The 72,089-nt window shown below is 39.6% G+C and overlaps 1 long non-coding RNA gene and 2 other non-coding genes across 3 annotated transcripts; 2 read left to right on the top strand and 1 right to left on the bottom strand.

Annotated features, from left to right (window-relative positions):
• Nucleotides 1–39,455: 39,455 nt before the first annotated feature.
• LOC112760731 (small nucleolar RNA R71) lies at nucleotides 39,456–39,563 on the bottom strand. Its single transcript, XR_003181158.1, has one exon. It is a non-coding gene; the product is annotated as a small nucleolar RNA R71 (small nucleolar RNA).
• Nucleotides 39,564–59,432: 19,869 nt separating this feature from the next.
• On the top strand, nucleotides 59,433–60,715 carry LOC140179825 (uncharacterized). Its single transcript, XR_011873652.1, has 2 exons — nucleotides 59,433–59,704; nucleotides 60,407–60,715. It is a non-coding gene; the product is annotated as an uncharacterized lncRNA (long non-coding RNA).
• Nucleotides 60,716–65,811: 5,096 nt separating this feature from the next.
• Nucleotides 65,812–65,918, top strand: LOC112760477 (small nucleolar RNA R71). The gene has a single exon (XR_003180915.1). It is a non-coding gene; the product is annotated as a small nucleolar RNA R71 (small nucleolar RNA).
• Nucleotides 65,919–72,089: the final 6,171 nt, after the last annotated feature.

Here is a 72,089-nt window from a genome sequence, read left to right as displayed (position 1 = left end):
ACTTCCCTTCACTACAACATTTTGGGTCTATGGCCACGGTTTTTTTGGTCACGGTAAAAAACCGTGACCATAGACCCTCTATGGTCACGGTTTTTTAGGGTGACCAAAAAAAAGCTATGGTCACGGTTTTTTTGGAAAAGGTTTCCAAAGTGGTTTTGAAATATTCTCTTTCTTGCCTCTTGAGGTTACGGGTGAGCACGGGTAGCGGGTACCCGATTACCCGTCCGAACCCGAACCGAACCAATTAAATTGGTTCTGAAACCAACGGGTAATCGGGTCCAACCCGAACCAAACTGATGGTTTTTGTTAGTGATTGGTTCGGGTATCGGTTTTGGGGGTGCGGAACCTAAACCAACCCGTGAACCCGATCATATATTAATTAAATAAAAAGATAAAAAATATATATATATGGCTTTTCTATTAGACAATGATTATTCATTATTAATATGTTTGGATTTTAATGAGTTTAGTTTTTAATGTATTTGGTGTTTAACATGTTTGGATTATTTCTATTGATGTTACATGTTTATTGTACTTGTTGAATTTTTAAAATAAAAATTTGATTTTTTTTATGAATTTCAAAGTCATCGGGTACCCAATTACCCGAACCGAACCAATCCGTTCTTAATCGGTTTGGTTTGGTTCAGGTACATATATAAAAAAAATGCAAATCCGAACCAAACCGAACCAATTACATTTTAATCGGTTCGGTTCTAATTTTACCATAAATCCGAACCAAACCGACCCATGCTCACCCCTACTTTAGGTGGTTTGTTTTCTCTTAGGAGCCATGATCTTGGTGAGTATTGGCTTAGTGATCACGGATAAACACACCAAACTTAGAGGTTTGCTTGTCCTCAAGCAAAAGAAAGGAAAGGAGAGGGATATAGGGAGAGCCAAGTTCGAATTGTGGAGGAGAGGAGGGTGGCCGAATGAGGATTTAAAGGTAAGGGGGTGGGTTTTCGAAAATTTTTGAAAAAGATATGATAGAAAATGTGATTTGTAAAAGATAAGTGTGATAGGAAAAAGATGTAATTTAAAATTGAAAAGATATGAAAGATATTTGAAAAAGATAGATTTGTTTTAAAAAAAGATATTGTGAAGATTTGAAAAAGATATTGATGAGTTGAAAAGATTTGAAAAAGATAGATTTGTTTTGAAAAAGATTTGAAAAGAAGTTGAAGAAGAATTGAGAAAGATTTAATTTTAGGATTAAGATATTTTTAATATTTTTGGAAACGAGTTTGAAAAATGAAAGTATGGGAACATGTTTATGCAAGAAAGTATGCATGGAAATATGAAAATTTGAAAAAAAATCAAGTTGGGAATAAAAACTTTCTCCCCTCCACAATCCTGGCGTTAAAAGCCCAACTGCTGCTTGTTTTGGGCGTTTAACGCCTATCTGTAGCCTCTTTTAGGCGTTTAACGCCCAGCTGTTGCTTCTGACTGGCGTTAAACCCCAGAAATCTTTTGTCACTGGGCATTTTTCTGAACGCCCAGGATGCTACAAGTTTGGCGTTAAACACCCAGTAGAAGCTTCTTTTGGGCGTTTAACGCCCAATTGTACCTCTTACTGGCATTTTATTGCTAGTGAGCTCCTTTTCCCTGTTTTGTACTCTGAATCCTTCTGTAACTCTGTGAACTTATGAAATTGATACTTTACCTTGAAGATTATTTATATTAAACTCGTATAATTATTATTTGAATAACAAATAAGCTTTACAAATGGCTGGGTTGCCTCCCAGCAAGCGCTTCTTTATTGTCTTTAGCTGGACCTTGCTGAGCTTTTAATCTAGCCTTAGCTTTGAACATTCTTGCTCAACATTGCCTTCAAGATAATGCTTGATTCTTTGTCCATTAACAATGAATTTCTTGTTAGAATCAATGTCTTGAAGCTCCACATATCCATATGGTGACACACTTGTAATCACATATGGTCCCTTCCACCGAGATTTCAGTTTCCCGGGGAATAATCTGAGTCTAGAGTTGAATAGCAGAACCTTTTGTCCTGGTTCAAAGACTCTGGGTGACAGTTTCTTATCATGCCACCTTTTTGCTTTCTCTTTGTAAATCTTAGCATTTTCGAAAGCATCGAGTCTGAATTCCTCTAGCTCATTCAGCTAGAGCAATCTTTTTTCTCCAGCTAACTTGGCATCAAGGTTTAGGAATTTGGTTGCCCAGTAGGCCTTATGTTCCAGTTCCACGGGCAAATGACAGGCCTTACCATACACAAGCTGGTATGGAGAGGTCCCTATAGGAGTGTTGAATGCTGTTCTGTATGCCCACAGAGCCTCATCCAAGCTTCTTGCCCAATCCCTTCTACGGGTAATTATAGTCCATTCCAGGATTCTTTTTAGTTCTCTATTAGAGACTTCAGCCTGCCCATTTGTCTATGGATGATATAGAGTTGCTACTTTGTGGCTAATTCCATATTGGACCATAGCAGAGTAAAGTTGTTTATTGCAGAAGTGAGTGCCCCCTTCACTGATTAGTGCTCTAGGGACACCAAACCTGCTGAAGATATGTTTCTGGAGGAACTTCAGCACTGTCTTAGTGTCATTAGTGGGTGTTGCAGTTGCCTCTACCCATTTAGCTACATAGTCTACTGCCACCAGAATATATGTGTTTGAGTATGATGGTGGGAAAGGCCCCATGAAGTCAATACCCCATACATCAAACAACTCAATCTCCAAGATTTCTTGTTGAGGCATGGCGTAACTGACGTAGCGGAAATTGGCGAGTTAAGAATTTATTATAAGAGATACATTGCAAGTACAGTTCTTAACCAACCAAAAATCCACTTATCAATTTAGAAGGGTTGTCACAAACTTAAAATTAAAATACTGGGAGTATAAATCCCAGGTCGTCTCCCAACGAGTTACAGAAAGATGTGCTATTTTATTAATTAGATGTTTTCCAAAATGGGTTGAGTTGATAAGCAGAAAATTAAATTAGAGAAATTATGTAATTTTAAATAAAAACCTTGACTGGGAGTAGATTAGTTGAAAGCCCTATTCTTGTTGGAGTACTCTCAAGATTAATTGATAATTGGAGGTTGATCTGCTTAGTTATCCTTTACTAGGTAGAGGGAAGTTAAGCAAGTTGGAAAACTAATTCTAGTCACAAGTCCTAATCCTCTCCCTTGGGAAGGACTAGTGTCAATAACTAGAGGGCGGTCCAACAATAAACCCAATTACAATTTTTTCTTTTAAGTAATCCAACTCAAGGTTTCCTTTCAATCATCTCCCAATCAAGTTATGGAACTACTCGCTCATTGTGAATGTAAATTTCATAACATAAGAAAGAGAAGTAAAGGAAGACATGATAAATAATAATTAAAAGATCAATTAAAAATAAAAATAGTTCTTATATAAATAAACTCTAGAAATAATCCAAGAATAACTCTGAGTAAATACAGAACATGAAAGAGTAAGTGACAAGTAAGGAAACAAACTAGAATGACGAAGTCTTGACGGAGGTAATAACTCTTCCCAATGTTCCGATCCAAAAAGCAATAAAATCAAATCCTAAGAACTATGGATGTATAGAGAGAAAAACTAGAGGAGAGGTAAAATCAGATCTAAAAAACTAAAACTATGTGGAATGAATGTTCTGTTCTGTCTCTGCATGTTCCCTGGCTCTAATCTGCTTTTCTGGGCCAAAAACTGGGTCAAAATAGGGCCCAAAATCGCCCCCAGCGAATTCTGCAGATTCTGCAGATCACGCATGTCACGCGATCGCGTCATCCAGCGTTTTGCCTTTCCACGCGTGCGCGTCATCCATGCCTTCGCGTTACTAGTGCAGTTTCCAATCCGCGCGGTCGCGCGAGCCATGCATTCGCGTCACTGCAATTTCGTCTATATCGCGCGGTCGCGTGAGCTATGCGTCCGCGTCATTTCTCGCTGGTCATCTCCTTAATTTCTTGTGTTCCTTCTATTTTTGCAAACTTCCTTTCCAATCTCCAAGTCATTCATGCCCTATAAAGCCTGAAACACTTAAGACACAGATCACGGCATCGAATGGAATAAAGGGGAGTTAAAATACAAAATTAAAAGTCTCTAAGAAGCAAGTTTTCAACCATAAAGCATTTTTAGGAAGGAATTATAAATGCATGCTTATTTAATGAATAAGTGGGTAAAGATTTGATAAAACCACATAATTAAACACAATATAAATCATAAAATAATGGTTTATCAACCTCCCCACACATAGATATTAGCATGTCCTCATGCTTAGTTGAAGGAGATAAAATAAATGAGTAGGAACATGTAAAACTCATGCAATGCAATGCAACCTATATATGAATGCAACTATATGATTCTTGTCTACCTGATTAAAAGTGAATAAGCTCTTCAAGACAATCACAAATCAAATTCCACTAATTCAATTCTTATACAGTAAGAATAGATAAAAATGCAAGAAGGTAGCTCATGAAAGCAGGGAACATAGAATTTAAGCATTGAACCCTCACTGATGATGTATGTACGCTCTAATCTCTCTAGTGTATATGGTAATTACTCTATCCTTCTCTAATCATGCTTTTTAACTTTTGTTCTTCACCTAACCAATCTACAACATTTAATATACCAATGCAAACATCATGAGGTCTTTTCAAGGTTGTAATGGGGCTAAGGTAAGGGTAAGGATACACATATGGTTAAGTAAGCTTTATAAATTGAATCTTTAATTAACCTAAGCTTTAACCCACACATATGTACATTCTATATAACTTAAATCTCATACCTAGCTACCCAAAATTTTTCTTTCACATTCCTTATTCATGTATCAACTTTTATTTTAATTTTATCACACATGCATTGATCCTTGAATTCTTAACTTAACATTGGGGTAATTTTGTCCCCTTATTTAATTATTGAATATTTTTGGATTTTTTTTATATATAAACATAGCTTATCAATGCACATAGATGTTAAATTCTTATAGTTTCACATGAGTAGGTACCCAAATTTTCATTATATCATTATGACACATTCCCTTATTATCTTTTGTTCCCACAATTTCCCATACTTAATTAACACATAATTCTATCTTAAGCTAACCAAAGATTCAATTGGGATATAAAATTATTTTTCCACTTAAGGCTAGTAATGTGGTAAAATAAAGAACAATTGGGATTTAAAGGCTCAAAGTGGCTAACAAAGGTAATTGCAAGGGTATGCTTAATTTGGAAAAGTGAGCTACATAAATAATGGCCTCAATCATATGCAAGCATATAAATATACTAAACATTGGACATATAGGATGAAACAAAATATAAATTACAATCATAGAGAAGTAAACACACAAGAATAAAATAATTATGGTTAAATAATGTAACCATGTATAAAGGCTCAAATCTCACAGGTTGTGTGTTCTTTTAGCTCAAAAACCATGTTCCAAATATAACTTCAAGCAAATTTAACACAAAAGTTTTAATTAAAATCAGTGAAATTTTGTTCTAAAAAAATAGGGTCTTAGAAGAAATTTATTGTCTTTTCAATCAAGTGGAACATGCATGCAACTAATCTACTCTATGCAATTTATCTTATTCTACAAAATAAAAAAACTAACTAAATATCCTATTTTATTGGTGTTAGGGAAGAAAAAATTACCTCCGGAAGTCAGGTACTGACCGACCTCCCCACACTTAAGGCTTTGCACCGTCCTCGGTGCCATCTGTTAGGAACAAAGGTGGGTTGGTAGCAGTATCTCCACAGTCGAGACCGTCATGGCTCCCTGTGCTGGTAAAGGAAGTGGAATCCGGGGTGTCTGAGTCTCTGTATTTTCCCTTAAGTAGCTCCTTGAGGCATGTGAATTGGTGCTTGTTACGGCGCTCTCTTAGATTTGCTTTGTGTTCCTGCCGATCCAACCTTTCAAGTATCTGATGGAGCAGTTGAGTTGTTGTAGGTGCTTGTGGTGTTGAAGGAGGAATCTCTTCAGCCGGTTCAGTAGGCTGGCTTGTAGTGGCTGCTGGAGGTCCGATGTATTTCCCGTTAGGGACATACTAATCTTCCCGTGGAAGCATGGCTTTGGTGTCCCCAGCTCTGTAGGAGACTCCAGCTGCTGAGACAAGATCTGAGACCAAGGCAGAAAAAGGTAAGTTGCCCAGAATTTGTACGTGTTCCATAGCACTCCGGATGTGTCTTGGTAGGTTCAGATGCTGGTCTGTAAGGATGCACCATAGTAGAACTGCCATGTCTGCAGTGAAGGAAGACTCGTGGGTGCTCGAAAAGACGTAATGGGACATAATCTGTACCCATACTCGATCTTCCAAGGTAAGTGCGGAAGCCGATATTCCCTTAGGACGGGAACGATGGTATCCGTAGATCCATCTGCTGTCAGGTAGTGCGATAACTCTGAGAACAGCGTCCCAGTCAAATTGGTACATTTGGCGCTTGAGCGCGGCTTCTTGAAATGCGTCCAGTCCTTCTGGAGTAGGGGGAAGATCTAGAGCTCGTTGAATGGCCTCTTCCGTAATGGGGACTTACTTCTGTCAGACATAGACAGACTGCAGGGTTGGCAGGTGGAAATTTGAGTAGAACTCTACTACCCAAGAAAGATTAACCTGGCGTGGCTGTCTCTGGAAGAAACCTCATTGTCTTCGTGCAATTTGCGGCTCAACAAATTCAGTAATATGGTTTGGGAGGATAAGAAGGTGTTCGTTGTTGTAACTCCTTTCTGCCAGAATGGGGAACATCTGCTCACAGTAGCGATTGATAAATCGCACAGGGTCCTTTGCTGGGAAGGCTTTCTCTTTATCATCAACCTTTATAATCATCTTAATTCTTTTTGTTGAGGGTTTAACTGCAGTTGAAGAAGGTTCTGCCACTAGTGCTCATTTTGTTCCTCTCCTTGCTGTTGATTTGGGAGCAGCTTTCTCCTTGCCTTTCTTGGTGGCCATCCTGAAAGGGAGAAAAAAGAAAGTATGTCAAAATGTCAAGGGGTAGAGCAAGGAAGAGGGTGGGTAAGGTGGTAATCAATGCACATTAAAGGATAAATGATATTGACACATGGTCATGACTACATGTGAAAAAATCATAAACGGAAATATAGATGGTGCATAGGATGACAATTAAATGCAAGGTGTTTATTGGTATGCAGGCAAAGGCATGAGAAGCATAGATCAAGCATTCAATGTCCAAGTTAAATTACCACAGGATTTAAACTAACAACCTGTTTGTAATAACAATTATATTAAATTAATAAAATATAAAAAAGGGGTTTGTGAAAAGCAGGCATTTAGAGTAGTAGAATAAAAGAAATCCAAAAATAGTTCACAATGCCATATGGGCTTTTTCACAAACACATAGCATGCATGGTAGGTAAGCTATTGAAAGTATTAAATTGAACATGCAAGCAACCCTTTAAGAATTAACATATAATTGCCAAACAAGTTATGAACAATCCACAAGCAAACAAAAGGAATAATAACGACCCTTACTAAATATCTAACACCAATTAAAAGAGAAAAAAGAAAGAAAAAGAAAACATGAATAATGAAAATAAAAAGAAAAAGAAAAGAAGAAGATAACATAAATTAAGAAGAATGGAAAAGTAAGGAGGGAAGAAGAAAAGAAAAACCTTGTTAATGGTGATGAGAGAGAGAAAGTAGAAAGTGAGGAAGAAGGAAGAAGGAAGGAGGAAGAAAGGGAAAGAAAATGATGAGGGGGGAAAAGAAAAAGTAGGATTTGGGGAAGAGAAAGATAAGATATTTGGCAAATTAGGATAAGCTGTACGGCGCAAGCGACGCGACCGCGTGGGGGACGCGTTCGCGCGACTTGCGCTTAAATGAATTGACGCGGTCGCGTCGGTCACGCGGACGCGTGACTTGTTTTGTGCTACTGGCGCGAGGGCAGCCTCGCGCTCGCATAACTCTCTGTTCAGAACTTATTTTTGCCAAAATCCAGGGTGACGCGGTCGCGTAGTCGACGCGATCGCGTGAGTGGCCACTATAGGGATATGACGCAGACGTGTGAGCCATGCATCCGCGTGGTAAGGATTGTGCGTTCAGCACCAGTCCAGCACCACTCTAGCACAACTTTCGGTTGTGCACCCTTTCTTACGTCGATTTTCAGGTCACGTGTCCGCGTGGGAGGCATGTTTCCCTTGTGACACGGTTGCGTTAGTGACGCGGTCGCGTGGGGTGATTTGTGCCAAAGGCACGCCTCCAGCCACGCTCCCGCGTGACTCTCTGTTCGATTTGTTATTCTCTCTGAGCCACCTGCGACGCAGACGCGTCGCGGCTCGCCCCTCTTTTTTTTTAAATAATATGCAAATGCAAATGCAAACTAAATGTACTAATAAAGAGAAGAGTTATTGAATAAGAAAACTAAGAGTAAAGAGAAGAACGATCATACCATGGTAGGTTGTCTCCCACCTAGCACTTTGCTTTAACGTCCGTAAGTTGGACGCTCCACTAGATCAGTCTTCTGCTGTGAGTGGATCTTCCAAGAGGAAGATTTCTAGCTCCTTGTTTTTCGTCACCTTCTCGCCGTGATATAGCTTCAAACGATGTCCATTAACCTTGATGAGTTCAGAGCTGGAAGGGTGACTTAGGTGAAAAACTCCGTACGGCTCAGCCTTCTCTATTCTATAGGGACCTTCCCATCTTGATCTCAACTTGCCAGGCATGAGCCTCAGTCTGGATTTGTAAAGGAGGACTAAGTCCCCAGGTTAGAACTCTTTCCTCTTGATGTGCTGATCATGTACAGCCTTCATCGTTTCCTAGTACAGTCTGGAGTTCTCATAAGCTTCCAGGTGAAGGCTTTCCAATTCTTGCAGTTGCAACTTCCTTTCAGCTTCGGCTTCCTCAAATCTCATGTTGCACTCTTTCACTGCCCAAAAGGCTTTGTGCTCTACCTCAACTGGTAGATGACAGGCTTTTCCATAAACTAAGCGAAATGGACTCATCCCAATGGGTGTCTTGTATGCTATTTTGTATGCCCAAAGTGCATCTTGTAGCCTGGTGCTCCAGTCTCTTCTATGAGGTTTGACTATCTTCTGTAATATGCACTTTATCTCTCTGTTAGACACCTCGGCTTGCCCATTAGTCTGAGGGTGATAGGCTGTTGCTACTTTATGAATTATCCCATGCTTCTTCAGTAATCCTGTTAGTCTCCTGTTACAAAAATGGGTTTTTTGATCACTCACAATTACTCGTGGTGATCCAAAGCGACAAATAATGTGGTTTCTCACAAAGGAAACAACAGTGTTAGCATCATCAGTGCGGGTAGGAATTGCTTCCACCCATTTGGAAACATAATCTACAGCTAACAATATATAAAAATAATCATTAGAATTTGGAAATGGACCCATGAAGTCAATGCCCCAAACATAAAAAATTTCACAGAAAAGCATAATTTGTTGAGGCATCTCATCCTTCTTGGATATATTACCAAATTTTTGGCATGGGAAACAAGATTTACAAAATTCAGCAGCGTCTCTAAAAAGAGTAGGCCACCAAAATCCACAGTCTAAGATTTTTCTAGCTGTTCTTTGAGGGCCAAAATGTCCTCCACTCTCAAATGAGTGACAGGCCTCTAAGATGGACTGGAATTCTGATTGAGGTACACACCTTCTAATTACCTGGTCAGTGCCACATCTCCATAAATATGGGTCATCCCATATATAATATTTAGACTCACTTTTCAGCTTGTCTCTTTGATGCTTAGTAAAGTTTGGAGGAAAAGTGTGGCTAACTAGATAATTAGCTACAGGTGCATACCAAGGGACTATCTCAGATACTGCTTGCAGGTTATCAAATGGGAAATTATCAGCTATAGGAGTGGAGTCATCCTTAATGTGCTCAAGGCGACTCAAGTGGTCTGCCACTAAATTCTGGTTTCTACTCCTATCCTTTATTTCTAAATCAAATTCTTGTAGTAGCAGTATCCAATGTATAAGCCTTGGTTTGGATTCCTTTTAAGCTAATAAATACTTTAGAGCTGCATGGTCTGAATACACTACTACTTTAGTACCAAGTAAATAGGCTCGGAATTTATCCAGAGCAAAAACAATAGCAAGAAGCTCTTTCTCAGTAGTAGTGTAATTAGACTGAGCAGTGTCTAAAGTTTTAGACGCATAAGCAATTACAAAGGGATCCTTACCTTCACGCTGAGCCAGCGCTGCTCCAACTGCATGGTTGGAAGCATCGCACATGATTTCGAATGGCTGGCTCCAGTCTGGTCCTCTCACAATTGGAGCTTGAGTCAGGGCAGTTTTCAGCTTATCAAATGCTTGTTTGCAATCCTCACTGAACTCGAACTCAATATCTTTCTGCAGTAATTTGGATAAGGGAAGTGCTACCTTACTGAAGTCCTTAATGAATCTCCGGTAAAAACCTGCATGGCCAAGGAACAAACGGACTTGCCTCACAGAGGAGGGGTAAGGCAAACTAGAAATAACATCCACCTTTGCTGGGTCTACAGAAATGCCAGTATTAGATACAACATGTCCTAGTACGATCCTTTGTTTAACCATAAAGTGACATTTTTCAAAATTTAATACAAGGTTTGTACTGACACATCTATCTAATACTCTAGATAAACCATCTAAGCAAAGGCTAAAAGAATCACCATAAACGCTAAAATCATCCATAAAAACCTCCATACAGTCCTCAATAAGATCAGAGAAAACACTCATCATGCACCTTTGGAAAGTAGCTGGTGCATTACACAAGCCAAAGGGCATTCTCTTATAAGCATAAGTCCCAAAAGGACAGGTGAAAGTAGTCTTTTCCTGATCTTCAGGAGCTATATGAATCTGGAAATAACCTGTGTAACCATTTAAAAAGCAATAATGTGATTTACCTGACAGGCGATCCAGCATTTGATCAATGAATGGAAGAGGATAGTGATCCTTGCGAGTGGCCTGGTTTAGGCGCCTGCAATCAATGCAGACTCTCCAGGCGTTCTGTACTCTAGTTGCTATGAGTTCTCCATGCTCATTCTTCACTGTAGTGACTCCAGACTTCTTGGGCACCACTTGTACTGGGCTTACCCATTCACTGTTTGAGATGGGGTAGATAATATCCGCCTCTAGTAGTCTGGTCACTTCCTTTTTGACAACCTCCAAGATAGTGGGATTTAGTCTTCTCTGGGGGTTGACGAACAGGTCTTGCTCCCTCTTCTAAAAATATTCTGTGCTCACAAACTTGAGGGTTGATGCCCACTATGTCTGCCAAACTCCACCCAATTGCCTTCTTATGCTTCCTCAGTGATAAACCCATATTTTATGATATATTTTGTGCTTAATTTGAGTAATTTATTCAATCCTTCACCCACTTATTCATATTAATTGCATGGTTTTACTTTCCCTTCCTTATTATGTGATGTATGTGAAAAACATGTTTCCTATGCTTTAAAATCAATTATTTTAATTACCTTTATTTCCATTCGATGCCGTGATTAGTGTGTTGAGTAGTTTCAGATCTTCTAAGGCAGGAATGACTTAAAGAATGAAAAAGGAAACATACAAAGATGGAAGGAAAGCACAAAATGGAGTTTCTAAAGAAACTGGCATCCACGCGATCGCATGGGCGACGCGGACGCATGCCAAGCGCGAATCAACAGCGACGCGGCCACATGACTGACGCGACCGCACGCCTTAAGCAAAACACATATGACGCGGTCGCATGACTGACGCGACCGCGTGACAAGAAAAGCTCCAAATGAAGCGACCGCGTGACCCACGCGGACGCGTGACAGAGGCCACGCACCAGAAATTGCAGAAAACGCTCCCAGCGATTTCTGAAGCCCTTTTTGGCCCAAATCCAAGTCCAGAAGGCATAGACCAGAGGTTATGAAGTGAGGGAATGCATCCATTCAAGGAGAGCTCGCCAATTTAGTCATTTCTCATGAATTAGATTTATTTTGGAGAGAGGTTCTCTCCTCTCTCTTTAGGATTAGGATTTAGATTTAGGATTTTATTCACTTTCAGGATTATCTCTGTTTATCAGGTTCAACATTCCTTTTTATTTACTCTTGCAATTTGATTTGTGAATTCTTCCATGTTACAGATTACTCTTTTGAATTAATGCTATTTGAGGTATTTCAGTTTAATATTGCTTTCTTTTATTTATGCTATTGTTGCTTTTACTCTGAAGACATTTTTATTCCAGTAGATTTACTTTTCCCTTTTTGGTTTTGGTTAAGAAATTAGTAACTCAGGAGTTATCAAACTCAACATGATTGATAATTGTTATCTTTGTTAATTGAATTGAACTTCAATAATCCCAATCTTTTCTCAGGAAATAAATAGGATCCGAAGATCAAACCAATTAATCCCTTGACCTTCCTTTATCTTAGTAAAGGCTAACAAAGTGGAATTAAGATTCAATTCTCATCATCGTTGATAAGGATAACTAGGATAGGACCTCCAATTTCTCATACCTTGCCAAAAGTTTGCTTTACAGTATTTATTTATTTTAATTGCTATTTAAATTATTTGTTATATTTGCTCCTTATTCTTGAAACCCCGAATTTACAATCTCCATAACCAATAATAAGAACATGCGTCCCTGTAGTTCCTTGAGAAGACGACCTGAGGTTTGAATACTTCGGTTAACAATTTATTTAGGGGTTTGTTACTTGTGACAACTAACACGTTTGTATGAAAGGACTTTTGAAGGTTTAGAAACTATACTTGCAATGAGGATTTATCCGCAATTTCTAGACCACGCAAAAGTTCCTCTCATCAAAATGGTGCCGTTGCCGGGGAACTGCTAACGTGTGCCTTATTATTGGTTATTGTAAATATTTTTCTTTTACTTGTTTATTTATTTCTGCTTTTCCTTTTTAATTTTATCTGCTACTATGAACTCTCACCCCCCTCGCTTTGAGTTTGGTTCTAACTTTGTTGAAGGAAATAGAAGTTACAGCAGGAATATGCATCAAGGTCAGACCAATCAAGGATGGATGGAGCCAAGAGGATCTAATCAACCCTTTAGCCAACAACACCCTCCAAGATATCATGGACAACGACTATTCTACAATGCATACCCAGCTGATAGATATGGTGGACAACCTTGTAACTACCAACAAGCCCCACCCCGTGCCTATAGACCATCCTCTCAACATAACCTCGAACCACCACACTCACAAGCTTCTCTTCACCATTCGCCACCATATGATCCCTATTTACCCCAGTTCCAATCCAATCACTCCCAAGCACCACCACTTTCCTATGTATCATGTCCAAATCCATTACCCCGAGAATCAGAGGTTCGCCTCAAGGAAACAGTAAATAAACTTCAAACAACCATTCGACAACTGGAGCAAGCAGTAATTCAATTAGCTTCTAGATGTTCGAACATTCAAGGACCAACCACAGCCCCATGTGGACAATCTAACGAAGAGTGTAGCATGAAGGAAATACTAGAAACTCCAGTGGACAAGACAGAGAATGAATTCGTACTAGAACAAGTAGAAGAAGTTGTCATTATGCAAGAAGAAGAGTTGGTTGAAGATCTAGGAGACGCTGAACCTCCATGGGAATTCAGAGCTGAAGAGAACTCCGTCAAGGACGTTACAGTTAATGCTAAGGAGGACAGTGCACAATCCCCAAGGCAAGTCATTTATGAAGAACTAGACGGAATAACCCAGGACACAAATTCCCTTGATGATGATAGTCACAAATCAAGTTCTCTTAGTGATGAACTTGCATCCGCAAATGAATTCTCTGAGATCGAAGAATCTTCCCCAAATGAATACGAAGATGATGCAGAGGTAGATTTCTCTCAACCTCCAATCTATGACTCGAGTGATGAGGAAGACACAGAAGACTTTGACCAGGACACAGATGCATTTGAAGAACCTTGCAAAGAAGTGGAGGAATTCACAGAAGAGCACAAGGGAGTAGAACTTACAGAACCACCGGAAACACCTTCCCCAAGGCCATTACCACCCAATACAAGCTTCAAGTGGGTACAATCCTTAACCTTTAACTTTACTTTTTCACTTGAATACGGTTTGCTTGAAACAGATGGCCAGCTTAGAGCTCTCTGCGGCTTTAAGAGTAAGAGGAAAATGGCTCGTGCTCAGAGCTGGTGCACAAGGTTCAATAAGGTTCCACGCTTCAACTTGAAGTGCACGGATTGGTATCATATTCAATCGAATGGATCTCGGAAAACGTTTGGTCACCATGGTGAGAATCTACTTTCTAAACCGCCCGGATGGAAAAATATAGATCAAGACGGAGGCAGATTTAAAAGCAAAGTTTGGGATCCTGGAATCTATTCCGACATTCGTCATTCGGGGAGCCTAAAAATTTGTTTGAAGCTACTCAGGAGCTTTACATGCCTAGTTTGGGACCCCGGAGGCTATTGGCATTCCAAGCATTGGTGGAGATTTTTAGATGAATTTAAGCATAAGCCACCATAACAGGAAGCTCTTCCAATGTCCAACTTAAGGACTTTAACTAAAAGTGCTAGGTGGGGGACAACCCACCATGGTATGATCGTTCATTTTTCAATTTTTATTTTGTTTTGCTTGTTTTCAAGTTTTATTTTATTTTATAATATTGAACCTGGAACTTTGCATCACATTCATATTAATCATTGCATTCTGCATACTGCATATAAAAAAAGGGGGTGCGCGACGCGACCGCATCATTCATGCGATCGCGTCATATTGCGAAAAACACTACCCACGCGACCGCGTCATCCATGCGGCCGTGTGACCTGGAGATCGCCGTGAAGATCCAACGTCCAGAAAGTTAGGCTGGAATCGTGCGGCTATTGTGCGTTTCGCACAAATGACCCACGCGATCGCGTCACCAATGCAATCGCGTCACTTGCACAATGCCAACCCTATGCGACCGCGTCGCATGTATTGCACGAACACCCCAAAGAAGACAGAGAGTTGCGCTGAAACGACGCTGGATTCGCGCGTTTAGCATAAATCCCAGCGACGCGATCGCATGCCCCAGGCGATCGCGTCATTCACTCTTTTAGCCATTCCATGCGATCGCGTCACCCACGCGATCGCGTCACCCCCCATTTTGCTCAAGCCACGCGACCGCGTGCCCCACGCGGCCGCGTGGATTCAAATTTATAACCCCCAAACCACGCGAACCCTATCAGTCGTCCCCCCCCCCCGAAACCCTCTTCTCCCTCTCTTCCTCTCCAATCCAACCACCACCATCCAGCCACCATCACCGCCACCCCCAGACGCCACCGACCTCCCAGACGCCGCCGCCACCGACCCCCCTTCCTCCTCCCCCTTCTTTCTTCTTCTTTCTCCTTCTTCCTGTAACAACCCAACTCCTAGTATGCCATGGTCATACAAGAAGCTAAGTGTTACCAACTTGTTCTTCCTAATTATTGACTATTACTTAATATATGAGCCTGTTCCTTGTTAGAACGTTGCCAATTTTACGAGTAACTTTTTTTTTATTCGCTGCGGATGATAATGTAAAATAAACAAGCATACATTGAGAGCAATAAAAGCAAGCGTAGAGAAATATAGAAATATAGCAGATAATATACATCATGTACACTATAACACAACATGTAGCATTTACACAAGATCAAGTCAGTTTACGTCCTCGTCAACCTACGTAGCTAATAAATACACGACACTCCCAGGGCTTGGCCTATACAAAAAGCCGCTAAACTGGCGCCCAGGCTAGCCTAACCACTACATAGCTCCTAGCTCTCGGGTGTTCTAACACAAGTGAGAGACTAACTATCAGATAATGTCAGACTAAAGCGTCATCAAAAGAATACCCCTTCTGCTGTCAAACTATCTCTACAAGTGGCCATTCGGAGAATCGCCATGAGGCTCGTCCACCTTCTCATCCTGCTCTATCTCTATCTCAGGATCCTCCTCCTCCTCATCGTCCGCAGCTACAGCTATACCCTCAGATCCACTAGAAACACTGTTGTCACTATGTACAAAACCATTCGTGAGCACAGGTTCGTTCGCGTTTATAGGAGCCACTCCACCGTCCGGTAGTGCCAGCTCATCAGGTTGTGGCAAGTCGGGAATCGGCTCAGGGGGAAAATCCCACTCTGGTGGTATCACAGGTACGTAGTCGCCAGCTAACTCAGGCTCGTCAGGAATGATAGGCTCAGGTACCACCTCATTCAAAGGTTGAGCTGGTATAGGGTGCTCAGGATCATCAGGAAAAGGATGTTCAGGGGCGTCAGGATGTAACCAGGATAAAGGAAAGTCGTAAGGAGCATCAGGGTCAAAATGCGGGCTAGACAGAGGATGTTGAAAAGCTCGATTAGGTAATGCATATCGTCTAATACGGGGCTCCAATCCCATGATGAAGTAACTGTGATGTACCGGATCCTCGTAGACGAAAGGGTCCTCGAACTCATAGAAGATCACGCCCGTCTCCATCTGAGGGGGAGGAAGGGAGAGAAGGGGTAAGAACTGGGGAGTTCTTAGTAGGGTCGGAGTTGTTAGTTACGTTCATTTATTCGTTTTTGATTAGCAGATAGATAATAGAATACAGTAATGTAGTAAACAGAGGTTAAAAATAGATAGAAAAACAAAGAACAGAACACAAGCAGAAGAATACAAGAAGATAAAGCATAGACATAGCACTCGAACAAACAAACATAAAGAAATAGATCACACACAAAAAAGAATGCAACAGAGAGTGATGCGCAGACAAGAATGATGCATGTCTAGCCCTAGTACAGGCCATGAGCTCATGTGTCGGTTGGCTGCCCGCAATCCCGACATTTATCCTGTCACGAGTAATCCCGATTTCCCGGATACGATTTTCCGTTCCTAAATAAATGCGCATATAATAATAGCCGCTCATTTGAGACAGCCTCTGCTTATTGCAGGAAAATATATATATATATACTCTGCTCTGCTCTGGGGAAGCGGAAAATAGCTGTAGATAACTTAGTTTCCCTACAGAAGCTCTGGGTTGCATTAAGCAACTAATATATATTAAATATAACTCTGGGTTGCATCAAGCAACTAATATATATATATATATATAGCTCTGGGTTGCATCAAGCAACTAATATATATATATATATAAATATCTCTTTATTATACTACTCTTCTCTTTATATCTCTTTACCCTGTTCTGGTTTCTCTTTTCTCCGTATCTCTTTACTCTACTTTAATTACTCTGTTCTCTGTATCTCTTTTCTCTTCTCTGATTACTCTTTCCATTCTGTATCTATATTACTCTTTTTCTCTCTATCTCTTTACTTTACTCTGGTTACTCTGTTTTATGTGTTTCTCTACTCTGCTCTGATTGCTCTGCTTAACGTATGTATTTAAAGCTTATGTAAATTTCGGTATGAATAGTTAGCCTATCCCAAGTATAGGTTCATTAAGTCTATACTGAAATAGTTTAACTTTTCATATAATACCTAACCCTATTCGCAATTCCAGGACTAACTATGTTGCCCTAGTTCGTTCACTAGTCTCTGTCTGTTTTTCTGTCATTAAAACTTTACAGACTTTTTCTTCGATTTTTATCTTTTCTTCAACTTTTTATCTTTTATTTATCTTTGCCTCACTAATATGTTTTTACCACTCCCTAATTGTTTTATGAAAGTAATTATGAGATTCTGTGCTTAAAGTTGTCTTTCTAAAGCTTTTACAAAAAACTGCCTTTTTCGCATTATTTTATTATTTTTATTAAAATATTATTTTTAATTAAATATTATTATTTAATATTTTATTATTTTTTTATTATTTTATCATTAAATTTTCGAAAATTAACTTACTTTTACTTTTAACCTTTAAAATTCACTTTTTACCACCCGTAACTTTTAATATTTCTACTTTTACCACCCTAACTTTCAGAAATTACCAAACAACCCCTTAAACACCAAAAATTTTACTTCCTTGCCCTTTTCAGGATCTAAGACCTGTTCTTCATTGTTCTTCATCACACTCAAAGTGTTCTTCATGTTCTTCATAAATTCTTCAGATTCTTTCTCTGTTTTTACCCGTTTTTCAGTCTTTTCAGCAACCGATTTTTACTATAATTCATAATAAATTAGTAGCCACTAAAACCCCATCTTTTCTACATGATTTTAACACAAATTGAACATCAATTTAAGCTTAGGGTTTCATTTTTCCAGCTGCCCAAGAACATGAACTTTAAAGCTTGAATTTCATCAAATTTCATCAAAATTTCACCAAATTTTCACCAAGAATCAATCATATATGCAACCAATTTTTAGCACAGCCAATTTATACAACATTCACACAAATCAAACAAAAATAATCAAAATTAATTTCGTGACACCCTACCTGGTTTTGCTGCTCCTAATTCAATTAAACTTTCAGGTGGTCCTTAAGCACTTTTTCCTCCTAAATCACATCAAGAAAACACATATTTAACCATGTTTCCTTGAAACCGAATCAAAAGAGAGATGGTGCAGCCAACTCACCTTGATTCCAGCCTTGATAATTCATATGATCATGTAGAGAAAGAAGAGAGGATCATTTTGGTTGGATTGGAATTTTGATTTGAGTTTTAGTTCAGCATAAATCAAGCTTTGAAGATTTGGAACTAAGAACTTTTCTCTCTTTTTCTCTCTACCTATTTTCGGCCACAAAGTGAAAATGAGCCAGCCTTGGGGGGTTTTGGGGGTGTAGGGTGAGTTGTGATTGGTTGGCTTGGAGGTGGATTAAAATAATATTAAAATATCTCAGGTGTATAACTACTAAAACTAGATGTATCGGAACACTTGCAAAAATATCTCTAAAAATTATTTTCTGAGCTACTAGCATAAATGACACTAGTAACATATTTATTATGAGAATAAAACATGAATAATGAGGCCTTAGCATTGCTAAAGTCATCAGAGAGTGCTAGTGCTAAGCTGCACCAGTAAACTGTGAACCCGGTTAAACCGATTTTCTGTTTTTAACTAAAACTGACCAGGTAACCTTATAATATCATTCAAGAAGCTTATAATACTAATATAATGATAATATCATGCTATTATCTCTCTTATCTCATAAATCGAGTCCGGTTTGTCAAATTGAGACTATTTACGAAAAACCGAATCAAAACTCCTAACCGATACGGTTCAAAAACTAGGTTCTTCGTGACCGCGTTATCGAGCTGGCCTTAGAAAAGGTTCTAGCTTAAAGATAACATAATGAAAATGAGGATTGAGATACTTGATGATATATCAAAGGTTTTCCCCTTACTGATCCTTCGGAGAAATCCGTACTTTCAGAAAAGATCTTGCGTACTCAAAAATCGGGGTTGTTACACTTCCCCCCCCTCTCCGCCACTGTCCCCTTCGCAACCACCAACCACCGCCGCCGCCGTCCCAGCCGCGCCACCCCCATTCGCCACACACACACCTACCCCCTCCCTTCCCCTCTTACCCCCATACCCCATTAGCCAACCCTTCTTCCCCCCTGCCCCGAACAGCCGTGCCACCACCGCCAGCCGCCGCACCAGACGCCATCACCACCACCGCCATACCCAAGGGAATCAAGCGGGCATACTTGAATGATGAGGCTCGGCTATGGCATCAGATACTTAGCAACTTCATTATGCCGAGTACTCACGAGACCGATATACCAGCCACTATGATCACCCTCCTATGGTGTGTGATGGAGGGTAAGGACCTGTACCTGCCACGATTTATCCGGTTCTACATGGCCAGGGTCAACGTCTGAGGCACTCTTCCCTTTCCATATTTGATCACACAGCTAGGCCGTCGTGCTGACGTGCCTTGGGAGGATGCTGATGAGAGGCCACCTGCTGCGGAATGCAAGAAGATTATCCCGCACAGCAGGAACTTTCTAGCCTTGGGCTACAGACCTCCAGTCCTCACTGCTCCTGGTGACACTACCACACCATCTACCGGCCCCTCTTCCTCCACAGCTACACCTGCCACCACCACTGCACCTCCACCTGCCCCAGAGCCCATCTATCATCTAGTGCATTGCCTGTTTCGACGGCTTGACCAGATGGAGCGTCGCAACAAACGACGCTATGAGCACCTGAAGCTGATGATACGATCTGGCGACATCCCCTCCAAGCCCGACACACCATCCGAGGCATCTGAGGAGGAGGCGGATGTGCCCGAGGCAAAGACCCACCCACAGCAGGAGGCCGAGCAGGCAGCACACCTTTAGGAGGCTCCGCCTCAGATTCAGGCTGTAGACCCTGAGATCCCCCTTCAATCAGCACCCCGTCCACAGCAGTCAGACCCTCAGATCACCACGTCAAAGACCCCAGCTACCCGTCCTTCCGGTGATGACACCCCTTCACACCCTGCTTGATTGAGCATCAGGGACGATGCTACTTTTTAAGTGTGGGGAGGTCGCCGTCTCTGGCGTTCTTTTTTTTGGTGAACCACTACATACTTTTTTTATTTATTTTGCTATTTTTCTGTATTTTTCATTTTATTTCTATTTTGCAGCACTTATACATTGCTATTTTCATGTATTTATACTCTATTTCTGCATTTTGCATTTTTAGTTCATATTTTAGCCACTTAGTTTAGTTGCAATTCTAACTTATTAGTTATAGAAATTGTGGATTGATTAGTATAGTTTACCCCTTTTTTTAGCATAAGATAACTCGGAATAGATTGAAAAGAAAAAGGAAGTAAACTAGAGACTTTAACAGAATCAAAACAACCCACACCTTGCATATATAGCATTACATGTTAGTTAATTAAACAACATTTCATCAAGGAGAAACATTAGAACTTTAAAGCCATTCAATATAAGTTTTACATTGAGAATAATGAGAATTTTTAACTAAACCTGCATGACATACATAAGTGATAAATGATTTTTGAGCTAGAGAACACATAGCCTGTGAGTTTTGAGCTTAGTTGTATGGTTACATTCAAACCATAATTTTTATTCCTGTGTGTTCCGCCCTTCTTTTATATTCTGGTGTTCTTTACTTTGTTTTAATCTATATGTCCTATTATAGAATGTAGATACATACCAAGAGAGTGATTAAGGCCATTATTTGATTTTAGCTCACTTGATCCCAAAATAGCCTACCTTTTACATCACCCTTGTTAGCCCCCTTGAGCCTTTAAATCCCCTTTTATTCTATTAGCCACATTACTAGCCTTAAGCAGAAAAACAAAATAAAATCCCAAGTTGAATCTTTGGTTAGCTTAAGATAGAAAATTATGTATAGTTTAAATGTGGGAAAACCTATTGGGAACATGGATAATAAAAACAAAAGGTAGAAAGGGTAGAAAAGAATTACAATAACTCAAAATAAAAAGTTTTGGGAAGCATGCTCATGTAAAATCAAGATAATTGAATTACCATGTGCATTAAAAAAAATGTGTTATGAATAAAGGGGACACAAAAAAAAAAAAGAACTCCCCAATTATGAAATAAAGCAATGCACATGGGATGAAAATAAACATTAAGGCATGAGCATATAACATCAAAAGTGGGAAAATATGGGAAAATAGGTAAAGCAGCTTTGCTTTACAACATATGTATGTTAGGTGAGATCTTAGTCTAATTAAGGATTCACTTATTAGCTCACTTAGCCTTATACATATACCCTTACCCTTACTTTGGCCCCATTACAACCTTAATTAAAGACCTCATGATTTTTGGTATGTCTATATTCTATAATTGTTGATTGGTTAGATGAAGAACAAAGTTATAGAAAGAAAGAATAAAAAGAAGAATAGAGTGATTAACCCAATAAATACTGAGTGATTAGAGAGTAAACACAAAATCCAGTGAGGGTTCAATAGCTCATTAACATTTATCTCTATTTAAATTGTTAGTTGTCTTGCAAGTTTTTAAAATATTTTTCTTTCCCATCTCAATTGTAAAGGCACTTTATCACTATCTAAGGCTTGGCTATATATATACATGACTCCTTGAGAATGTGAATTAATTTAACTACATGCAAGCTTTATATTCAAGTAAATAAAAATTAGAATTGCATGATGCATCATTCATCTAGGTAGATTGCATTTAGATTAGATTGCATTGCATAACATTCCACCACTTTAACCTTACTTTTTGCCTTGGATTTAGCATGAGGACATGCTATTGTTTAAGTGTGGGGAGGTTGATAAACCCATATTTTATGATATATTTTGTGCTTAATCTGAGTGATTTATTCAATCCTTCACCCACTTATTCATATTAATTGCATGGTTTTACTTTCCCTTCCTTATTATGTGATGTATGTGAAAAACATGTTTCCTATGCTTTAAAATCAATTATTTTAATTACCTTTATTTCCATTCGATGCCGTGATTAGTGTGTTGAGTAGTTTCAGATCTTCTAAGGCAGGAATGACTTAAAGAATGAAAAAGGAAACATACAAAGATGGAAGGAAAGCACAAAATGGAGTTTCTAAAGAAACTGGCATCCACGCGATCGCATGGGCGACACGGACGCATGCCAAGCGCGAATCAACAGCGACGTGGCCGCATGACTGACGCGACCGCACACCTTAGGCAAAACACATATGACGCGGTCGCATGACTGACGCGACCGCGTGACAAGAAAAGCTCCAAATGATGCGACCGCGTGACCCACGCGGACGCGTGACAGAGGCCACACACCAAAAATTGCAGAAAATGCTCCCAGCAATTTCTGAAGCCCTTTTTGGCCCAAATCCAAGTCCAGAAGGCATAGACCAGAGGTTATGAAGTGAGGGAATGCATCCATTCAAGGAGAACTCGCCAATTTAGTCACTTCTCATGAATTAGATCTAGTTTGGAGAGAGGTTCTCTCCTCTCTCTTTAGGATTAGGATTTAGATTTAGGATTTTATTCACTTTCAGGATTATCTCTGTTTATCAGGTTCAACATTCCTTTTTGTTTACTCTTGCAATTTGATTTGTGAATTCTTCCATGTTACAGATTACTCTTTTGAATTAATGCTATTTGAGGTATTTCAGTTTAATATTGCTTTCTTTTATTTATGCTATTATTGCTTTTACTCTGAAGACATTTTTATTCCAGTAGATTTACTTTTCCCCTTTTGGTTTTGGTTAAGAAATTAGTAACTCAGGAGTTATCAAACTCAACATGATTGATAATTGTTATCTTTGTTAATTGAATTGAACTTCAATAATCCCAATCTTTTCTTAGGAAATAAATAGGATCCGAAGATCAAACCAATTAATCCCTTGACCTTCCTTTATCTTAGTAAAGGCTAACAAAGTGGAATTAAGATTCAATTCTCATCATCGTTGATAAGGATAACTAGGATAGGACCTCCAATTTCTCATACCTTGCCAAAAGTTTGCTTTACAATATTTATTTATTTTAGTTGCTATTTAAATTATTTGTCATATTTGCTCCTCATTCTTGAAACCCCGAATTTACAATCTCCATAACCAATAATAAGAACATACGTCTCTGCAGTTCCTTGAGAAGACGACCCGAGGTTTGAATACTTCGGTTAATAATTTATTTAGGGGTTTGTTACTTGTGACAACCAACACGTTTGTATGAAAGGACTTTTGAAGGTTTAGAAACTATACTTGCAACGAGGATTTATCCGCAATTTCTAGACCACGCAAAAGTTCCTCTCATCACTCAGCACATTTAAGGTGTAGAGGGAGGGGTTTTAATTCTAACTTCGGCTCATGGCTAGGTTCTGGATTATCTGGAGCTGGTGACAATGGTAAAGTATTTTCATTGTCCTCAGAAAGTGTCCCCACACTCGGACCTTGTCCTATGTACTTCTCTTCTAACTCCTCCTGGTGAATTTCAGCTACGGTTTCATCTATGATGTCACACTGGAGGATAGAATGATCTTCTGGAGGGTGCTTCATAATTCCATTCAGATTGAAGCTTACTACTCGGCCATCTATTTCAAAAGAGTATGTTCCTGAAAAAGCATCCAATTTGAACTTCGAGGTCTTCAGGAATGGTCTTCCGAGTAGGATTGATGATGGCTTCTCTGAGTCATTTTGGGGCATCTCCAGGATATAAAAATCAATGGGAAAGGTGAGCTCCTAATGCCCACTAATACATCTTCAGCAACTCCAGCCACTGTAATAATGCTTTTATTTGCTAACACAAAACGAGCTGCCGACCTTTTTAAGGGAGGAAGTCTCAAAATATCATATATAGACAAAGGCATTATACTCACACATGCTCCTAAATCACACATGCAGTCAGAAAATCTACACCACCAATAGTACAATTAACCATACATGGACCTGGATCACTACACTTTTCAGGTATACCTCCCATTAAAGCAGATATAGAACTACCTAAAGGAATAGTTTCTAATTCATTAATTTTGTCTTTATGTATACATAAATCTTTTAGAAACTTTGCGTATTTAGGTACCTATTGAATAACATCAAAAAGGGGAACAGTTACCTCAACCTTTTTGAATATTTCTACCATTTTGGGATCAGGTTCCAGCTGCTTCTTAGGCTTCCTTGCAAGTTGTGGAAATGGAATAGGAATGGCATTTTCTGCAGTGTCTGCGCCCTTTGGTGCTTCTTCCTGTGATTGAGCTTCTTCTTCTTCAGCCATGTCCTGTATGTCCTCTTCCTCCTCAACATCTTCTATTTCCACTACCTCTTCAGCTGAGGCGTGTTCTGGTGGGCTTGGCTCCTCCTGGTTCCTCTCTTGCAATGTGGTTCCTGACCTTAGGGTGATGGCATTAATGCCACCCTTTGGATTGGGCAATGGTTGAGAGGGGATTCCACTGGAGCTTGCCTATTGAGTGTTTGAAGTATTGGGTGGTGCCAGCTGAGAGATGAGAGCCTGTATAGCGGATGCTAGGCCATTAAGTGAACTTTCCGTGTTCCTTTGTCCTTGTGCAATGGATTGAAGAGTATCATCACTCGGAGAAGAATTAGATTGAGTGATCTGCGAAACTTGTTGTTGGTTGTGTTGTGGTCCTTGGGACTGCTGATGAGCGGATAATTTATACGCTTTTTGGCATTGTTTTTACATAGTTTTTAGTATGATTTAGCTAGTTTTTAGTATATTTTTATTAGTTTTTAAATAAAAATCACATTTCTGGACTTTACTATGAGTTTGTGTGTTTTTCTGTGATTTCAGGTATTTTCTGGCTGAAATTGAGGGACTTGAGCAAAAATCAGATTCAGAGGTTGAAGAAGGACTGCAGATGTTGTTGGATTCTGACCTCCCTGCACTCAAAGTGAATTTTATGGAGCTACAGAACTTCAAATGACGTGCTTTCAATTGTGTTGGAAAATAGACATCCAGGGCTTTCCAGCAATATATAATAGTTCATACTTTGCTCGAGTTTAGATGACGCAAACTGGCGTTGAACGTCAGTTCCATGTTGCAGTCTGGCGTTCAGCGCCAGAAACAAGTTGCAAAGTGGAGTTCAACGCCAGAAACACGTTACAAACTGGCGTTCAACTCCAAGAATGACCTCTCCACGTGTAAACTTCAAGCTCAGCCCAAGCACACACCAAGTGAGCCCCGGAAGTGGATTTCTGCATCATTTACTCATTTCTGTAAACCCTAGTAACTAGTTTAGTATAAATAGGACTTTATGCGATCTTCGGATCATCTTTGATTAGTTTTATGCTATCTTAGACTTTCATGGGGGCTGGCCATTCGGCTATGCCTGGACCATTATCACTTATGTATTTTCAACGGTAGAGTTTCTACACTCCATAGATTAAGGTGTGGAGCTCTGCTGTTCCTCATGAATTAATACAAAGTACTACTGTTTTTCTATTCAATTCAAGCTTATTCCTATTCTAAGATATCCATTCGCACCCAAGAACATGATGAATGTGATGATTATGTGACGCTCATCATCATTCTCACCTATGAACGCATGCCTGACAAACACTTCCGTTCTACATGCAAACAAGCTAGAATGAGTATCTCTTGGATATCTAATACAGAGGACCGAGTCCGAGATATTAGATCTTCGTGGTATAAGTTAGAACCCATGGATGGTCATTCCTGAGATCCGAAAAGTCTAAACCTTGTCTGTGGTATTCCGAGTAGGATCCGGGAAGGGATGGCTGTGACGAACTTCAAACTCGCGAGTACTGGGCGTAGTGACAGACGCAAAAGGAGGGTGAATCCTATTCCAGTATGATCGAGAACCTCCAGATGATTAGCCATGCAGTGACAGCGCATCGGACCATTTTCACAGAGAGGATGGGATGTAGCCATTGACAACGGTGATGCCCTACAAACAGCTTGCCATGAAAAGGAGTAGGAAGGATTGGATGAAGACAGTAGGAAAGCAGAGGTTCAGAGGAACAAAAGCATCTCTATACGCTTATCTGAAATTCTCACCAATGTTTTACATAAGTATCTCTATCCTATTTTATTTATTTTCATCCACTATAATTTCTTAATACAATTTAATATCTGCCTGACTGAGATTTACAAGATGACCATAGCTTGCTTCATACCAACAATCTCTGTGGGATCGACCCTTACTCACGTAAGGTTTATTACTTGGACAACCCAGTGCACTTGCTGGTTAGTTGTACGAAGTTGTGAAATAGAATTAAGATCATGAACGTGCGTATTGAGTTTTTAGCGCCGTTACCAAGGAAGCAATGATCACGATTTTGCACACCAAGTTTTTGGCGCCGTTGCCGGGGATTATTCGAGTTTGGACAACTGACGGTTCATCTTGTTGCTCAGATTAGGTAATATTATTTTAATTTTAACCTTTTTGTTTTTATTATTCTTATTTTCGAAAAAAATACAAAAAAATTTCTTCTTTTTTCGTTTTTAAAAAATTAATTTTCGAAAATCCAAAAAAAAATTGATTGATAAAATCACAAAATTAAAAATATTTTTGTGTTTCTTGTTTGAGTCTAGAGTCAATTTTTAAGTTTGGTGTCAATTGCATGCGTTTCTTTTTCTCAAGAAATTTTGAAAATTCATCATATGTTCTTCATGATCTTCAAGTTGTTCTTGGCCAGTCTTCTTGTTTGATCTTTGCATCTTCTTGTTGTGCATCTTTTCTTGTTTTTCATATGCATTTTTGCATTCATAGTGTCTAAAGTTTGAAAATTTCTAAGTTTGGTGTTGATGAGCGGATAATTTATACGCTTTTTGACATTGTTTTTAGTATGTTTTTAGTAGGATCTAGTTACTTTTAGGGATGTTTTCATTAGTTTTTATGTTAAATCCACATTTCTAGACTTTACTATGAGTTTGTGTGTTTTTCTGTGATTTCAGGTATTTTCTGGCTGAAATTGAGGGACTTGAGCAAAAATCAGATTCAGAGGTTGAAGAAGGACTGCTGATGCTGTTGGATTCTGACCTCCCTGCACTCAAAATGGATTTTCTGGAGCTAGAAAACTTGAAATGGCGCGCTTCCAATTGCGTTGGAAAGTAGACATCCAGGGCTTTCCAGAAATATATAATAGTCCATACTTTGGCCAAGAATAGACGACGTAAACTGGCGTTCAAACGCCAGCTTTCTACCCAAACCTGGCGTCCAGCGCCAGAAAAGGAGCCAAACCCAGAGTTGAACGCCCAAACTGGCACAAAAGCTGGCGTTCAACTCCAAGAAGGACCTCTACACGTGTAATACTCAAGCCCAGCCCAAGCACACACCAAGTGGGCCCCGGAAGTGGATTTATGCATCAATTACTTACTCATGTAAACCCTAGTAGCTAGTTTATTATAAATAGGACCTCTTACTATTGTATTAGAAATCTTTGGATTATCTTTTGATCATCTTAGGATCTTAGGATCATCTTTTAACGCATTGTTCTTAGATCAGAGGGGCTGGCCATCTCGGCCATGCCTGGACCTTCACTTATGTATTTTCATACGGTAGAGTTTCTACACTCCATAGATTAAGGTGTGGAGCTCTGCTGTTCCTCAAAGATTAATGCAAAGTACTACTGTTTTCTATTCAATTCATCTTATTTCGCTTCTAAGATATCCATTCGCATCCAAGAACGTGATGATTATGTGTGACGCTCATCACCATTCTCCCCTATGAACACGTGCCTGACAAACACTTCCGTTCTACATGAAATAAGCTAGAATGAATATCTCTTAGATCTCCTAACCAGAATCTTCGTGGCGTAAGCTAGAATGATGGCGGCATTCAAGAGAATCCGGAAAGTCTAAACCTTGTCTATGGTATTCCGAGTAGGATTCAATGATTGAATGACTGTGACGAGCTTCAAACTCGCGAGTGCTGGGCGTTAGTGACAGACGCAAAAGGAGGGTGAATCCTATTCCAGCATGATCGGGAACCGACAGATGATTAGCCGTGTTGTGACAGAGCATGTGAGCATATTTTTCACTGAGAGGAGGGGATGTAGCCACTGACAACGGTGATGCCCTTGCATAAAGCCAGCCATGGAAAGGAGTAAGACTGATTGGATGAAGATAGCAGGAAAGCAGAGGTTCAGAGGGACGAAAGCATCTCCATTTGCTTATCTGAAATTCTCACCAATGATCTGCATAAGTATTTCTATCCCTATTCTATTAATTAATATTCGAAAACACCATTATCAATTTATATCTGCCTAACTAAGATTTGCAAGGTGACCATAGCTTGCTTCATACCGACAATCTCCGTGGGATTCGACCCTTACTCACGTAAGGTATTACTTGGACGACCCAGTGCACTTGCTGGTTAGTTGTATCGAAGTTGTGAACCATGGTATTGGCACCATGTTCTTGGCGCCATTGCCAGGGAAAGAAAGAGCCATGAATTTTCCATAATTAAAGTGTAATCACGATTACGCGTACCAAGTTGCTCACGTTGCCAGGGATTGTTTGAGCCTGGACATCACAATTTCGTGCACCAAGTTTTTGGCGCCGTTGCCGGGGATTGTTCGAGTTTGGACAACTGATGGTTCATCTTGTTGCTCAGATTAGGTAATTTTCTTTTTATTTTATTTTCAAAATTTTTTCAAAAATTTCTTATTTGTTTTCGAAAAAAAAAATAAAAATAATAAAAATGTTTTCAAAAATATATTTCTCTTCGGAATTTTTAAGAATGAATTCTAGTGTTTCATGAAGCATGTGAAGCCTGGCTGGCTGTAAAGCCATGTCTAAATTCTTTTGGACTGAGGCTTCCAAAAGATCAGTTCATGAAATTGGATGAGGAATCAACTGTTACATGTCTGAATCTACATGCTGAAGCTTGGCTGGCCATTGGCCATGTCTAGTGTTTTGGACCGGAGCTTTCATTGAAAGCTTGGCTGGCTAGTGAGCCATGTCTAATTCCTGGACTGAAGCTTTAGACTAAGAATGCAAGATTCCTGGAATTCATATTAAAAATTTTGGAATCCTTATTTTTTTTCTTTTTCATATAATTTTCGAAATAAAAAAAAATCCAAAAAAAATAGAAAATCATAAAAATCAAAAATAATTTTTGTTTTTCTTGTTTGAGTCTTGAGTCATATCATAAGTTTGGTGTCATTTGCATATGCATGTTGCATTTTTCGAAAATTTCCATGCATTCATAGTGTTCCTCATGATCTTCAAGTTGTTCTTGGTAAGTCTTCTTGTTTGATCTTGATGATTTTTTGTTTTGTGTCTTTTCTTGTTTTTCATATGCATTCTTGAATTCTTAGTGTCTAAGCATTAAAGAATTCTAAGTTTGGTGTCTTGCATGTTTTCTTTGCATTAAAATTTTTCAAAATTGTGTCTATGATGTTCATCTTGACATTCATAGTGTTCTTGGTGTTCATCTTGACATTCATAGCATTCTTGCATGCATTCATTGTTTTGATCTAAAAATTTCATGCATTGCATAATTTTCATGTTTTTCATAAAAATTTCAAAAATAAAAAAAATATCTTTCCTTTTTTCTCTCATCAAATTCGAAAATTTGGATTGACTTTTTCAAAAATTTTTAAAATCAAGTTGTTTCTTATGAGTCAAATCAAATTTTCAATTTGAAAATCTTATCTTTTTCAAAATCTTTTTCAAAAATCTTTTTCTTATTTTATATCATAATTTTCGAAAATAACATAATCAATTAATGTTTTGATTCAAAAAATTGAAGTTTGTTACTTGTTAAGAAAGATTCAAACTTTGAGTTCTAGAATCATATCTTGTGATTTCTTGTGAATCAAGTCATTAATTGTGATTTTAAAAATCAAATCTTTTTCAAAAACCAATTTCAATCATATCTTTTCAAAATATCTTCTTATCTTATTTTTTTCAAAAATATGATTTCAAAATATCCTTTCTAACTTCCTAACTTCTTATCTTTTCAAAATTTGTTTCAACTAACTAACTAACTTTTTGTTTGTTTCTTAACTTTTTTAAAACTACCTAACTAACTCTCTCTCTCTAATTTTCGAAAATATCTTCCCTCTTTTTCAAAAATTTCTTTTTAATTAACTAATTATTCTTATTTTTATTTTTGATTTTAAAAATTTTCGAAAAATTACTAACATTTTTCAAAAACCATTTTCGAAAATCACTAACTCTTTTTCAAAAATATTTTTTGAAAATTCTCCCTCTTCCATCTTATTCTATTTATTTATTCATTTACTAACATCTCATCTCACATCTCAACCCTCCTCACAGTTGTGTTTCTTCCATTACATTACATTCTTTGTCTCCCCCTCTTCTTCTACTCATGCAGGGATCCCTATACTGTGGTATAAAGGATCTCTATTATTATTATTATTTTTCTGTGCCTTCTTCTTTGTCATATGAGCAGGAGCAAGGATAAGAACATTCTTGTGGAAGCAGATCCAGAACCTGAAAGGACTTTGAAAAGGAAACTAAGAGAAGCTAAAATACAACAATCCAGAGATAACCTTTCAGAAATTTTTGAACAGGAAGAGGAGATGGCAGCCGAAAATAATAATAATGTAAGGAAGATGCTTGGTGACTTTACTGCACCAAATTCCAATTTACATGGAAGAAGCATCTCCATTCCTGCCATTGGAGCAAACAACTTTGAGCTGAAACCTCAGTTAGTTTCTCTGATGCAGTAGAACTGCAAGTTTCATGGACTTCCATCTGAAGATCCTTTTCAGTTCTTAACTGAATTCTTGCAGATATGTGATACTGTTAAGACTAATGGAGTAGATCCTGAAGTCTACAGGCTCATGCTTTTCCCTTTTGCTGTAAGAGACAGAGCTAGAATGTGGTTGGATTCTCAAACCAAAGACAGCCTGAACTCTTGGGATAAGCTGGTCACGGCTTTCTTAGCCAAGTACTTTCCTCCTCAAAAGCTGAGCAAGCTTAGAGCTGATGTTCAAACCTTCAGACAGAAAGAAGGTGAATCCCTCTATGAAGCTAGGGAAAGATACAAATAGTTGACCAAAAAGTGTACTTCTGACATGCTTTCAGAATGGACCATCCTGGATATATTCTATGATGGTTTATCTGAGCTATCAAAGATGTCACTGGACACTTCTGCAGGTGGATCCATTCACCTAAAGAAAACGCCTGCAGAAGCTCAAGAACTCATTGACATGGTTGCTAACAACCAGTTCGTGTACACTTCTGAAAGGAATCCTGTGAATAATGGGACGCCTATGAAGAAGGGAGTTCTTGAAGTTGATACTCTGAATGCCATATTGGCTCAGAATAAAATATTGACTCAGCAAGTCAATATGATCTCTCAGAGTCTGCATGGAATGCAAGCTGCATCCAACAGTAATCAAGAGGCTTCTTATGAAGAAGAAGCTTATGATCCTGAGAACCCTGCAATAGCAGAGGTGAATTACTTAGGTTAACCTTATGGAAACACCTATAACTCATCATGGAGAAATCATCCAAATTTCTCATGGAAGGATCAAAAGCCTCAACAAGGCTTTAATAATGGTGGAAGAAATAGGTTTAACAATAATAAACCTTTTCCATCATCCACTCAGCAACAGACAGAGAACTCTGAACAAAATGCTTCTAATTTAGCAAATCTAGTCTCTGATCTATCCAAGGCCACTGTGAGTTTCATGAATGAAACAAGATCTTCCATTAGAAATTTGGAAGCACAAGTGGGCCAGCTGAGTAAAAGGATCACTGAAATCCCTCCCAGTACTCTCCCAAGCAATACAGAAGAGAATCCAAAAGGAGAGTGCAAGGCCATTGACATAAGCAAAATGGCCGAACCCACTGAGGGAGAGGAGGACGTGAATCCCAAGGAGGAAGACCTCCTGGGACGTCCAGTGACCAATAAGGAGCTTCCCTCTGAGGAACCAAAGGAATCTGAGACTCATCTAGAGACCATAGAGATTCCATTGAACCTCCTTATACCCTTCATGAGCTCTGATGAGTATTCCTCTTCTGAAGAGAATGAGAATGTTACTGAAGAGCAAACAGCCAAGTTTCTTGGTGCAATCATGAAGCTGAATGCCAAATTATTTGGCATTGATACTTGGGAAGTTGAACCTCCCTTGTTCATCAATGAACTAAGTGATCTGGATCAACTGACATTGCCTCAGAAGAGACAGGATCCTGGAAAGTTCATAATACCCTGTACCATAGGCACCATGATCTTTAAGGCTCTATGTGACCTTGGTTCAGGAATAAACCTCATGCCCCTCTCTATAATAGAGAAACTGGGAATCTATGGGGTGCAAGCTGCTAAAATCTCATTAGAGATGGCAGACAGTTCAAGAAAACAGGCTTATGGACAAGTAGAGGACGTGTTAGTAAAGGTTGAAGGCCTTTACATCCCTGCTGATTTCATAGTCCTGGATACTGGAAAGGAAGAGGATGAATCCATCATCCTAGGAAGACCTTTCCTGGCCACAGCAAGAGCTGTGATTGATGTTGACAGAGGTGAAATAGTCCTTCAATGGAATGAGAACTCCCTTGTGTTTAAAACTCAAGGATCTCCCTCTGCAACCATGGAGAGGAAGCAGAAAAAGCTTCTCTTAAAGCAGAGTCAACCAGAGCCCCCACAGTCAAACTCTAAGTTTGGTGTTGGGAGGCCACAACCAAACTCTAAGTTGGGTGTTGAACTCCCATATCCAAACTCTAGGTTTGGTGTTGGAGAGTCTCAACAAAGCTCTGCACATATGTGAGGCTCCATGAGAGCCCACTGTCAAGCTATTGACATTAAAGAAGCGCTTGTTGGGAGGCAACCAAATTTTTATTTATCTAACTATATTTTTCTTAATTATATGTCTTTATAGGTTCATGATCATGTGAAGTCACAAAATAAATATAAAAATTGAAAACGGAATCAAAAACAGCAGAAGAAAAATCACACCCTGGAGGAGCATCTGTCTGGCGTTCAGCGCCAGAACAGAGCATGGTTCTGGCGCTGAACGCCCAAAATGGGCAGCTTCTGGGCGCTGAACGCCAGAACAGGCATGGTTCTGGCGTTCAACACCAGAAATGGCACACAAATGGGAGTTGAACGCCCAAAATGGCCACCAACCTGGCGCTGAACGCCCAGAGTTGGGTGCAAAGGCATTTTTACATGCCTAATGGGTGCAGGGATGTAAATCCTTGAACACCTCAGGATCTGTGGACCCCACAGGATCCACTCAGGATCTGTGGACCCCACAGAATCCCCACCTACCTCCACTCACTTCTTCTCACCACTTTCTTTCACACAACCCCATAAACACTCTTCCCAAAAAACCCTTCACCAATCACCTCAAACTCTCTTCCCCATCACCTCTTCACCACTCACATCCATCCACTCTTCCCCCATAAACCTACCTCATAAACCCCACCTACCTTCAAAATTCAAAACCAATTTCCCACCCAAACCCACCCATATGGCCGAAACCTTTCCCCCATCCCTTCCCTATATAAAGCCCTCCATTCTTCATCAAATTCACACAACACACCCCTCTACACCCTTCTTGGCCGAAACACTCCCCACTCTCCCTCTCCTCCATTTTTTTCTTCTTCTTCATCCATTCTTTCTTCTCTTGCTCGAGGGCGAGCAAAATTCTAAGTTTGGTGTGGTAAAAGCATAAGCTTTTTGTTTTTCCATTACCATTGATGGCACCTAAGACCGGAGAATCCTCTAGAAAGGGGAAAGGGAAGACAAAAGCTTCCACATCCGAGTCATGGGAGATGGAAAGGTTCATCTCCAAAGCCCATCAAGACCACTTCTATGATGTTGTGGCCAAGAAGAAGGTGATCCCTGAGGTCCCTTTCAAACTCAAAAGAAATGAGTATCCGGAGATCCGACATGAAATTCAAAGAAGAAGTTGGGAAGTCCCATCCAACAAGTCGGCATCCTAATGGTTCAAGAGTTCTATGCTAATGCATGGATCACCAAGAACCCTGATCAAAGTAGGAACCCGGATCCAAAGAACTATGTTACAATGGTTCGGGGGAAATACTTAGATTTTAATCCGGAGAATGTGAGGTTGGCGTTCAACTTGCCAAACATGGAAGAGAACGCACGCCCCTACACAAGGAGAGTTAACTTTGATCAAAGGTTGGACCAAGTCCTTATGGACATATGTGTAGAAGGAGCTCAATGGAAGATTGACTCCAAAGGCAAGCCGGTTCAACTAAGAAGATTGGACCTCAAGCCTGTAGCTAAAGGATGGTTGGAGTTCATTCAATGCTCAATCATTCCCACTAGCAACCGGTCTGAAGTTACTATAGACCGGGCCATCATGATCCATAGTATCATGATTGGAGAAGAGGTGGAAGTTCATGAGATTATACCTCAAGAACTCTACAAGGTGGCTGACAAGTCCTCCACTATGGCAAGGTTAGCCTTCCCTCACCTCATTTGCCATCTATGTTACTCAGCTGGAGCTTTCATAGAAGGAAATATCCTCATTAAAGAGGACAAGCCCATCACTAAGAAAAAGATGGAGCAAGCAAGAGAGCCCAGTCATGGAGCTCAAGAGGCGCAAGAAGCTCATTTCCATGAGATCCCGAAGATGCCTCAAATGCACTTTCCTCCACAAAACTATTGGGAGCAAATCAACACCTTCTTAGAAGAATTGAGTTCCAATATGGGACAACTAAGGGTGGAACATCAAGAGCACTCCATCATGCTTCATGAAATTAGAGAAGATTAAAAAGCAATGAGGGAGGAGCAACAAAGACAAGGAAGAGACATAGAAGAGCTCAAAGACATCATTGGTTCCTCAAGAAGGAAACGCCACCATCACTAAGGTGGATTCATTCCTTGCTCTTACTTCTTCTGTTTTTCGTTTTCTATGTTATGTGCTTATCTATGTTTGTGTCTTCATTACATGATCATTAGTAATTAGTAACTATGTCTTAAAGTTATGAATGTCCTATGAATCCATCACCTCTCTTAAATGAAAAATGTTTTAATTCAAAAGAACAAGAAGTACATGAGTTTCGAATTTATCCTTGAACTTAGTTTAATTATATTGATGTGGTGACAATGCTTCTTGTTTTCTGAATGTATGCTTGAACAGTGCATATGTCTTTTGAAGTTGTTGTTTAAGAATGTTAAATATGTTGGCTCTTGAAAGAATGATGACTAGGAGACATGTTATTTGATAATCTGAAAAATCATAAAATGATTCTTGAAGCAAGAAAAAGCAGCAAAGAACAAAGCTTGCAGAAAAAAAAAATAGGCAAAAAAAAATATAGAAAAAAAAAAGAGAAAAAGCAAGCAGAAAAAGCCAAGAACCCTTAAAACCAAAAGGCAAGGGCAATTAAAAAGGATCCCAAGGCTTTGAGCATCAGTGGATAGGAGGGCCTAAAGGAATAAAATCCTAGTCTAAGCGGCTAAACCAAGCTGTCCCTAACCATGTGCTTGTGGCGTGTAGGTGTCAAGTGAAAACTTGAGACTGAGCGGTTAAAGTCAAGGTCCAAAGCAAAAAAAGAGTGTGCTTAAGAACCCTGGACACCTCTAATTGGGGACTTTAGCAAAGCTGAGTCACAATCTGAAAAGGTTCACCCAATTATGTGTCTGTGGCATTTATGTATCCGGTGGTAATACTGGAAAACAAAGTGCTTAGGGCCACGGCCAAGACTCATAAAGAAGCTGTGTTCAAGAATCATCATACTGAACTAGGAGAGTCAATAACACTATTTGAAATCTGAAGTTCCTATAGATGCCAATCATTCTGAACCTCAATGGATAAAGTGAGATGCCAAAACTATTCAAGAGGCAAAAAGCTATAAGTCCCGCTCATATGATTGAAGCTATGTTTCATTGATAGTTTGGAATTTATAGTATATTCTCTTCTTTTTATCCTATTTGATTTTCAGTTGCTTGGGGACAAGCAACAATTTAAGTTTAGTGTTGTGATGAGCGGATAATTTATACGCTTTTTGACATTGTTTTTAGTATGTTTTTAGTAGGATCTAGTTACTTTTAGGGATGTTTTCATTAGTTTTATGTTAAATCCACATTTCTGGACTTTACTATGAGTTTGTGTGTTTTTCTGTGATTTCAGGTATTTTCTGGCTGAAATTGAGGGACTTGAGCAAAAATCAGATTCAGAGGTTGAAGAAGGACTGCTGATGCTGTTGGATTCTGACCTCCCTACACTCAAAATGGATTTTCTGGAGCTACAAAACTCGAAATGGCGCGCTTCCAATTGCGTTGGAAAGTAGACATCCAGGGCTTTTCAGTAATATATAATAGTCCATACTTTGGCCAAGAATAGACGACGTAAACTGGCGTTCAAACGCCAGCTTTCTACCCAAACCTGGCGTCCAGCGCCAGAAAAGGAGCCAAAACCAGAGTTGAAAGCCCAAACTGGCACAAAAGCTGGCGTTCAACTCCAAAAAGGACCTCTACACGTGCAATACTTAAGCCCAGCCCAAGCACACACCAAGTGGGCCCCGGAAGTGGATTTATGCATTAATTACTTACTCATGTAAACCCTAGTAGCTAGTTTATTATAAATAGGACCTCTTACTACTGTATTAGAAATCTTTGGATTATCTTTTGATCATCTTAGGATCTTAGGATCATCTTTTAATGCATTGTTCTTAGATCAGAGGGGCTGGCCATCTCGGCCATGCCTGGACCTTCACTTATGTATTTTCATACGGTAGAGTTTCTACACTCCATAGATTAAGGTGTGGAGCTCTGCTGTTCCTCAAAAATTAATGCAAAGTACTACTGTTTTCTATTCAATTCATCTTATTTCGCTTCTAAGATATCCATTCTCACCCAAGAACGTGATGAAGGTGATGATTATGTGTGACGCTCATCACCATTCTCCCCTATGAACACGTGCCTGACAAACACTTCCGTTCTACATGAAATAAGCTAGAATGAATATCTCTTAGATCTCCTAATCAGAATCTTCGTGGCGTAAGCTAGAATGATGGCGGCATTCAAGAGAATCCGGAAAGCCTAAACCTTGTCTGTGGTATTCCGAGTAGGATTCAATGATTGAATGACTGTGACGAGCTTCAAACTCGCGAGTGCTGGGCGTTAGTGACAGACGCAAAAGGAGGGTGAATCCTATTCCAGCATGATCGGGAACCGACAGATGATTAGCCGTGCTGTGACAGAGCATGTGAGCATATTTTTCACTGAGAGGAGGGGATGTAGCCACTGACAACGGTGATGCCCTTGCATAAAGCCAGCCATGGAAAGGAGTAAGACTGATTGGATGAAGATAGCAGGAAAGCAGAGGTTCAGAGGGACGAAAGCATCTCCATTCGCTTATCTGAAATTCTCACCAATGATCTGCATAAGTATTTCTATCCCTATTCTATTAATTAATATTCGAAAACACCATTATCAATTTATATCTGCCTAACTGAGATTTGCAAGGTGACCATAGCTTGCTTCATACCGACAATCTCCGTGGGATTCGACCCTTACTCACGTAAGGTATTACTTGGACGACCCAGTGCACTTGCTGGTTAGTTGTATCGAAGTTGTGAACCATGGTATTGGCACCATGTTCTTGGCGCCATTGCCAGGGAAAGAAAGAGCCATGAATTTTCCATAATTAAAGTGTAATCACGATTACGCGTACCAAGTTGCTCACGTTGCCAGGGATTGTTTGAGCCTGGACATCACAATTTCGTGCACCAGGTGTCTTGCATGTTTTTCTTTTCTTAAAAATTTTCAAAAATAAGTCTTGATGTTCATCTTGATCTTCAAAGTGTTGTTGGTGTTCATCTTGACATTCAAAGTGTTCTCGCATGCATTATGTGTTTTGATTAATAATTTTTATGTTATGAGTCTTTTTCATGTTTTTCTTTTTCTTCATTAAAAATTCAAAAAAAAAATATATCTTTCCCTTATTTCACTCATAATTTTCAAAAATTTGATTTGATTTAGTCAAAAATTTTTAAAATTTAGTTGTTTCTTATGAATCAAATCAAATTTTCAATTTGAAAATCTTATCTTTTTCAAAATATTTTTCAAAAATCGAATCTTTTTCATTTTTCTTATTTATTTTCGAAAATTATAAAAAAAAATTTTCAAAAATCTTTTTCTTAATTCTATCTCATAATTTTCGAAAATATTATCAACAATTAATATTTTGATTCAAAAATTTCAAGTTTGTTACTTTCTTGTTAAGAAAGATTCAAACTTTAAGTTCTAGAATCATATCTTGTGATTACTTGTGAGTCAAGTCATTAATTTTGATTTTAAAATTCAAATCTTTTTCAAACTAATTTTAATCATATCTTTCTATCATATCTTTTTAAATTATATCTTTTTCAAAAATTTGATTTTAAAATATCTTTTCTAACTTCCTATCTTCTTATCTTTTCAAATTTAATTTTCAAATCTTTTTCAATTAACCACATTACTTTTTGTTTGATTCTTATCTTTTTTCAAAACTACCTAACTAACTCTCTCTCTCTAATTTTCGAAAATACTTCCCTCTTTTTCAAATTTCCTTTTTTTAATTAACTAATTGTTTTAATTTTAATTTAATTTGATTTCAAATTCAATTTTCAACTTTAATTTTTAAATTCAATTTTATTTATTCATCTACTAACACTTTTTTTCATCTCATACCTCTGCTCCTATCCTCACCCTTGTGTTTGGATTATCTATTCTTCTTCACTCCTATTCCCTTTCTTCTTCTACTAACAATAAGGAACCTCTTTACTGTGACATAGAGGATTCCTTTTCTTTTCTTGTTATCTTCTTTTTCATATGAGCAGGAGCAAGGACAAGAACATTCTTGTTGAAGTAGACCCTGAACCTGAAAGGACTCTAAAAAGGAAACTAAGAGAAGCTAAAATACAACAATCCAGAGACAACCTTACAGAAATTTTCGAACAGGAAGAGGAGATGGCAGCCAAAAATAATAATAATGCAAGGAGGATGCTTGGCGATTATACTACACCTACTTCCAAGTTTGATGGAAGAAGCATCTCAATCCCCACCATTGGAGCAAACAATTTTGAGCTGAAACCTCAATTAGTTGCTCTAATGTAACAGAACTACAAATTCCATGGACTTCCATCAGAAGATCCCTACCAGTTTTTAACTGAGTTCCTGCAGATCTGTGAGACTGTTAAGACTAATGGAGTAGATCCTGAAGTCTACAGGCTCATGCTTTTCCCTTTTGCTGTAAGAGACAGAGCTAGAACATGGTTGGACTCACAACCTAAAGATAGCCTGAACTCTTGGGATAAGCTGGTCACGGCCTTCTTGGCTAAGTTCTTTCCTCCTCAAAAGCTGAGCAAGCTTAGAGTGGATGTTCAGACCTTCAAGCAAAAAGATGGTGAATCCCTCTATGAAGCTTGGGAAAGATACAAGCAGATGACCAAAAGGTGTCCTCCTGACATGCTTTCAGAATGGACCATTCTGGATATATTCTATTATGGTCTGTCTGAGTTCTCCAAGATGTCACTAGACCATTCTGCAGGTGGATCCATTCACCTAAAGAAAACGCCTGCAGAAGCTCAAGAACTTATTAACATGGTTGCAAATAATCAATTCATGTATACTTCTGAGAGAAATTCCGTGAATAATGAGACGCCTCAGAAGAAGGGAGTTCTTGAAATTGATACTCTGAACGCCATATTGGCTCAGAATAAAATATTGACTCAGCAAGTCAATATGATCTCTCAGAGTCTAAATGGATTGAAGGAATCATCCAACAGTACTCAAGAGGCATCTTCTGAGGAAGAAGCTTATGATCCTGAGAACCCTGCAATAGCAGAGGTGAATTACATGGGTGAACCTTATGGAAACACCTATAATCCCTCATGGAGAAATCATCCAAATCTCTCATAGAAGGATCAACAAAAGCCTCAACAAGGCTTTAATAATAGTGGAAGAAACAGGTTTAGCAATAGCAAGCCTTTTCCATCATCTTCTCAGCAACAGACAGAGAACTCTGAACAAATTACCTCTAATTTAGCAAACTTAGTCTCTGATCTGTCCAAGACTACTCTAAGTATCATGAGTGAAACAAGGTCCTCCATAAGAAATTTGGAGGCACAAGTGGGCCAGCTGAGTAAGAAAATCACTGAAACACCTCCTAGTACTCTCCCAAGCAATACAGAAGAGAATCTAAAGAGAGAGTGCAAGGCCATTGATATATCAATCATGGCCGAACCCACAAAAGCGGAAGAGGACGTGAATCCCAGTGAGGAAGACCTCCTGGGACGTCCAGTGATCAACAAGGAGTTTCTCTCTGAGGAACCAAAGGAATCTGAGGCTCATCTAGAGACCATAAAGATTCCAATGAACCTCCTTATGCCCTTCATGAGCTCTGATGAGTATTCTTCTTCTGAAGAGAATGAGGATGTTACTGAAGAGCAAGTTGCCAAGTACCTTGGTGCAATCATGAAGCTGAATGCCAAATTATTTGGCAATGAGACTTGGGAAGATGAACATCCCTTGCTCATCAATGAACTGAATGATCTGGATCAACTGACATTACCTCAGAAGAAACAGGATCCTGGAAAGTTCCTAATACCTTGTACCATAGGCACCATGACCTTTGAAAAGGCTCTATGTGACCTTGGGTCAGGGATAAATCTCATGCCACTCTCTGTAATGGAGAAACTAGGAATCCTTGAGGTACAGGATGCCAATTTCTCATTAGAGATGGCAGACAAATCTATGAAAATGGCTTATGGACTAGTAGAGGACATGATAGTAAAGGTTAAAGGCCTTTACATCCCTGCTGATTTCATAATCCTAGACACTGGAAAGGATGAGGATGAATCCATCATCCTTGGAAGACCCTTCTTAGCCACAACAAGAGCTGTGATTGATGTAGATAGAGGAGAGTTGGTCCTTCAACTGAATGAGGACAACCTTGTGTTTAAAACTCAAGGATCTCCTTCTGTAACCATGGAGAGAAAGCATGAGAAGCTTCTCTCAGTACAGAGTCAACTAAAGCCCCCACAGTCAAACTCTAAGTTTGGTGTTGGGAGGCCTCAGCCAAACTCTAAGTTTGGTGTTGAACTCCCATATCCAAACTCCAAGTTTGGTGTTGGGAGTCTATTAAATTAACCTGATCACCTGTGTGGCTCCGTGAGAGCCCACTGTCAAGCTAGTGACATTAAAGAAGCACTTGTTGGGAGGCAACCCAATTTTTATTTATCTAATTTTATTTTTATTTTCATTGTTCTTTCATGTTTTATTAGGTTCATGATCATGTGAAGTCACAAAATAAATACAAAAATTAAAAACAGAATCAAAAACAGCAGAAGAAAAATCACACCCTGGAGGAAGGACTTACTAGCGTTTAAACGCCAGTAAGGAGCATCTGGCTGGCGTTCAACGCCAGAACAGAGCATGGATCTGGCGTTGAACGCCAGAAACAAGCAACATCCTGGCGTTCAAATGCCAGGAATGCACCCTGGGAAGAGCTGGCGCTGAACGCCAGAAACAAGCATAGAACTGGCGTTCAACGCCAGAAACATGCTGCATCTGGGTGTTGAACGCCCAGAACAAGCATCAATTCAGCGTTTAAACGCCAGAATTGCATGCAAAGGCGTTTTACATGCCTAATTGGTGCAGGGATGCAAATCCTTGACACCTCAGAATCTGTGGACCCCACAGGATCATCTCAGCATCTGTGGACCCCACAGGATACCCACCTACCTCTACTCATATTCTTCCCTCTTCTCAACATTCATCCTCTCTTCCCAATAAACACCCTTCCCCAAAATAACCTCCACCAATCACCTCCAATTCCCCTCCAAAACCATCATACACCCACCTACACCCACCCACTCAAATTCAAACCATCACTCCTTCCTTTTCACACATCATAACCACCTAAAACCCCCAGTGGCCGAACCATTCACACACCTCCATCTCCTCCATCTCTTCTTTTTCTCATCCTCTTTCTTCTTTTGCTCGAGGATGAGCAAACATTTTAAGTTTGGTGTGGAAAAAGCATTGCTTTTTTTGTTTTTCCATAACCACTAATGCCTCAAGGGATGCACTTTTCTCCACAAAACTATTGGGAGCAAATCAACACCTCCGTAGGAGAATTAAGTTCCAACATGGGACAACTAAGGATGGAGCACCAAGAGCATTCCATCATCCTCCATGAAATTAGAGAAGATCAAAGAGCTATGAGGGAGGAACAACAAAGACAAAGAAGAGACATAGAGGAGCTCAAGAGCACCATTGGTTCTTCAAGAAGAGGAAGACGCCACCCTCACTAAGGTGGACTCATTCCTTAATCTCCTTGTTTATTTATTTTCCTGTTTTTTCGATTTTTGAGCTTTATGTTTTATTTATGTTTGTGTCTTTACTGTATGATCACTAGTGTCTAAGTGTCTATGCCTTAAAGTCATGAATATGAATCCATCACTTCTCTTAAATGAAAACTATTTTAAAAACAAAAGAACAAGAAGTACAGGGTTTCGAATTCATCCTTGAAACTAGTTTAATTATTTTGATGTGGTGACAATACTTTTTGTTTTCTGAATGAATGCTTGAACAGTGCATATGTCTTTTGAAGTTGATGTTTATGAATGTTAAATATGTTGGCTCTTGAAGAATAAGGAAAAAGGAGACATGTTATTTGATAATCTGAAAAATCATAAAAATGATTCTTGAAGCAAGAAAAAGCAGTGAATACAAAAGCTTGTAGAAAAAAAAAGAGAGAAAGAAAAAGAAAAAGCAAGCAGAAAAAGCCAAAAGCTCTTAAAACCAAAAGGCAAGAGAAAAAAGCCAATAGCCCTTAAAACCAAAAGGCAAGAGTAAATAAAAAGGATCCAAGGCTTTGAGCATCAGTGGATAGGAGGGCCTACAAGAATAAAATCCTAGCCTAAGCGGCTAAACCAAGCTGTCCCTAACCATGTGCTTGTGGTGTGAAGGTGTCAAGTGAAAACTTGAGACTGAGCGGTTAAAGTCAAGGTCCAAAGCAAAAAAAGAGTGTGCTTAAGAACCCTGGACACCTCTAATTGGGGACTTTAGCAAAGCTGAGTCACAATCTGAAAAGGTTCACCCAATTATGTGTCTGTGGCATTTATGTATCCGGTGGTAATACTGGAAAACAAAGTGCTTAGGGCCACGGCCAAGACTCATAAAGTAACTGTGTTTAGGAATCAACATATTGAACTAGGAGAATCAATAACACTATCTGAACTCTGAGTTCCTATAGATGCCAATCATTCTGAACCTCAATGGATAAAGCGAGATGCCAAAACTATTTAAGAGGCAAAAAGCTACAAGTCCCACTCATCTGATTGGAACTAAGTTTCATTGATATTTTGGAATTTATAGTATATTCTCTTCTTTTTATCCTATATTATTTTCAGTTGCTTGGGGACAAGCAACAATTTAAGTTTGGTGTTGTGATGAGCGGATAATTTATACGCTTTTTGGCATTGTTTTTACATAGTTTTTAGTATGATTTAGCTAGTTTTTAGTATATTTTTATTAGTTTTTAAATAAAAATTATATTTTTGGACTTTACTATGAGTTTGTATATTTTCCTGTGATTTCAGATATTTTCTGGCTGAAATTGAGGGACTTGAGCAAAAATCAGATTCAGAGGTTGAAGAAGGACTGCAGATACTGTTGGATTCTGACCTCCCTGCACTCAAAGTGGATTTTCTGGAGCTACAGAACTCCAAATGGTGTGCTTCCAATTGCGTTGGAAAGTAGACATCCAGGGCTTTCCAGAAATATATAATAGTCTATATTTTCTCGAGTTTAGATGACGCAAACTGGCATTGAACGCCAGTTCTATGTTGTAGTCTTGCGTTCAGCGCCAGAAACAAGTTGCAAAGTGGAGTTCAATGCCAGAAACACGTTACAAACTGGCGTTCAACTTCAAGAATGACCTCTCCACGTGTAAACTTCAAGCTCAGCCCAAGCACACACCAAGTGGGCCCCGGAAGTGAATTTCTGCATCATTTACTCATTTCTGTAAACCCTAGTAACTAGTTTAGTATAAATAGGAATTTATGCGATCTTCGGATCATCTTTGATTAGTTTTATGCTATCTTAGACTTTCATGGGGGCTGGCCATTCGGCTATGCCTGGACCATTATCACTTATGTATTTTCAACGGTAGAGTTTCTACACTCCATAGATTAAGGTGTGGAGCTCTGCTGTTCCTCATGAATTAATACAAAGTACTACTGTTTTTCTATTCAATTCAAGCTTATTCCTATTCTAAGATATCCATTCGCACCCAAGAACATGATGAATGTGATGATTATGTGACGCTCATCATCATTCTCACCTACGAACGCGTGCCTGATAAACACTTCCGTTCTACATGCAAACAAGCTAGAATGAGTATCTCTTGGATATCTAATACAGAGGACCGAGTCCGAGATATTAGAATCTTCGTGGTATAAGTTAGAACCCATGGATGGCCATTCCTGAGATCCGGAAATTCTAAACCTTGTCTGTGGTATTCCGAGTAGGATCCGGGAAGGGATGGCTGTGACGAACTTCAAACTCGCGAGTACTGGGCGTAGTGACAGACGCAAAAGGAGGGTGAATCCTATTCCAGTATGATCGAGAACCTCCAGATGATTAGCCATGCAGTGACAGCGCATCGGACCATTTTCACAGAGAGGATGGGATGTAGCTATTGACAACGGTGATGCCCTACATACAGCTTGCCATGGAAAGGAGTAGGAAAGATTGGATGAAGACAGTAGGAAAGCAGAGGTTCAGAGGAACGAAAGCATCTCTATACGCTTATCTGAAATTCTCACCAATATTTTACATAAGTATCTCTATCCTATTTTATTTATTTTCATCCACTATAATTTCTTAATACAATTTAATATCCGCCTGACTGAGATTTAAAAGATGACCATAGCTTGCTTCATACCAACAATCTCCGTGGGATCGACCCTTACTCAGGTAAGGTTTATTACTTGGACGACCCAGTACACTTGCTGGTTAGTTGTACAAAGTTGTGAAATAGAATTAAGATCATGAACGTGCATATTGAGTTTTTAGCGCCGTTACCAAGGAAGCAATGATCACGATTTCGCACACCAACTGCCTCAGGTGGCGTGCTCTGTAAGGCTGGTTCTGGTTCTGCTGCCTGTTGTTGTTATTATTCCACCTCTGATATCCTTGATTGTCTCTACCTCCTCTGTTATTGTTGTCCCTCCAATTCTGGTTAGAGTTGTCCTGCCATCCATGGCTGTAACTGCCACCTTGATTGTACCCTTGGTTAGGGCGGTTATAGAAGTTATGAGTGGCTGCCACAGTATTGTCTTCCTGCTGGAGCTACGGACATTCATCAGTATAATGGTTGTAATCGGCGCAGATCCCACACACTCTCTGTGGGACTAACTGTTGCCTTTGCTATGCTTGTTGTTGACTCAGCTGCATCTGCTTCAGTAAGTTGGTCATTTCACATATACTCTGAGCCAGAGCAATAGTTTCTTTGCTAGAAGATACCTCTGCAACAGCCTTTGAGCGACTTTGTTTCTGCCTGTGATTCCTTGTAGACTCAGCCAAGTCACTGATCAATTGCCATGCCTCATCAGTGGTCTTGTACTTTTTTATAGACCCATTGCTAGCACTCTCCAATGTGGTTTTATCTTGGGGCCTCATGCCTTGTGTGACGTAGCCGAGCAACACTATCTTGTCAATCATATGGTGGGGGCATGCTTCCAGAAGATTGTTGAAGCGCTCCCAATATTCATAGAGAGTCTCGGATTCGTCCTGGACAATCATGGAAATGTCCTTCCTCAGTTTATCAGTAACTTCGACTGGAAAGAATTTTTCCAAAAATTCTCTTCTGAGCGTATCCCAGTCAAAAACGGTTGCTGCGGGTTGAGTGTAGTACCACTCTCTTGCTTTTTCCTCAAGAGAGAATGGGAAAGCTTTCAACAGAATAGAAGTTTTATCTGCACCATCACACCTGACAGTAGAACAGGCTGCTTGGAAATTCCTCAGGTGCTTGATAGGCTCTTGAGCAGGTAAGCCATGAAACTTAGGCATCAAGTTGAGCAGTGCAGTCTTTATTTTAAAGTCTGTAGCCACTGCTGAGTGATGCGCTTGAAACGGTTGCATTGTGAAATCAGGGGCTCCAGCCTCCTGGATAGTAATTCTCCTAGGTGCTGCCATGTCACCTACACGTAAATCAACCGAATCAGCAAAAAGGGAGCTTGTTTTTTCCTCAAGTGACGTTTCAGATTCGCCCTCAGAGAGGATTAACCGACGCCGAGCTTGCCTTATTTGTGAGATAGTTCTTTCAATCTCAGGATCAAATACTGGCAAGCTTGGATCTAGAAGTGAACGCGTCATTTATCGAAAGAAACATGTAGCTCATAGTAGCAAAAATAAAATAAAATGAAAATAAATAAATTTCAATCAATAACTTAGCACTCAGTTGCAACTCCCCGGCAACGGCGCCAAACATTGACATAGCGGAAATTGACGAGTTAAGAATTTATTATAAGAGATACGTTGCAAGTACAGTTCTTAACCAACCAAAAATCCACTTATCAATTTAGAAGGATTGTCACAAAATTAAAATTAAAATACTGGGAGTATGAATCCCAGGTCGTCTCCCAACGAGTTGCAGAAAGATGTGCTATTTTATTAATCAGATGTTTTCCAAAATGGGTTGAGTTGATAAGCAGGAATTAAATTAGAGAAATTATGTAATTTTAAATAAAAACCTTGACTGGGAGTAGATTAGTTGGAAGCCCTATTCTTGTTGGAGTACTCTCAAGATTAATTGATAATTGGAGGTTGTTCTGCTTAGTTACCCTTTACTAGGTAGAGGGAAGTCAAGCAAGTTGGAAAACTATTTCTAGTCACAAGTCCTAATCCTCTCCCTTGGGAAGGACTAGTGTCAATAACTAGAAGGCGGTCCAACAATAAACCCAATTACAATTTTTTCTTTTAAGTAATCCAACTCAAGGTTTCCTTTCAATCATCTCCCAATCAAGTTATGGAACTACTCGCTCATTGTGAATGTAAATTTCATAACATAAGAAAGAGAAGTAAAGGAAGACATGATAAATAATAATTAAAAGATCAATTAAAAATAAAAATAGTTCTTATATAAATAAACTCTAGAAATAATCCAAGAATAACTCTGAGTAAATACAGAACATGAAAGAGTAAGTGACAAGTAAGGAAACAAACTAGAATGACAAAGTCTTGACGGAGGTAATAACTCTTCCCAATGTTCCGATCCAAAAAGAAATAAAATCAAATCCTAAGAACTATGGATGTGTAGAGAGAAAAACTAGAGGAGAGGTAAAATCAGATCTAAAAAACTAAAACTATGTGGAATGAATGTTCTGTTCTGTCTCTGCATGTTCCCTTGCTCTAATCTGCTTTTCTGGGCCGAAAACTGGTTCAAAACAGGGCCCAAAATTTCCCCCAGCGAATTCTGCAGATCGCGCATGTCACGCGATCACGTCATCCAGGCGTTCGCGTCATCCAGCATTTTGCCTTGCCACGCGTGCGCGTCGTCCACGCCTTCGCGACACTGGTGCAGTCTCCAATCTGCGCGGTCGCGTGAGCCATGCGTCCGCGTCACTTCTCGCTGGTCATCTCCTTAATTTCTTGTGTTCCTTCCATTTTTGCAAACTTCCTTTCCAATCTCCAAGTCATTCATGCCCTATAAAGCCTGAAACACTTAACACACAGATCACGGCATCGAATGGAATAAAGGGGAGTTAAAATACAAAATTAAAAGTCTCTAGGAAGCAAGTTTTCAACCATAAAGCATTTTTAGGAAGGAATTATAAATGCATGCTTATTTAATGAATAAGTGGGTAAAGATTTGATAAAACCACACAATTAAGCACAATATAAATCATAAAATAATGGTTTATCAGTAACCATGAAGCATATTACCAGCCCTCTGGCAACTGTCACAGTTACGTACAAACTCTCGGGAATCTCTATAGAGGGTAGGCCAGTAGAAGCCACATTGGAGGACCTTGGTGGCTGTTCGCTCACCTCCGAAATGGCCTCCATATTGTGACCCATGGCAATGCCATAAGATCTTCTGTGCTTCTTCTCTAGGCACACACCTACGGATTATTCCGTCTGCACATCTCTTAAAGAGATAGGGTTCATCCCACAAGTAGTACTTTGCATCAGTAATTAATTTTTTCTTTTGTTGCCTGCTGTACTCCTTGGGTATAAATCTTGCAGCTTTATAGTTTGCAATGTCTGCAAACCATGGTGTTTCCTGAATGGCAAACAATTGCTCATCTGGAAAGGTTTCAGAGATCTCAATAGAGGGAAAGGACGCCCCTTCTACTGGTTCTATCGGGGATAGATGATTAGCCACTTGGTTTTCTGTCCCTTTTCTGTCTCTTATTTCTATGTTAAACTCTTGCAGAAGCAACACCCATCTTATGAGCCTGGGTTTTGAATCCTGCTTTGTAAGTAGATATTTAAGAGCAGCATGGTCAGTGTACACAATCACTTTTGATCCTACTAAGTATGATCTAAACTTGTCAATGGCATAAACCACTGCAAGTAATTCCTTTTCTGTGGTTGTGTAATTTTTTGGGCATCATTTAAAACACGGCTAGCATAATAAATGACATGCAGAAGCTTGTTATGCCTCTGTCCCAATACTGCACCAATGGCATGGTCACTGGCATCACACATTAGTTCGAATGGTAATGTCCAGTCTGGTGCAGAAATAACTGGTGCTGTGACCAGCTTAGCTTTCAGAGTTTCAAACGCCTGCATACACTCTGTGTCAAACACAAATGGCGTGTCAGCAGCTAGCAGGTTGCTTAGAAGTTTTGCAATTTTTGAAAAATCCTTTATAAACATCCTATAGAATCCTGCATGCCCCAGAAAGCTTCTAATTGCCTTAACATTGGCAGGTGGTGGTAGTTTTTCAATTACTTCCACTTTAGCTTGATCCACTTCTATTCCCTTGTTTAAAATTTTATGCCTAAGGACAATTCCTTCAGTCACCATAAAGTGACATTTTTCCCAGTTTAAAACCAGGTTGGTCTCTTGGCATCTTTTCAGAACAAGTGCTAAATGGTCAAGGCAGGAGCTGAATGAGTCTCCAAATACTGAAAAGTCATCCATGAAGACTTCCAAGAATTTCTCTACCATATCAGAGAAGATAGAGAGCATGCACTTCTGAGAGGTTACAGGTGCATTGCACAGACCAAAAGACATCCTTCTGTAGGCAAACACTCCAAAAGGACATGTGAATGCTGTTTTCTCTTGGTCCTGAGGATCTACTGCAATTTGGTTGTAGCCTGAAAAGCCATCCAAAAAGTAGTAATATTCATGACCTGCTAGTCTCTCTAGCATCTGGTCTATGAATGGTAAAGGAAAGTGATCCTTCCTGGTGGCTGTATTGAGCCTTCTGTAGTCAATACACATACGCCACCCTGTAACTGTTCTTGTAGGAACCAGTTCATTTTTTTCATTATGAATCACTGTCATGCCTCCCTTCTTGGGAAAAACTTGGACAGGGCTCACCCAGGGGCTATCAGAAATAGGATAAATAATCCCAGCCTCCAGTAACTTGGTGACCTCTTTCTGCACCACTTCCTTCATGGCTGGATTTAGCCGCCTCTGTGGTTGAACCACTGGCTTAGCATTGTCCTCCAATAGGATCTTGTGCATGCATCTTGCTGGGCTGATGCCCTTAAGATCACTTATGGACCACTCAAGAGCTGTCTTGTGTGTCCTTAGCACTTGAAGTAGTGTTTCCTCTTCCTGTGGATTTAAAGCAGAGCTTATGATCACCGAAAAAGTGTCACCTTCTCCTAGAAATGCATATTTCAGGGATGGTGGTAGTGGTTTGAGCTCGGGTTTAGGAGGTTTTTCCTCTTCCTGAGGAATTTTCAGAGGCTCTTTTATTTCCTATGAATCCTCCAGATCAGGCTTGACATCTTTAAAGATGTTTTCTAGCTCTGATTCGAGACTCTCAGCCATGTTGATCTCCTCTACCAAAGAGTCAATAAGATCAACTTTCATGCAGTCTTTTGGTGTGTTTGGATGCTGCATGGCTTTGACAGCATTTAACTTAAACTCATCCTTATTAACTCTCAAGGTTACTTCCCCCTTTTGGACATCAATGAGAGTTCGTCCAGTTGCTAGGAAAGGTCTTCCTAGAATGAGAGTAGCACTCTTGTGCTCCTCTATTTCCAGCACTACAAAGTCAGTGGGAATGGCGAATGGCCCAACCCTGATAATCATGTCTTCAATCACGCCTGATGGGTATTTAATGGAGCCATCAGCAAGTTGGAGACATATCCGGGTTGGTTTGACTTCTTCAGTTAAACCAAGCTTTCTGATAGTGGATGCAGGTATTAGGTTGGTACTTGCCCCAAGATCACATAAAGCTGTCTTGGTGCAATTACCCTCTAATATGCATGGTATCATAAAGCTCCCGGGATCTTTAAGCTTTTCTGGGAAGCTTTTCAAAATGACTACACTGCATTCTTCAGTGAGGAGAACTCTTTCAGTTTATCTCCAATCCTTCTTATGACTCAAGATCTCTTTCATGAACTTGGCATAAGAGGGTATTTGTTCAAGTGCCTCTGCAAACGGAATCTTTATTTTAAGAGTCCTGAGATAGTCTGCGAAGCGGGAAAATTGCTTATCCTGCTCCTCTTGGTGGAGTTTTTGAGGATAAGGCATCTTGGCTTTGTATTCCTCAACCTTAGTTGCTACAGGTTTATTTCCTACAGAGGTGGTTGGAGAAGCCTTTTTAGAGGGGTTGCTATCAGCACTTGTGTGTGTCTGATCCCTCACTGGCATTTGAATGCCAGGGTTGGAAGCTGGATTGGCGTTGGACGCCAACTTCTTACCTGTTTCTGGCATTTGAACGCCAGAACTGAGCTTCCATTGGGCGTTTGACGCTAGCTCCTTGCCTGTTTCTGGCGTTTGAACGCCAGAACTGCGCGTGGGTTGGGCGTTTAACGCCAGCTTTGCATCCTTTTCTGGCGTTTGAATGCCAGAGTTATTCCTCTCTGGGCTCTTACTGTCCTTAGAGGGATTTTGGATAATATTTTGCTCATCCTCTGTCAGTTGTTCTTTTCTTGGCTTTCTGCTGCTCTGAAGTGAGGTATTTAATATTTTTCCACTTCTTAATTGAACTGCCTAGCACTCTTCTGTTATCTGCTTTGATAACTGCTGTTTTGTCTGATTCAATTGTGCTTCCATATTTTTATTAGCATTTTTAGTGTCTTGTAGCATCTCCTTGAATTCTGCTAGCTGTTTTGTTAGAAAACACAATTGTTGATTGAGTTCAGCAACTTGTTCTGGAGGACCAAGTTCAGTAGATACTGCTTTGGCTTCTTCTTTTATGGAGGACCCACTACTTATGTACAGATGCTGATTTCTAGCAACTATATCAATAAGCTCTTGAGTTTCTTCAATAGTTTTTCTCATGTGTATAGATCCACCAGCTGAGTGGTCTAGAGATACCTGAGCTTTTTCTGTAAGCCCATAGTAAAGATGTCTAATTGCACCCACTCTGAAAACATTTCAGAAGGGCATTTCCTTAGCATCCCTCTGTACCTCTCCCAGGCGTTATAAAGGGATTCATCATCCTCTTGTTTAAAGCCTTGGATGTCCAACCTTAGCTGTGTCATTCTTTTTGGAGGGAAATATTGATTCAGGAATTTGTCTGATAACTGTGTCCATGTTCTTATGCTTGATGTGGATTGGTTATTTAACCACCTCTTAGCTTGATCTTTTACAGCAAAAGGAAACAGTAACAACCTGTATACATCCTGATCTACCTCCTTGTCACGCACTGTGTTAGCAATTTGCAAGAACTGCGCCAGAAACTCAGTAGGTTCTTCCTGTGGAAGACCGAAATACTGGCAATTTTGCTGCACCATGACAATGAGTTGAGGATTTAGCTCAAAACTTCTTGCTTTGATGGGAGGTATACAGATGCTACTCCCATATGCAGCAGTAATGGGGTTAGCATATGACCCCAGAGTCCTTCTGAACTGTTCATTTCCATTTAGGTCATGATGGATAAAATGGAATTGATATGAATTACAAACAAAATATATTTTTGTTTTTTTTATTTTATTTTATTAGAAACAAACTGAATTATTAAGAATAAATAAAAAGAATAAGATAAAATAAAACAATTAGAAATTAAAATGTAAATTTCGAAAGCTAAGAGAAAAATAAATTTGAAAACAAAAATACTTACTTAATTAAGAAGATTTGAAAAATTTTGGATATGATTTTTGAAAAAGATTTTGAATTTTGAAATTTCAAAACTAAGATAAGATAGAATAGAAAGTTTTAAAATAAAAAAATCTGAATTTTTAAATGAAAATTCGAAAATTAATTAAAATAAAGAGAAAATATATTTTTGAATTTAATGAAGAAAGAGGAGAAACAGTAAAAAATGACACCAAACTTAAATTTTTTTTATCAAAACAAAGGAAACAAATAGGAAAACTTTGAATATCATGATGAATGCTAAGAACAACTTCTGAAAAATTTTTAAGAAAACAGAAACAAAAAGGACACCAAACTTAAAAACTTTTATATTCTGAGCACTAATAATTCGAAAAAAAATGAGAGAAAAATAAAATCAGGCAATTGACACCAAACTTAAAATATGAAATTAAACTCAAAGAAAAAACTCAATTATTAGTTTATAAAAATTTTTGAAGGAAAAAAAAAAGAAAAATTGAAAAAGAAAACAAGGATTCTGGAAAAAAAAAGTTTCAACCAAAAACAATAATAGAAGACGCAATTTTAGTTACTCTAAACAAAAAAGATAAATTTTCCCTAATCTAAGCAACAAAATAAACCGTCAGTTGTCCAAACTCGAACAATCCCCGGCAACGGCGCCAAAAACTTGGTGCACGAAATTGTAAATCACACTTTTTACAACTCGTACCACTAACCAGCAAGTGCACTGGGTCATCCAAGTAATACCTTACGTGAGTAAAGGTCGAGTCCCACGGAGATTGTCGGCTTGAAGCAAGCTATGGTTATCTTGTAACTCTTAGTCAGGATATCAATTATGATTATCAGTTTGAATTGCGAAGAATAAAAGAGCATGAAATAAATACTTGTTATGCAGTAATGGAGAATATGTTGGAGTTTTGGAGATGCTTTGTCTTCTGAATCTCTGCTTTCCTACTGTCATCTTCTTCATGCACGCAAGGCTCCTTCCATGGCAAGCTGTATGTTGGTGGATCACCGTTGTCAATGACTACCATCCGTCCTCTCAGTGAAAAAGGTCCATGTACATGGCTAATCATCTGTCGGTTCTCACTTGTGATGGAATAGGATCCATTGATCCTTTTACATCTGTCACTACGCCCAGCACTCGCGAGTTTGAAGCTCGTTGCAGTCATCCCTTCCCGGATCCTACTCGGAATACCACAGACAAGGTTTAAACTTTTTGGATCTCAAGAATGCTGCCAATGGATTCTAGCTTATACCACGAAGACTCTGGTCTCACAGATCTGAAAGTTCTGTTGTCAGGAGAGGTGATCAGACTCATGAGACAGGAACCCAGAGATACTCATTCAATCTAAGGTAGAACGGAGGTGGTTTCCAGGCACACGTTCATAGGTTGAGAATGGTGATGAGTGTCACGGATCATCACATTCATCATATTGAAGTGCGAATGAATATCTTAGATAGAAACAAGCGTGTTTGAATAGAAAACAGAAATGGTTGCATTAATTCATCGAGACACAGCAGAGCTCCTCAACCCCAAAAATGGACTTTAGAGACTCATACCATCAAAGATACAAAGTTCAGATCTAAAAATGTCATGAGCCACAAAATAAATCTCTAAAAGTTGTTTAAATACTAAACTAGTAACCTAGGTTTACAGAAAATGAGTAAACTACGATAGATAGTGCAGAAATCCACTTCTGGGGCCCACTTGGTGTGTGCTGGGGCTGAAACTTGAGCTTTACACATGCCTAGGCTCTTTCTGGAGTTAAACGCCAGGTTGTAACCTGTTTTAGGCGTTTAACTCCAACTTGAAACCTGTTTCTGGCGTTTAATGCCAGAATGGAACATGGAACTGGCGTTAAACGCCGGTTTACATCGTTTATCTTTGTGCAAAGTATAGACTATTATATATTGCTGGAAAGCGCTGGATGTCTACTTTCCAACGCAATTGAGAGCGCGCCAGTTGGACTTTTGTAGCTCCAGAAAATCTATTTCGAGTGTAAGCAGGTCAGAATCCAACAGCATCAGCAGTCTTTTTTTTAGCCTGAATCAGATTTTTGCTCAGATCCCTCAATTTCAGCCAGAAAATACCTGAAATCACAGAAAAGCACACAAACTCCTAGTAAAGTCCAGAAATATGAATTTTTCCTAAAAACTAATAAAAATATACTAAAAACTAACTAAAACATACTAAAAACTACATGAAATCACCCCCAAAAAGCGTATAAAATATCCGCTCATCAGCTACAGAGTGGGGGAATCAGGGGAATTCATTCATACAACTTTCATTCACATAATTTTAGGTTTTAGATATAGTTTTCTAGAGAGAGAGGCTCTCTCCTCTCTCTAGGTTTTAGGATTCTTAGGTTTAATTCTTCCCAATTTCAGATTTCTATCTTAGTTTAATTAGTTTCTCTTCTACTCTTATTAGTTCTAGCATTCTAGTTTATTTATTTCCCTTATTGATTACTTTATGTTGCCAATTGGTTTATGAATTCTCATGTTAGATTTGATTTTCTATTTAATGCAATTTGAGATATTTCATAATTATGGTTGCTTTCTTCAATTTATGTTATTGATGCTTTCAATTGGTTGTTTGGAATTTATTATCTCTTATTGATTTTCTATGCTTTTATGTTGTGCCTTCCAAGTATTTGATAAAATGCTTGGTTGGATTTTAAATTAGCTTTATATGTTCTTAGCTTTGGTTGAGTAATTGGAGACTCTTGAGTTATCAAACTCCTTTGTTGATTGATAATTGAAAGTTGCTAATTGACTTGAATTCCACTAACTCTAGTCTTTCCTTGGGAGTTGACTAGGACTTGAGGATTCATATTGATTTATCCATTTGACCTACCTTCATAGTTAGAGGTTAACTAAGTGGGAGCATTGATAGCATGGAAATTTGTCTCTCAACAATTTTCCTTCGGCAAGTATACCGAATTGTCGTCAAGTAAAAACTCACAATAGAGTGAGGTCGAATCCCATAGGGATTGATTGGTCAAGCAACTTTAATTAGAGGAATGTTCTAGTTGAGTGAAGCAGAATTTGGTTTGAGAGTTGCAGGAAATTAAATGGCGGGAAAGTAAATAGCAGAAAATGTAAATTGCTGGAAATAAAGAGCTGAATGTAAATGGCGGAAAGTAAATTGTAGAATCTTAAATGGGAATGGGGAAGATACTCATAAAAGTAAATTGAAAAAATTAAAGAGAATGGGTAAGATCAGAAATGGGGATTCATTGGGCTTAGGAGATGTTGCATTCTCCGGATCAAGTTCATTTTCATCTCTTCCTCAATCAATGCATTCATTGATCTCCTTGGCAATCTTAAGTGATTGAATTCCAATTTCTTGGTAATTCAATCTCTCAAATCTTGATCAATAACCAATTTCTTGGTCAATTGCTCATGAGAAGAGATGAAGTATGGTCACTGATTATACCACATGCATTCCCAAATCAAGTGTTGGTAGGATTATAGTTACCATACCCAACCAAACCCAATTTGGTCCAACATGAGAAAGCATTTCTAGCATGATCTCTTCATTCCTCTTCCAAGGTTCAAAAGAGATCCAAGTATGAATAGCTTCTTTTCCAAGATAACTACCCAATTGGATGAAGATTGAAAGCTTTCTAGTAAAATCAAGAGAAAAGATAGAAGAAGAGTAATGAAAATTAGTATTGATCCATCAAATTACAACAGAGCTCACTAACCCAATGAAAGGGGTTTAGTTGTTCATAGCTCTAGAAATGGAAAACAAAGATGGAGAATACATCATGAAAACTAGAACTAGAAGTGCAGAGAAAGTAAATTATACAGAGAGTAGTTCCCAATTTCCAATCCCCCCAAAAAGCTCTTTCTAATTCAAAACTACCCCTATATATACTACTCTTCTGATCTTCTAGTTGGTTCTTTAAGTCTTGGATATGGGCCTTTGGATCTTGAGTTTGAAGCAGTTATCTTCCGCAGTGGGCATAGCTTTACTTGCAGAGAGAAAGTGTGGAGTAGGCAGGGTGTTTAGCTCAGGACGTTAGTGGCGTTAACGTTAAGTGAGAGTGTGGGTTCGAGAACGTTAGTGGCAATCACCTTTTTCACTAACGTTCCTCACTCAGGGATAATCCACGTTAACTTCAACGTTAGTGGCACTAACGTGACCACTAACGTTGCCTCTTGGTCCTTCGCACACGTCATTGGGACTCACCTTTTCCAATAACGTTGAGAGACTTCCCTTCCCCCTACGTTAGAGTCCACGTTAACTTAGTTAACGTGGCTCTTAACGTAAGCTTGCCAATCCTTCGAGAACGTTAGTGACACTTACCTTTGTCACTAACGTTCCGATGTGCCCCTACTTCCCACGTTAGAGTCCACGTTAACTAGGTTAACGTGGCTTCTAACGTAGTAATGCTAGCCATCTCCAACGTTAGTGACAAAGGTGAGTGTCACTAACGTTGGCTCATCATCTCTCTTATCTACGTTAGCTTCCACGTTAACTAAGTTAACGTGGGAGTTAACGTTGCTCATAGTGGCTTGTGTGGGTTCACCCCAACGTTAGTGACAAAGGTAAGTGTCACTAATGTTGGCGATCACATGCTTTCTCCACGTTAGCCTCCACGTTAACTAAGTTAACGTGGGAGTTAACGTGGCTCATTGTGGCTTGGCCAACGTTAGTGACAAAGGTGAGTGTCACTAACGTTGGCTTTTCTTTTGCTTCCCAACGTTAGAGTCCATGTTAACTGAGTTAACGTGGCTCTTAACGTGGCCACTTATGAGCTTGGTCCAACGTTAGTGACAAAGGTGAGTGTCACTAACGTTGGCTCCACTTTCTTTCTTCCACGTTAGAGTTCACGTTAACTTAGTTAACGTGACTCTTAATGTGGGCTATGATGGCTTCGAGGACGTTATTGGCGATTACTTTTCTCATTAACGTTACAAGCTAGCTCCCATTCCACGTTGGTGGTCACGTTAGTTAGACTAACGTGGCTGCCAACGTGGCTCTTTCTTGCTTTCTTTGTCCTGAAATCAAGCAATGCAGTGCATCAAAGTTCTAATCCACATCATGAGACATGCATCATCCAATTTGTCATCTAATTCATGCAAAATTCTCATGAAATCATGTAAAGTGCTCAATGTATGCTTAAATCAAGATGTAAGTGAAATTCTACCCAAAACTTGCTTATTTCTTAAGAAAATGCATGAAACTACCCTAAAACAGTAAAGAAAAGGTCAGTGAAACTGACCAAAATGCCCTGGTATCACAACACCAAACTTAAAGCTTGCTTGTCCCTAAGCAAGTACTGGAACAAGAGAATGATGAATGGAATGCCAAGAGGAATGAGTCATTATTGTGGAGGTCATATCCTTGGTTTTATGGTGGTTTCATGCATAGCAACTTAGGTTCATTCCTTCACTGGCTTTCAGACCTTTATCATGTCCTGGAATACTCACTTGATTGCACCCTATGAGACTCTTATTCACTGATCCTTTTATTGTTTTTCATGGCTTATTTGTGTTCTTAGGCTAAGTGCTCTATGAGGGGGCGACTATTTAAGATAAGCTTTCAGCCAGCACTCCCGAACCAGTTAGTTCAAGGTGCTAGGTTTTAAGACACCCCTAAGGACTTACTTCCTCAAGTCTCTTTCCCCCATACACACACACCACAGACACATGGTTTGTTATTTCCTTTCTTGAGACCTTGGTGTCCAGCACCTCTTTGGGTTACTAAATGTTCTGTAGCAAGGTTGCTCTTGATAGTGGATTTTCAGTTGATAATCCCAGGTTAGTTAACCTAAGTTACCAAGTGATGAAGCACTCCTAAGAACTTATTCATCCAAGCAGATCCTTGGTACAGGAGCACCACAGACACATCTCTCAAGTTTCAAACCCTTGGTGCCTAGCCTTATTCTTTATTAACTTTTCTTTCTTTTTCAACTCTTATTGTTCTTTTCCCCTTTTTCTTATTAGGATCTTGTTATTTAGCTAGTCTCATGGGGTGTGTTTCAAACATATGATTCAGGACAGATAGTTGTCTTCCCACCCTTGTTGGTGAATCAACTTAGCTAACTTATGACCACATCACACACTAAGGAACTTACTCCACAATATGAACTCCACTCTGGTCTTTGATAACAATTATTCTCTTTTTATTTGATTCAAAAGGAGACAAGCATACAAGTAAGCAAGGTGAAAATCCAGCAGGTATCGTGGACAGCACACATATGACAAAAGCAATAGAGCAACATTAAACTCTAATCATCTAAACTAATGAGCAACTATAAATCAAGTTCCTTCGGACTTCCAATTTTTTAGCATTTTAAGTATAGAAATTAAGTAACAACACAACCTTCGGGTGATGGTTTCTTGCTATCCCCTTGTTGTCCTTATCCATAGTTTTTGCTCCTTCATTTCCTTGGATGATGGTGCACTATTTCCTCAGAAGGTTCCTGCAAAGTTATTGGAAGTTGCTTGTTTCCAAAGCACTTGAGACATAGTTAGCTTGCATGTATGCTTGCGAATTTCTGAACTTAATTTGGTGTGTGAACACCAAAATTAGTTCTTTTGCCTAGTACAACAGATTGCATACTTGCAGAGAGCCTCATATATTGTTATTAACAAAACAACCATTAACTTCAGACTAAACTACTGCTAAGTGGTTCCCCTGATTGGTTGGAGCTAGCAATCTGTCATTGGAGAGTAGTGTGATTATAACCATTGTTGTCAAACTCGCGAGTTAACTCGTAAACTCGTGCGAGTTTACGAGTTTAGGCAGTGGAATCGAGTTAACTCGGACACAAACTCGTTTCTGGGTAGACTCGGGTAGACTCGGATAAACTCGGTCAAACTCACGAGTTTATTCATGAGTCAGCGAGTTTGATTTAGGTTGGGTTTTTTGCCAAAACGGCCCGTTTTGGGCAAAGAAAAAAAAAGAAAGGCTGCAAGGGAGCAACCCACTAACCCAGCTAACCCTAAATCCTCTTTACTCACACTCACTCTCTTCTTTTCTCCAAGCTCTCTTCTTCTTCGCATTTCGTCATCAACAGTCCATCCCTTGTCGCCGTCTGTCCCCGATCTGTCACTGCCGTTTGTCGTTCGCCATTTCTCAAACCACCGTTCTCTCACTCTTGCTCTCTCACTCAGCTCAACACACTCTCACTCTCTCGCTCCCTGTTTTGCATCGAAGAACGCAGATTCGTGGAGTACATCAGTCAGCACAACACAGCGACACCAGTGTCAGACACGCTTCTGTCGGTCGTTGTGGAGCACAGTTCCGTCGGTCGTCGGGGAGCACAGTACAGCAACGCGCCAACGCCAGTGTCAGCTACTCAGCTGAGCCTACTTCATTCTGCCATCTTAGCCTTCAGGTATGTTTAAAAATAAATTAGTTACTGAATTGAATCAATTGATGCATTTCGTAGTTGTTACTTGTTAGTGTGAGTTTAATCTGTAATGTTGGTAGTTGAACAAATTTAAATAATTTTGGTATAATGGTATGATTTCTGCCATTTTGATTCTGAAATTAACTTTTTAAATTTTTTTTTAGTTTGAATTCTGGTGTGATGAATGACGAAATATGGATTAATGAATCTGAATATCTAATAGTTATATATTTGTTAATGAATGATGAAATATGGATTACTAAATAAGCTCTGGTGTTAGATACTTGGACAGTTAGACTGTTAGTTACTTTGATGTTTTTTATTAATGAATCTAAATATCTGAAATACTGAAACTCTGATATGTTAGTTTAGTTTAGTTTATTGAAAACTAAAATCTGAATTTAGAAAATCTGAAATGTTAGTTTAGTTTAGTTTAGTTTATTGAAATATGAAATCTGAATTTAGGAAATCTGAAATGTTAGTTTAGTTTAGTTTATTGATTGCTGAAATATGAATTTATAAAATCTAAAATGTTAGTTTAGTTTAGTTTATTGAAATATGAAATCTGAATTTATGAAATCTGAAATGTTAGTTTAGTTTAGTTTAGCTTAGTTTAGTTTATTGAAATCTGAAACTCTGGATAACTTTGCTAAATTAATTATTTAGTTTGTTGATTTGTTGATTTAGGGACACAAATACAAAATGTCTGAAACAAATGATGTTTCTGATGAAGATGGTGAAGATGATGATGTTGATGCCATGGAAGATGAAGATATTGGAGGATTTCAATTTTAGACTTTTACTTTATTAGAACATTTAGTTGTTGCTTTGTTATTTTCTTTTGTTTTTCGGTTGTGTTATATGAAGCTTTGATTGTGTGATTGTGTGTTTTATGTTGAACTAGATGCATATTTGTGAAGGATTTGAATGTGTGGTCTAGAGTACTTGTTATAATTGTAGTATTATGTTAATTTATTATGTGTTTTGATGTTAAAATTGTTAAGTTTAAATGCCTATATTTGATTAAATATATATATTATACATGATATATATATTTTTTATAAAAAATTTATAACAGGTAAACTCGTACGAGTCTATGAGTCGAGTCTACGAGTCGAGTCTAGGTCAGCTCCACGAGTTTACCTAAACTCGCGAGTTTGACAACCTTGATTATAACGAATATCTTTGGTAGAACACCAAACTTAAAACTGCACTTTCACTTTTGGATTTGTTTTGGTGTGGAACACCAAACTTAGCTCCTCGCAATACAGGGGAAACAACTTGTGATTTTTATTGAAATGATGATGAAAAAGAAACTACCTCAGGTTGGGTTGCCTCCCAACAAAGCGTTCTTTTAGCGTCGCTAGCTCGACGATTCCTCCATTACTTGAGATGATACTTCACTTTAGGGTTTTCCCCCATGTTGCCCATATAGTGTTTGAGCCTTTGTCCGTTCACAGTGAAAGTCCTCTCCGAACTTTCATCCATGATTTCTATGTGCCCATATGGCGAGACTTTTGTGACAAGAAAGGGTCCTGACCACCTTGATTTGAGTTTGCCAGGGAACAGTCTCAATTTGGAGTTGTAAAGGAGTACTTGCTGCCCCTTTTCGAAACTCCTTGGTGCCAGATGCAGGTCATGTCTTCTCTTCACCTTTTCTTTATAAATCTTGGCATTTTCATAGGCTTGAGATCTAAATTCCTCCATCTCTTGCAGCTGCAAGATCCTCTTTGCACCAGCAGCGATGCTGTCAAAATTTAATAACTTGAGAGCCCAGAGAGCTTTGTGTTCCAGCTCCAGTGGTAGATGACAAGCTTTCCCATACACCAGTTGGTATGGGGACATCCCTAGTGGCGTTTTAAATGCTGTTCTGTATGCCCAAAGAGCATCATCCAGCTTCTTCGACCAATCCTTTCTTGATGTACCCACAGTCTTTTCCAAAATCCATTTTAGCTCTATGTTAGATATCTCAGTTTGCCCACTTGTTTGGGGATGGTAAGGTGTGGCAACCTTGTGTTTCACCCCGTATCGTAGGAGAAGAGCTTCTAGTGGTCTGTTACAAAAATGGCTCCCTCCATCACTGATGAGTGCTCGTGGGACTCCAAACCGGCTAAAAATATTCTTCCTGAGAAAGTTCATGACCACCTTGTTATCATTTGTTGGGGTTGCAATAGCCTCCACCCACTTGGAAACGTAGTCCACTGCCACCAAAATGTACTTATTTGAATATGAGGTTAGGAATGGTCCCATGAAATCGATTCCCCATACATCAAACAGTTCTAGTTCTAAGATGAAATTTTGTGGCATCTCATTTCTTTTGGGCAAGTTCCCAGATCTTTGGCACTCATTGCAGCTCTTTACTAGTTCTTTACAATCCTTGAAAAGGGTGGGCCAAAAGAATCTGCTTTGTAACACCTTTGCTGCAGTTCTATCCCCTCCAAAATGGCCTCCATAGCATGAGCCGTGGCAATTCCACAGGACCTCTCGTCCCTCTTCTTCTGAAACACATCTTCTCAGGTTTCCATCTGAACATTTCTTGAAGAGATAAGGCTCATCCCAGACAAAATATTTTGCATCATTTATGAGCTTTCTTTTTTGATGTTTGTTGATTTCTGGAGGTAAAGCCCCAGTTGCCTTGAAGTTGGCAATGTCTGCGAACCATGGTGCTTTATGAACTGTCATCAACTGCTCATCAGGGAAGAGCTCATTTACACTTGTATCATGTGTTCCACCTTCATCATGAGGGATTCTGGATAGGTGATCTGCTACCTTGTTCTCCACTCCTTTCTTGTCTCTAATTTCAATATTGAATTCCTGCAACAATAAGATCCATCTTATTAGTCTTGGTTTTGATTCTTGCTTGGCAAACAAATATTTAAGTGCCGTATGATCTGTGAAAACAATTACTTTAGCACCAATGAGGTATGATCTAAACTTATCAAATGCAAAAACTATTACTAGCAACTCCTTTTCAGTAGTGGTATAATTTCTTTGAGTTTCATTGAGGACTTTGCTAGCATAGTATATCACATGGACTAAGTTATCTTTCCTCTGCCCTAACACGGCCCCAACTGCAAAATCAGATGCATCACACATCAATTCAAATGGTAAGTTTCAATCGGGTGGGGAAATGATATGGGTAGAGGACAATCTCTTTTTCAAATTTCCAAACGCTAGCATGCATGTTTCATTGAAGATAAATGGTGTATCAGATACAAGAAGATTGCTTAAGGGTTTGGCTATCTTTGAAAAATCTTTAATAAACCTTCTGTAAAAGCCAGCATGCCCTAAAAAACTCCTAATTGCCTTGACATCACTGGGTGGAGGAAGTTTTTCAATAAGTTCCACTTTAGCTCTGTCCACCTCAATGCCTTGGTTAGAAACCTTATGGCCAAGGACTATTCCTTCTGTCACCATAAAGTGACATTTCTCCCAATTCAAAACCAGATTGGTCTCTTGGCACCTTTTCAATACTAAGGCTAGGTGATTTAGGCAGATAGGAAAGGAATCTCCGAATACCGAGAAATCATCCATAAAAACTTCAATGAATTTTTCTATCATATCTGAGAAGATAGAAAGCATGCAGCGTTGGAAAGTCGCAGGTGCATTACATAGCCCAAATGGCATGCGCCTGTAAGCAAACACTCCATATGGGCAAGTAAATGAGGTTTTCTCTTGGTCTCTGAGATCAACCACTATTTGGTTATATCCTGAATAACCGTCGAGAAAACAATAGTATGAGTGTCTTGCGAGTCTTTCCAACATCTGATCCATGAATGGAAGGGGGAAATGATCTTTTCGTGTAGCTTCATTTAGTTTTCTGTAGTCTATGCACATCCGCCATCCTGTGACGGTCCTTGTAGGAATTAGTTCGTTCTTCTCATTGTGGACTACAGTCATCCCTCCCTTTTTGGGCACGACATGCACGGGGCTGACCCAGGGGCTGTCTGAGATCGGGTAGATTACCCCTCCCTGTCATAACTTCATAACTTCTTTCTGCATCACTTCCTTCATGATTGGGTTCAGCCTCCTTTGGGATTGAATGGATGGTTTGGCATCATCTTCCAACAGTATCTTATGCATGCATATGGCCGAACTGATTCCTTTCAAGTCAGCGAGGGTCCATCCAATGGCATCCTTATGCTTTCGCAACACTTGGAGTAATTCATCCTCTTGATCTTGGCTGAGGGATGAGTTTATGATCACTGGGTAGCTTTCATTCTCTCCTAAGTATGCATATTTGAGAGTGTGTGGCAGTGCTTTGAGTTCAAGTTTGGGTGCTTCTAACTTTTCATTCTCTTCCTTTGGTGCACCTCGTATATGAATCTCTGCTGTTGTAACCTCTTCACTAGACGTTGATCCCTCCTCTATTAACCCTTCGGGTTCTTCTTCTTCAAAACTCTCCTGCATTGCATCTTCCAGTGAGTCCAACCTCATACATTCTCCCCATTATTCTGGTGGGTAACTCATGGCCTTGAACACATTGAATGTCATCTTTTCATTGTGTAATCTCAAGGTAAGATCACTTTTTTGGACATCAATGACAGCTTCAGCAGTAGCTAAGAACGGTCTTCCCAGGATGATGGAGGCCTTGGCTTCCTCCTGCATGTCCAACACCACAAAGTCTGCTGGGAAAATGAAATCTCCCACCTTCACCAGCAAATCTTCCACTACACCATGAGGGAACTTGAACGATCGGTCTGCCAGTTGTAGGGCCATTTTTGTTGGCTTAGCCTCCTCGATCTTCATTTTCCTCATCATAGCTACTGACATCAGATTTATGCTGGCTCCTAAGTCACATAGAGCTTTCTCCACTGTGATCTCCCCTATAATACAAGGGATCTGGAAGCTCCCAGGATCCTTCAATTTCTGGGGTAGTTTATGCTGAATGATAGCACTACATTCTTCGGTTAGTATCACAGTCTCGTTGCTCTTCTAACTTCTCTTCTTAGTCATCAATTCCTTTAAGAACTTGGCATAGAGCGGCATTTGCTCTATTGCTTCAGCAAAGGGTATGTTAATCTGTAATTTCTTAAAGATTTCTAAAAATCTGGAGAACTGGCTGTCATCCCCCTTCTTCTTCAGTTGTTGAGGATATGGTATTTTCGGAATATATGGCTTCAGCTCTCCTTCCTTTTGACGTGAGTTGGAGGTAGGGATTTGAACTTCATCTTGTTCCTCCTTCTTTCTGACTGAATCTTTCTCTTGGGGTTGCTTGGGAGTCTCCTTCAATTCTTTTCCACTTCTGAGGGTTATAGCCTGACACTCCTTCCTTTGGTTTGAGTCTGTATCACTGCGAGGGTTGTGGCTGGAAATTCTCTTGAATAGGTAGCCAATTTGTGTCTCAAGTTTCTTGATGGTAGCATCTTGATTCTGCATATTGGACTGCACTTCTTCTCGGAATGCCTTACTGTCTTGAATCTCTTTGCATATGCCTTCAAGCAGAGTCTCAATTTTGGAGAGTCTTTCTTCAGATGATGGTGAATTGAGAGTAGATGGGTGAGTTGGGTCATTTTGATTTTGGTATGAATGTGGAGAGGTGTTGTTATGGTAGTGCTGATATGATCTTTGTGTGGAATGTTGGTGAGCTACATTGTTGTTGTGGTTGTGACGTCTCTGATCTTGGCTTTAATCTTGTTGATTTCCCCACCCAAAGTTTGGGTGATTCCTCCAACCAGGGTTGTAGGTTTTGGAGTATGGATCATGGGTCTGCCTGGGTGAGTTTCCAATGTAGTTGGCTTGTTCTTGCTCCTCCTCTGCCTCCCGCATTCACCCCCTCTTGGGTTGTTGATGAGGTGGTGATTGCTGCTACTTGGTTCCTCTCCATCTTCTTGGTGAGGTCGGCTAGTTGCTTGGTAATAAGCTTGTTTTGGGCCAGCAGTGCATCTACATTGTTTAGTTCCATCACTCCTCTAGTGTTGCCTCTTTCAGAAGCATAGAAATAGTCATTCTCTGCTACAGTTTCAATGACATCTATGGCCTCCTCAATGGTCTTCTTATTGTTCAGAGATCCCCCAGATGAATGGTCTACTGCCTTCTTTGATTCATAAGAAAGGCCTTCATAGAAAATGTGTAGCTGCACCCATTCATTGAACATATCAGGTGGGCACCTTCTTGTCAGGTCCTTGAACCTCTCCCATGCTTCATATAGAGTCTCACCATCCTGCTGCCTGAATGTTTGCACCTCAGCTCTCAGCCTGTTGATCCGTTGAGGAGGATAGAATCTTGCCAGAAATTTGTTCACAACATCTTTTCAGGTTGCTAAACTCTCCTTTGGGAAGGATTCCAGCCATTTAGATGCCTTGTCCTTAAGTGAGAAAGGAAACAGAAGTAGTCTATAGGTGTCAGGATGAACACCATTGGACTTCACAGTATCGCATATCCTCAGGAAGGTGGTTAGATGTTGATTGGGATCTTCTTGGACGCCTCCTTCGAATGAACAGTTGTTCTGAACAAGGGTGATGAGCTGTGGCTTTAGTTCAAAGTTGTTAGCATGTATGGTTGGCCTTTGGATGCTATTCCCACAGTTTCCTGGGTTTGGGTTGATGTAAGAGCCTAGAACTCTTCTCTCTTGCCCAGCAAGATTTGCTAGACCTTCTCTACCATGGTTGTGAGCCTCTTCTTCATGCTGGTTCTCCATGTTCTCATCCATGTCTGGTTCAAAGTACTCCTCCTCTTCCTCAGCACCAACTACTCTCTTTCCTCTTGCTTCCCTCCTTAATCTAAGGAAGGTCCTCTCAGGTTCAGAATCAAAGGAAGTTGAAGCCCCGCTTCTTCTCCCTGTCATACAACCAACAAGGCACAAGCAAGGAAATAGTTGCAGAAAGTACTCTTGTTAAAATTACTGTTAGCGTGAGTGATGCAATATATCAAACAGTTAGTGGGTAAGTGAACTGAATAGTAAATAACTAAGAAAAAGGAGTAAGGGGGAAGGGAGGAAAATAACTAAAACTGAAAGTAATTAACTCAAACAGAAATTTAAATCAAACAAAAGAAAAATGCTCAATCTAGTTATCCTCTAATTTAATCATTGTTGATACAAAATCAATCCCGGCAACGGCGCCATAAACTTGATAGCATGGAAACTTGTCTCTCAACAATTTTCCTTCGGCAAGTATACCGAATTGTCGTCAAGTAAAAACTCACAATAGAGTGAGGTCGAATCCCACAGGGATTGATTGGTCAAGCAACTTTAATTAGAGGAATGTTCTAGTTGAGTGAAGCAGAATTTGGTTTGAGAGTTGCAGGAAATTAAATGGCGGGAAAGTAAATAGCAGAAAATGTAAATTGCTGGAAATAAAGAGCTGAATGTAAATGGCGGAAAGTAAATTGCAGAATCTTAAATGGGAATGGGGAATTGCTCATAAAAGTAAATTGCAGAAATTAAAGAGAATGGGTAAGATTAGAAATGGGGATTCATTGGGCTTAGGAGATGTTGCATTCTCCGGATCAAGTTCATTTTCATCTCTTCCTCAATCAATGCATTCATTGATCTGTTTCGCAATCTTAAGTGATCGAATTCCAATTCCTTGGTAATTCAATCTCTCAAATCTTGATCAATAGCCAATTCCTTGGTCAATTGCTCATGAGAAGAGATGAAGTTTGGTCACTGATTATATCACATGCATTCCCAAATCAAGTGTTGGTAGGATTATAGTCACCATACCCAACCAAACCCAATTTGGTCCAACATGAGAAAGCATTTCTAGCATGATCTCTTCATTCCTCTTCCAAGGTTCAGAAGAGATCCAAGTATGAATAGCTTCTTTTCCAAGATAACTACCCAATTGGATGAAGATTGAAAGCTTTCTAGTAAAATCAAGAGAAAAGATAGAAGAACAGTAATGAAAATTAGTATTGATCCATCAAATTACAACAGAGCTCCCTAACCCAATGAAAGGGGTTTAGTTGTTCATAGCTCTGGAAATGGAAAACAAAGATGGAGAATACATCATGAAAACTAGAACTAGAAGTACAGAGAAAGTAAATTATACAGAGAGTAGTTCCCAATTTCCAATCCCCCCAAAAAGCTCTTTCTAATTCAAAACTACCCCTATATATACTACTCTTCTGATCTTCTAGTTGGTTCTTCAAGTCTTGGATATGGGCCTTTGGATCTTGAGTTTGAAGCAGTTATCTTCCGTAGTGGGCTTAGCTTTACTTGCAGAGAGAAAGTGTGGAGTAGGCAGGGTGTTTAGCTCAGGACGTTAGTGGCGTTAATGTTAAGTAAGAGTGTAGGTTCGAGAACGTTAGTGGCAATCACCTTTTTCACTAACGTTCCTCACCCAGGGATAATCCACGTTAACTTCAACGTTAGTGGCACTAACGTGACCACTAACGTTGCCTCTTGGTCCTTCGCACAAGTTATTGGGACTCACCTTTTCTAATAACGTTGAGAGACTTCCCTTCCCCCTACGTTAGAGTCCACGTTAACTTAGTTAACGTGGCTCTTAACGTAAGCTTGCCAATCCTTCGAGAACGTTAGTGACACTTACCTTTGTCACTAACGTTCCAATGTGCCCCTACTTCCCACGTTAGGGTCCACATTAACTAGGTTAACGTGGCTTTTAATGTAGTAATGCTAGCCATCTCCAACGTTAGTGACAAAGGTGAGTGTCACTAACGTTGGCTCATCATCTCTCTTATCTACGTTAGCTTCCATGTTAATTAAGTTAACGTGGGAGTTAACGTTGCTCATAGTGGCTTCTGTGGGTTCACCCCAACGTTAGTGACAAAGGTAAGTGTCACTAACGTTGGCGATCACATGCTTTCTCCACGTTAGCCTCCACGTTAACTAAGTTAATGTGGGAGTTAACATGGCTCATTGTGGCTTGGCCAACGTTAGTGACAAAGGTGAGTGTCACTAACGTTGGCTTCTCTTTTGCTTCCCAACGTTAGAGTCCACGTTAACTGAGTTAACGTGGCTCTTAACATGGCCACTTATGAGCTTGGTCCAACGTTAGTGACAAAGGTGTGTCACTAACGTTGGCTCCACTTTCTTTCTTCCACGTTAGAGTTCACGTTAACTTAGTTAACGTGACTCTTAACGTGGGCTATGATGGCTTCGAGGACATTATTGGTGATTACTTTTCTCATTAACGTTGCAAGCTAGCTCCCATTCCACGTTGGTGGTCACGTTACTTAGACTAACGTGGCTGCCAATGTGGCTCTTTCTTGCTTCCTTTGTCCTGAAATCAAACAATGCAGTCCATCAAAGTTCTAATCCACATCATGAGACATGCATCATCCAATTTGTCATCTAATTCATGCAAAATTCTCATGAAATCATGTAAAGTGCTCAATGTATGCTTAAATCAAGATGTAAGTGAAATTCTACACAAAACTTGCTTATTTCCTAAGAAAATGCATGAAACTACCCTAAAACAGTAAAGAAAAGGTCAGTGAAACTGGCCAAAATGCCCTGGCATCAAGCAATGGACAATTCTCATCACAATTGGTAAGGATAGCTAGGATAGGACTTCTAATTCTCATACCTTACCAAGAGCTTCTTAATTATTAGTTTATTTTCTTATTATTTACATTCCTTGTTCAACCTTTCAAAAACCCAAAATGATACAATCTCATAACCAATTATAAGTAACACACCTCCCTGCAATTCCTTGAGAGACGACCCGAGGTTTAAATACTTCGGTTTAATTTTATTGGGTTTTTTTTAGTGACAACCAAATTTTTGTATGAAAGGATTATTGTTGGTTTAGAAACTATACTTGCAACGGGAATTTATTGTGAATTCTTTACTAATAAAAATCCGTTCATCAAAAATGGCACCGTTGCCGGGGAGTTGCAAACGTGTGCCTTATTATTGGTTATTGTGAATATTGTGAATAATTTTGCTTTTTCGTTTCTTTGTTAGTTGTTTCTAGTTTTAGGAGTTTATTCTCAATAGTTTCTTATTAGTTTTTGTTTTTACTTTCTTTTGTTACTATGAATTCTCACCCCTTTGGCTATGAGTTTGGTTCAAATTATGTTGTAGGGAATGGAAGCTATAATGAGAACATGCATCAAGGTTGGGACAATTAGAGATGGGAGGAGCCACGAGGATTTGATCAACCCTCTTGGCTACAACCTCCTCCAACTTACTATGAGCAAGAGCCATTCCAAGGTGCATACCAAGACAATGGATATGGTGGACCCCCTTGTAGCTACCAACAAGCCCCACTATGTGCCTATGACCCCCCTTCTCAACATAGCTTTGAACCACCATACTCACAAACCCCTTTCCACCATTCACCTCCATATGACCCTAACCCTTATCCACCACACCAACCACCATACGAACCATATGAACCATACCAAGAACCACCACCTCAATATTCACCATCTTCATATCCTTACCAAGAAGAACTACCTTCCCATTATGAGCCATTTCTCCCAATAAATGAACCCTCCTATCCACCCCAACCTCCACTGGATGACAACACCTTTAGTGTTATTCGCCAAGGGCAAATAGAGCTTCAAACCACACTTACCTCTACTCTCACTAGTCTCACCTCTACTCTCCAAGCTCTTATATCCCGTGTGGATGCATCAATCCAAGAGCAACATGATCCCAATTATGCTATTGACACAAAACAAGAGAAGCACGAGGATGCTTAAAATGTGGAAGTAGAGACCCTTGAAGATGAAGGAGTAGTTGAAGAATTAGTAAAGGAAGACATCAAGGAGGAGTTCGATTTTGTATTGGAACAACTGAAGGAAGCTATAATTGTTGAAGAGGAAGAAGTGGTCGAAGACTTAGGAGATGCTGAACCTCCATGGGAATCTAGAGTTGTAGAGTATTCCTCCAATAAGCTTGAAATTGATGTTGAGGAGGACAGTGCACAACCTCCAAGGCATGTCCCTTATGAAGAATTGGATGGAATAGAACACGAAACAAATCCATTTGGTGATGAAGTTCCCACATCACTACCCCCTAGTGATGAACTTGCATCCGCGACTGGACCCCTTGATTTTGAAGAACCTTCTCCGAGTGAATCTGAAGGTGATGCGGAGGTCGACTTTTCTCAACCTCCAACTTATGACTTGAGCGACGGGGAAGAATTAGAAGAATTTGATGAGGTTGCGGATGAAGTCGAAGAGGTTTGCAAGGAGGTGGAAGAATTAAAAGAAGAGCACAAGGGAGTGGAGCTTGCAAGACCATTGGAAACACCTCTCCCAAAGCCATTACCATCCAATACAACATTCAAGTGGGTAAAATCCTTATCCTTAACCTTTACTTTCCCACTTGAATATGGTTTATTTGAGACGGATGGTCAACTTAGAGCTCTTTGTGGCTTTAAGAGTAAGAGGGAGATGGTTAGTGGTAGGAGTTGTCAGGCAAGGTTCAATAAGATTGCACGCTCCAAATTGAAGTACAAGGATTGGTGTAGAGCTCGATTGAATAGGTCTCGGAAGTTGTTTGGGTATCTCAGTGAGAATTTAGATTGCTTACCACCCGGTTGGAACAATGATGATCAGTGCGAAGATGGGTGCAAAAGCAAGGTTTGGGATCCCGGAATTCATTCTAGCAATCAACACTCTTGGGGCCTTGTCACTTGCTTTAACTTGCTTGAAGGCTTTATGCAACTAGTGTAGGATCTCGGAGGCTATTGGAATTACAAACACTGGTGGGGATTCCTGGATGAGTTCAAGCACAAGCCTCCATGACAAGGGGCTCACCAAATGTCCAACTTAAGGACTTTAACTAAAAGTGCTAGGTGGGAGACAACCCACCATGGTATGATCTTTCATTTTTATTCTTACTTTTATTTTATTTTATTTTTATTAGTGTTCATTCATAGTTTCTGCATCATCATCTGCATTCTGTATTTTGCATTCTGCATAAAATAGGGCAACCCATGCGTGCGCGTAGGCCACGCGTGGACGTCGATTCCAAAATTTTGCTATCCCATCCAATGAATAAAAAGTTGTGATAGAATCGTGCAGCTGGTGTACTCTGCGCACAATTCGACCTATGCGTACGCGTCTAGGACGTGTGCGCGTCACTTGCAACTTGGGAAAACCATGCGTACGCGTTAAGCACGCGCACGCGTGGTTATGGCAATCGGCGTAAATGGGTGATTGACCCGAGAGTTGTGCTGCCCTTGCGCTGGAACTGTGCTAGATGCTCAAATTCACCCACGCGTACGCGTCCCTGACGCGTGCGCGTCATTTCGCTTTCAGACCAACCACACGTACGTGTTGGCGACGCTTACGCGTCGAATGGCCAACTTAGATTTCACGCGTACGCGTGATGCATGCGTGCGCGTCGCGCCCCGTTTTTCAATTCTTATTTTTTTCTTCTCTCATTTCTCCTTCCTTCTTCCTCCTTTCTTACTTTCTTCTTCTTTTCTCACTTTCTTCTCATCTT

This window comes from Arachis hypogaea, chromosome 16 (genome assembly GCF_003086295.3).
Source record: "Arachis hypogaea cultivar Tifrunner chromosome 16, arahy.Tifrunner.gnm2.J5K5, whole genome shotgun sequence".
NCBI lineage: Eukaryota > Viridiplantae > Streptophyta > Magnoliopsida > Fabales > Fabaceae > Arachis > Arachis hypogaea.
This window is presented reverse-complemented; position numbering and strand designations above follow the sequence as displayed.